At 31.0% G+C, this 72,089-nt stretch overlaps 4 protein-coding genes and 1 pseudogene across 7 annotated transcripts in view; 3 read left to right on the top strand and 2 right to left on the bottom strand.

Moving 5' to 3' along the window:
- The first annotated feature begins 26,711 nt into the window (after positions 1–26,711).
- Positions 26,712–27,331, top strand: LOC110663808 (pectinesterase inhibitor 3-like; annotated as a pseudogene).
- A 3,504-nt stretch (positions 27,332–30,835) lies between these two features.
- On the top strand, positions 30,836–40,895 carry LOC110663818 (uncharacterized). Its single transcript, XM_021823238.2, has 18 exons — positions 30,836–31,431; positions 31,635–32,154; positions 32,281–32,541; positions 32,818–32,909; positions 33,702–33,911; positions 34,035–34,439; positions 35,236–35,414; positions 35,604–35,697; positions 35,831–35,887; positions 36,138–36,272; positions 36,401–36,472; positions 37,581–37,694; positions 37,893–38,054; positions 38,204–38,332; positions 38,889–38,990; positions 39,075–39,154; positions 39,780–39,929; positions 40,090–40,895. Exons 1-18 carry the CDS (start codon positions 30,940–30,942, stop codon positions 40,673–40,675), a joined length of 3,840 nt encoding a protein of 1,279 aa, XP_021678930.2. The 5' UTR covers positions 30,836–30,939; the 3' UTR covers positions 40,676–40,895.
- Positions 40,896–41,977: 1,082 nt separating this feature from the next.
- LOC110663817 (3-oxoacyl-[acyl-carrier-protein] synthase II, chloroplastic) lies at positions 41,978–48,732 on the bottom strand. Its single transcript, XM_021823237.2, has 13 exons — positions 47,944–48,732; positions 47,169–47,374; positions 46,875–47,078; positions 46,325–46,435; positions 46,141–46,236; positions 45,991–46,036; positions 45,820–45,899; positions 45,359–45,427; positions 44,923–45,007; positions 42,833–42,987; positions 42,659–42,739; positions 42,382–42,441; positions 41,978–42,239 (listed from the first exon to the last, which is right to left on the bottom strand). Exons 1-13 carry the CDS (start codon positions 48,323–48,325, stop codon positions 42,123–42,125), a joined length of 1,692 nt encoding a protein of 563 aa, XP_021678929.2. The 5' UTR covers positions 48,326–48,732; the 3' UTR covers positions 41,978–42,122.
- A 5,451-nt stretch (positions 48,733–54,183) lies between these two features.
- On the bottom strand, positions 54,184–57,055 carry LOC110663816 (uncharacterized). 4 transcript variants are annotated; one of them, XM_021823235.2, is made up of 8 exons: positions 56,899–57,055; positions 56,501–56,815; positions 56,196–56,289; positions 55,502–55,620; positions 55,311–55,418; positions 54,990–55,085; positions 54,843–54,900; positions 54,184–54,515 (listed from the first exon to the last, which is right to left on the bottom strand). In XM_021823235.2, exons 2-7 carry the CDS (start codon positions 56,813–56,815, stop codon positions 54,844–54,846), a joined length of 789 nt encoding a protein of 262 aa, XP_021678927.2. In that variant the 5' UTR covers positions 56,899–57,055; the 3' UTR covers positions 54,184–54,515; position 54,843. The 4 variants fall into 4 exon arrangements, with proteins under 4 accessions (XP_021678927.2, XP_021678926.2, XP_057985771.1 ...); XM_021823234.2 differs by having other exon boundaries at positions 55,302–55,418; XM_058129788.1 differs by lacking the exon at positions 56,196–56,289 and having other exon boundaries at positions 55,302–55,418; positions 55,502–55,609.
- A 14,122-nt stretch (positions 57,056–71,177) lies between these two features.
- The window catches only part of LOC110663814 (auxin response factor 19), an 8,540-nt gene continuing 7,628 nt past the window's right edge, over positions 71,178–72,089 (top strand). The window contains exon 1 of the mRNA XM_021823231.2: positions 71,178–71,816. Within this exon, the coding sequence (XP_021678923.2) occupies positions 71,774–71,816 (43 nt within the window). The 5' untranslated portion in view covers positions 71,178–71,773. The remainder of the gene's footprint in view (positions 71,817–72,089) is intronic.

Here is a 72,089-nt window from a genome sequence, read left to right on the forward strand (position 1 = left end):
TCTACCAGGTTATCACATATCTGTGCTACTCAGATTTGGTCTTTTGACCACTCTAGCTAGTACTTTCATTGGCATTTAGATTACGTTGCATCTACAAATCAATTGTCTAAATTTTCATTCTGCACTTTCTCTATCCACTGGCCTTCTATGATTTATCTTCGCTAATTTTTTTACTCTTAACACTATTATAATTGGATTATACTATTGTTTTGAATAATATGAAGTTAGAAGGGAACTCAGGAAACTGCAGTCATATATTTATTGTGTGATCTCTATTCTTATCCTTTAGCCTCCATAATATCCTTACTACCTTGAGAACTGATTCTGTAGCAATTTTATTTTATTATTTTTTTTTCCATGTTTACTCAATTAGCCAAAACTTAAGATACTGGGTACCCAAACCTGTCATTCAATTCAAAGGCTTTACATCCATCATGATCTAATCATTTATGGTTCCTATAATGGAACTTGTATCATCTCCAGGATACCTGAGCCAACTACTCTCTACTAAACTCTACAGTCCCATCTGGGACACTATTTTGTTGGTCACCATCATTAGTAATAAACCCCCATCTCTCTTGAAAGAATAAGTGTAACACCCCTATTGGTATAGCCTGGTATATTTCGCTGTTCCGGTGACCAGTGTCGGTCCGGACAATTAATGGGATTAGGGCCACACTTAAGATAATTTGAAAAGCCATAAACACAAATAATTAGTAATGTTTAATTAGTTAACTATAAATAAGAAAAACAGAACATAAGAGGTTAAACGAGCCGAGAGTCACAGCGATGAGTGACCTCCTCGGGAACGACTGCGAAGTCGTTTTAAACTCAAATTTCGAACCGTAAAAAGTGACGCTGCGGTCCTTAGGACCCTTATGAACACAGTGGAAAAGAGAAAATCACGAAAAAGAACTGTTAAGTCAGTCAAATAATTAGGTCAGGGAGCCAGAAGAAATATTGGATTATTTGCAAACCGAGATGAACCGGCGAGGGGCAATTTGGTCAATTGACCCCGAGAGCTGACTCCTGACCTAACTGTCAAATAAAATTGGAGAAAAGAAAATTTCGGAATCGAGAATTAAATTAAAGAACTAATAGAAAAAAATAAATAGAAAAAAAAAAAGAAAGAAGATGGAAAAGTTAAAGTTGATGACATCATGAATGATGTCATAAACAAATTAATTAAGTGAATTATTAAATTGGGAATTTTGGTCTTCAAAAAGGGGATAAACATAAAAGAAAACAAAAAGAAAAAAAAATTAAAAACCTCATTTTCCATCTTCCTTGCCGCCCCACTTTCTTCTTCATTTCACCATTGCCCATCTTTCATTAAAGCTTGCACTCAAGCTTTATTCCTCCACTCAACCTTAATAATTCCCTTAAAAACCTCCCTAGAACTTGTTATTGCAACTTAAGAAGGAGATTACAAGAAGAAAGAAGAGTTAAGATAGGGTTTTGAAGCTTTGAGAAAGGTTAGTATATTAAACTCTTTATTTTTCCATTTAAATGCATCATTAGTTGTTGAATTAGCTTGTAATGTGTTAAAATGAAATAAAAATATGAGGAAGAACAAACTGAATTTTTGGGCAGCTTGAGAGGAGTATGGTTTGCATGAATATGATGCAATTGAATGAGTTTAGAAACCTTACTTAGTTAAATGATTAACATTAAAACCATTAGAAGTAGTTAAATGCATGAAAGTGATGAGTTAGGGTTTTGAATGCTAGGGTTTTGAATGCAAGGGTTTGTGAACCAAATTTTGGAGAAATGCACAAATGATGACTTTGGTCTATTATGAGATGAAAAATGGTCAATAATGACCAAAAGAGATGTGTGGGAATTGTTGGAATGAAAACTAAATTCGTAGGTCCAATGGTCATCTTCTTTGGCAAAGATGACCAAACCCACTTTGAAGGACCAAAACTCAAATTTTACAAGCCCAATTGATATGCCACCAATTGGAGATGAAAATAGACATAAAATAACACAATTTTCATTAAGGAACCATGGCCAAAAACTGACCAAAACTTGGTGAAACAATTGACCAAAGAGAAATGAGAGCAGTCGCCATCGACCAAATCGACCAAATGAACTGTTCATTTGGTCATAACTCGAGTTAGACAGTCAAATTGACCTGAAATTTGGCCAGAGGTTAGAGAAGATATAGATCTAAAACTTTCATGAAGAACATCACCCCAAATTATGCCATTCACCCATTCAAATTATTGAGCAAAGTTGAGTTATCAAACCTGCAACTCTGCAGATTTTCATTTGAGCAGTAATATTTGGATGGCTATAACTCTCTCTAGAAAACTCGGATTTAGGTGATTCTTGAACCGATGGAAACCTAAGGCATAGTAGAACATTTCATATGAAGAAAGTTAGACCAAATTATGAACTTAACTTGATCAAATTACTGACCAAAGTTGGATCAAAATCTGCCAGAACCCAAGATACCAGTATGAACAGTGCACGTGAACAGTAAATTTATTTTGGCCATAACTTGAGCTACAAAACTCCGATTGAGGTGATCCAAAATCGAGAATACACTTAAGACAATAAGGAACATTTTCTATGAGGGAAGTTTTGTCAAATTCCAACAGTAGATCGACCAATGGAACAGTGCAACTTCGGAGCACCAAAACTGAAAATTGGCAATTTTGCCAAATTGACCTAAGCTTTGAGAAAATGACCAAAACCAACAAGTTTAATGACCAAAATGTGGTATGTGGGTGAAGTTGGAGTTCCCATACCTATTAATCCTTAAAAAGTCAATAATTTGACTTGAATAGTGTAGTGAATAGTAACCCGAAACACAAAAACTTCAAGAACGTCGAATTTAACGCAATAGAGCTAGTTAAAGTGAAATTAAATTTATTTTTAGACTTATGTTAAGTTATGGTACTGAAACACTATGAAATTGTGTGTTTCAGCTGAAAAGACTTGGAAGCTCGGAGAGACTGAGTCAAGGCCTAGAGGCGACTCCAGTCAGGTTTGTGTACAATAAATCCTATTTAAGCATTTTACCCTTGAAAAATTGATTTAGCATGCAGTATGAATTTATGAACTTTTGTGTTGCCACCTTGTGATCAAATTGTAACTTTGGAAATTGATTTGATTTTTGTATGCAATATTTGAATGAAATGTTTGAAATGGATTTTATGTTCACACTTAGCATGACAGTATCACATTTCCTCCTCCATTTATGGGGTTGAGATCGTTTATTTTCCTCCCTCTCTGGCTTGCCAGTTGAGGTTGTAGATCGGATGAGTACTCATTAGCTAGCTAGCCACCTCCCTCATTGGTTTCGATTAATGGGGTTGAGATTGCTTTGTCGTGGTGTACAACGCGGCATTGATCGGAAATTTTGTGTCATGGCTTAAGTTGTGTGTGACTTTGGCAACACTGTGTTTATGAAATTGTTTGACTAACTGTGTTTAATGGATTATTTGACAAAATGGTGTTATTATGAACTTTGATCATTATTGAAATGTGATTGAGAAACATTTGAATTGTGTTTGGCAATGAATGATTTATTTATTGCATTTTAAATTTTTATTGTGCACCACTGAGTATTTTTATACTCAGCGATGGCTTATTTTGCTGTCGCAGATAAGAGCAAGGAAAAAGCAGCAGAGTGAGCTGCGATTAAATCGAGGATTTCATTGATCTTTTGTACGGGTATTATTTTATACCCTTGTAGATAATCTTGATGTAAATATAAAAATGTTGTATGTATCAATGTAGTTGAGCAGTTGTAAATAAATTGTAATAATATTATTTTGGATTTTCTTCTATAAATTTAATATTTGTACATATGAATTTCCTGCTTTATGTTTTGTGAATGGAATTATTAAATATTCTGAGTTGACAAATTTGATTTGGATTGTGGAACTGTTTTGGAATGAATTGATTTGAGTTGAATTGTGAATTATTGGAGGTTGGGAGTTGTAAAACATTTTTGGGAGTGCTTTTTACAGGTATTTGAAGAACTGGTTTCTCAAAATACAGAGAGAACTCTGTCAAAATTTTTATAAAAATTGCGGCAAAAGTAAAGTGGACAAAAATTTTTACTAGTATTAAAGCTTTGAATACATGGTTTTTAATTCACTAAAATGCTCACCACTTCCAAAATATAAGAAAATTGTTTTAAAATCCCTTGTAGGGTACTTAATGAGTTATCGGTAGGTGAAGTTCGGTAGTTCATTAAGTATTCTACGGGATCATCTTATGCCTTACGGAGGGGTAAGGTGTGACACGTTTTAGTGGTATCAGAGCATGGTTTTGCAATAAATTTTGACTATGCGTGTGAATATTTCTTTGATAAGTACAACTGCTCAAGTGTCTTTAATTGATACATATGACATATTTACATCATGAATATGCACTAACGGAGGTCAACCTCCTTGTGTTTGATCTCAGGAAGTAGAAAATTGTGAAAAACGGAATGGAAGGAGGAGATCATTCCGAAGAACAATCTGTTGAGGCTGAGGTTCAAAGGGAAGCCCCAGCACTCCAGAACGTGAATGGGTCAGCCACTCCAGCTCCTGCTCTAGCACCGCAATTTCCTGCTCAATTTATGCAGCAGATGGCTGCCTTCTTTCAGCAAATGGCGAGTAATGTGCCACCCCAAGCTCAGATGCCAATACCTGTAGCCCAACCACAGCCCTCAGCTTGGCAGTATGAAAAATTGATGAAATTTGGGGCCACTGAGTTTAAAGGCACTGTGGATCCACTGTAGGCAGAACAGTGGTTGGAAAGAATGGAACGAGTTTTCTGGAAGCTACAGTGTACAGAAGAATTGAAGTTTGAGTATTCTGTTTCCTTGTTGCAAGGGGATGCGTTTGAATGGTGGAAGACCATCCCCCACAGCCTGGTTGAGCCACCTGTGCTGACATGGACAGACTTTTTAAGGGAGTTCCGATAAAAATGGGTTCCTGATGCATATGTGGATATGAAGTTGCAAGAATTTTTGAGTTTGAAACAAGGGAACCAAACTGTAGCAGAATATGAGAGAGATTTCTCGAGGCTAAGCCACTATGCTGGAAGCTTAGTCTCCACCCCCAGAGACAGATGCAAGAGGTTTGAGTTCGGGCTAAGGCAGAGTCTGAGAATACAAGTTGTGGGTTTCAGACATCAGAATTTTGCTGAATTGATCTCACAAGCCTTGGAATTAGAAAGGATAGAATCTGAAGGGGCAGTGAAGAAGGGTTCACAAGAGAAAGAGAAAACTGAAAAGACTACTGAACAAGCATCTGGAAGTGGTTCTGGGAAGAGGAAACAGTTTGGGGGATCTAGCTCCCGTAGAGGCAGAGGCAGATTTTCTAGCCAAGGACAACCTCGGTCTGGTCAGCCGACCCAACAAGCTTCTCGAGGATCTCTATCGGTCTGGCAGTGTGAAACGTGTGGTAGAACTCATGATGGGGTTTGTTTCAAGGCTACTGGTGCATGTTTTAACTGTGGAGGAAGGGGACATTTCGCTAAGGATTGCACTAGTCCGCGCCGGTCTGGATCTTTTGCCACATCTGAAGGATCAACCCAAGTCTCTGCACCTAGAGGGTCACCGTCAGTTGCTAGAGGTAGAGGCAGAGGTAGGGGTCCTGGTAACACCCCTAGAAGTCAGAGCACTGTTAACAAGCTAGCATCCAGTGGCGCACCAGTCAGAGTGTATACCATGCGTCAGAGGGAAGAGGCTGAAACATCAGATGTTGTAGCTGGTATTTTCTCCATCCTTGACTAAGATGTGTATGTGTTATTTGATCCGGGCTCCACACATTCGTATGTTAGTGCTAGTGTGATGTGTCCTACTGCTATTCAGTGTGTACCAATGGACTATGATGTGTTAGTAACTAGTCCATTAGGCCAGGAGGTCAGGGTAAATAGGCTATATAGAAATTGTCCTTTAGTGATCCAAGGACACACTTTTCTGTCTGATTTAATTGAAATTCCCTTCAGAGATTATGACATTATCTTGGGCATGGATTGGTTAGCCAGGCATCATGCTATGATTGACTGTAGACTGAAGACAGTCACTTTTGGTCTTCCTCAGTATGTGATGTAGTAATACATGGGGAGAGGCAGTTATTGCCTTCAAACATCATTTCAGCTGCATTGGCCAGGAAAATGATTAGAAAAGGGTGTGAGGCGTACTTGTCACATGTGATAGACACCCAAGTGGGGAGTCCAGCATTGGAGGACATTCCTACTGTATGTGACTTTCCGGATGTATTTCCTGAAGAATTGTCAGGATTACCTCCAGAAAGAGAAGTGCAGTTTGAAATTGATGTTATGCCTGGTGTGGACCCAATTTCCATAACACCATACAGAATGGCACCTGCAGAACTAAAAGAATTGAAAGTGCAGTTGCAAGAACTGCTTGACAAGGGCTTCATCCGCCCTAGTGTGTCACCTTGGGGAGCGCCAGTGTTGTTTGTAAAGAAGAAAGATGGCACTCTCCGTTTGTGTATTGATTATCGGCAGTTGAATAAGGTGACAATAAAGAATAGATATCCATTGCCTCGCATTGATGACTTGTTTGATCAGTTGAGGGGTGCAGCTGTGTTCTCCAAAATTGACTCGAGATCGTTATTATCACCGAAAGTACAAGAGCAGAGTATTTCTAAAACTGCCTTCAGAACCCGCTATGGCCATTATGAGTTCTTGGTCATGCCATTCGGGTTAACTAATGCTCCGGCTGCTTTTATGGATCTGATGAACACTATCTTCAGACCATACCTCGATCAGTTTGTTGTGGTATTTATTGATATATTGGTCTATTCGAGGAATGCAGAAGAGCATGATAGACATCTGCTAATTGTACTACAGACTTTGAGGGAGAAACAGCTATACGCCAAATTGTCGAAATGTGAATTTTGGCTGAAGGAGATATCCTTTTTGGGGCACATAGTATCAGCAGAGGGTATTAAGGTAGATCCTAGCAAGATTGAAGCTATCCTTAATTGGAGGCCACCCATAAATGTCACAGAAATTCGCAGTTTTCTGGGTTTAGCTGGATACTACCGTAGATTTGTGAAGGGATTCTCCATGTTGGCATCTCCATTGACCAAGATACTTAGAAAGGATGTGAAATTTCAGTGGACGGACAAATGCCAGCAGAGTTTTGATGAATTGAAAAGATGTTTGACTGAGGCTCCAGTCCTGACTTTACCTACACCGGGTAAAGAATATACAGATTCTGATGATGCTTCTCACAATGGGTTAGGTTGTGTGTTGATGCAAGATCGAAATGTCATTGCCTATGCATCACGCCAGCTAAAACCGCATGAGAGGAATTATCCGACACATGACTTGGAGCTTGCAGCAATTGTGTTTGCTCTTAAGATCTGGAGACATTATTTGTATGGGGAGAAGTGCTACATCTACACAGATCATAAGAGTTTGAAGTATTTGGGCACCCAGAAAGAGTTGAATTTGAGACAGAGGAGATGGTTAGAGTTGATAAAAGATTATGATTGTCTGATAGACTATCAGCCAGGGAAAGCTAATGTTGTGGCTGACGCCCTAAGTCACAAGACTATGGCAAGTCTACAAGTTACTCCTTTGTCTTTGGTACATGAGTTGAGGTTATTACATGCCAGTTTAGAGATTAATGATGATGGGCAGGCAGCAGTTGCATGGCATGTACAGCCAGTGTTGATTGATCAGATCAGAATGGCTACTCAGAATGATGAAAGGTATCAGAAGCTGTTGGAAGAAGTCCGGCAAGGCAAGAAACCAGAGTTCTCAATCAGAGATGATGGTTTACTGCTACACCAGGGCAGAATGTGTGTTCCTAATGATGTTGATTTGAGGCAGATCATTTTGAAGGAAGCACATGAGTCTCCTTTTGCCATGCACCCTGGTGGTACAAAAATGTATAGAGGGCTAAAGGAGCATTACTGGTGGATGGGTTTAAAAAGAGATGTGGCAGAGTTTGTATCCAAATGCCTGACTTGTCAGCAAGTAAAGGCAGAGCATCAAGTACCAACTGGGTTGTTACATCCACTACCAGTGCCAGAATGGAAATGGGAAAGAATAACGATGGATTTTGTAATGGGACTTCCGCGGACACCGAAGAGTCATGATGCAGTATGGGTCATTGTCGACAGACTGACTAAGTCTGCTCATTTTCTGCCAATCTGGATGGACTATAGTTTGGACAGATTGGCCAGATTGTACATTCATGAGATTGTGAGACTGCATGGAGTGCCAGTATCTATTGTATCAGACAGAGATCCTAGGTTCACTTCTAGATTCTGGGGTAGTTTTCAGAGAGCCCTAGGAACTAGATTGAACTTCGATCGCATTCCACCCACGCATGCATGGCCACCCGAGAGGGTAATTCAGATCTTGGAGGACATGCTATGGGCTTGTGTGATTGAGTTTGAGGGTAGTTGGGATACACACTTGCCTTTGATTGAGTTTGCTTACAACAACAGCTACCAATCAAGCATTGGGATGCCTCCATATGAAGCTTTGTATGGCAGAAAATGTAGAACCCCGTTGTGTTGGGATGACGTGGGTGAAAGAAAAATCATTGGACCCGAAATTGTTCAATGCATGTAAGAGAAAATTAGGGTGATCGTGGTCGACTTAAAGCGCATCGCATCACAAAAGTCCTATGTTGATTTGAAAAGAAGGGATATTGAGTATGCAGTGGGTGAGAAGGTTTTCCTCAAGGTTTCTCCTTGGAAGAGGATTATGAGATTTGGCAGAAAGGGGAAACTAAGTCCTCATTTTATCAGGCCATATGAGGTTCTGGAAAGAGTGGGTCCTTTGGCATATCGGTTAGCACCACCTCCAGAGTTGGAGAAGATACATAATGTCTTCCATGTGTCCATGTTGAGGAGGTACCGATCAGACCCATCTCATGTACTACCAGTAGAAGAAATAGAAGTGAATCCAGACCTCACATATGAAGAAGAACCCATAAAGATTCTGGCTTATGAGGTGAAGCAGCTATGGAATAAGCAGATACCGTTGGTAAAAGTGCTGTGGAACCATCATTCGGGCCAAGAAGCTACTTGGGAATGAGAGGAGGACATGAGGAGACAACACCCACAACTGTTCAGAGATTGATACCAGGTAAAAAATTCGAGACGAAATTTATTTAAGGGGGGGAGAATTGTAACACCCCTATTGGTATAGCCTGATATATTTCGCTGTTCCGGTGACCGGTGTCGATCCGGACAATTAATGGGATTAGGGCCACACTTAAGACAATTTGAAAAGCCATAAACACAAATAATTAGTAATGTTTAATTAGTTAACTATAAATAAGAAAAACAAAACATAAGAGGTTAAACGAGCCGAGAGTCACAGCGATGAGTGACCTCCTGAATGATCACAAGTCGTTTTAAACTCAAATTTTGAACCGTAAAGTGACGCCGTATCCTTCTGGACCCTTATGAACACAAGTGGAAAAGAGAAAATCACGAAAAAGAATCATTAAGTCACCAAATAATTAGGTCAGGGAGCCGGAAGAAATATTGGATTATTTGCAAACCAGGATGAACCGGCGAGGGGCAATTTGGTCAATTGACCCCGAGAGCTGACTCCTGACCTAACTGTCAAATAAAATCAAAGAAAAGAAAATTCAGAATCAAGAATTAAATTAAAGAACTAATAGAAAAAAATAAATAGAAAAAAAAAAAAGAAGATGGAAAAGTCAAAGTTGATGACATCATGAATGATGTCATAAACAAATTAATTAAGTGAATTATTAAATTGGGAATTTTGGTCTTCAAAAAGGGGATAAACATAAAAGAAAACAAAAAGAAAAAAAAAATTAAAAACCTCATTTTCCATCTTCCTTGCCGCCCCACTTTCTTCTTCAATTCACCATTGCCCATCTTTCATTAAAGCTTGCACTCAAGCTTTATTCCTCCACTCAACCTTAATAACTCCCTTAAAAACCTCCCTAGAACTTGTTATTGCAACTTAAGAAGGAGATTACAAGAAGAAAGAAGAGTTAAGATAGGGTTTTGAAGCTTTGAGAAAGGTTAGCATATTAAACTCTTTATTTTTCCATTTAAATGCATCATTAGTTGTTGAATTAGTTAGACAGGTCAAATTGACCTGAAATTTGGCCAGGGGTTAGAGGAGATATAGATCTAAAACTTTCATGAAGAACATCACCCCAAATTATGCCATTAACCTATTCAAATTATTGAGCAAAGTTGAGTTATCAAACCTACAACTCTGCAGATTTTCATTTGAGCAGTAATATTTGGATGGCTATAACTCTCTCTAGAAAACTCGGATTTAGGCGATTCTTGAACCGATGGAAACCTAAGGCATAGTAGAACATTTCATATGAAGAAAGTTAGACCAAATTATGAACTTAACTTGATCAAATTACTGACCAAAGTTGGATCAAAATCTGTCAGAACCCAAGATACCAGTATGAACAGTACACGTGAATAGTAAACTTATTGTGGCCATAACTTGAGCTACAAAACTCCGATTGAGGTGATCCAAAAATGAGAATACACTTAAGACAATAAGGAACATTTTCTATGAAGGAAGTTTTGTCAAATTCCAACAGTAGATCGACCAATGGAATAGTGCAACTTCGGAGCACCAAAACCGAAAATTGGCAATTTTGCCAAATTGACCTAAGCTTTGAGAAAATGACCAAAAATAACAAGTTTAATGACCAAAATGTGGTATGTGGGTGAAGTTGGAGTTTCCATACCTATTAATCCTTAAAAAGTCAACAATTTGACTTGAATAGTGTAGTGAATAGTAACCCGAAACACAAAAACTTCGAGAACGTCGAATTTAACGCAATAGAGCTAGTTAAAGTGAAATTAAATTTATTTTTGGACTTATGTTAAGTTATGGTACTGAAACACTATGAAATTGTGTGTTTCAGCTGAAAAAGACTTAGAAGCTCGGAGAGACTGAGTCAAGGCCTAGAGGCGACTCCAGTCAAGTTTGTGTACAATAAATCCTATTTAAGCATTTTACCCTTGAAAAATTGATTTAGCATGCAGTATGAATTTATGAACTTTTGTGTTGCCACCTTGTGATCAAATTGTAACTTTGGAAATTGATTTGATTTTTGTATGCAATATTTGAATGAAATGTTTGAAATGGATTTTATGTTCACACTTAGCATGACAGTATCACATTTCCTCCTCCATTTATGGGGTTGAGATCGTTTATTTTCCTCCCTCTCTGGCTTGCCAGTTGAGGTTGTAGATCGGATGAGTACTCATTAGCTAGCTAGCCACCTCCCTCATTGGTTTCGATTAATGGGGTTGAGATTGCTTTGTCGTGGTGTACAACGCGGCATTGATCGAAAATTTTGTGTCATGGCTTAAGTTGTGTATGACTTTGACAACACTGTGTTTATGAAATTGTTTGACTAACTGTGTTTAATGGATTATTTGACAAAATGGTGTTATTATGAACTTTGATCATTATTGAAATGTGATTGAGAAACATTTGAATTGTGTTTGGCAATGAATGATTTATTTATTGCATTTTAAATTTTTATTGTACACCACTGAGTATTTTTATACTCAGCGATGGCTTATTTTGCTGTCGCAGATAAGAGCAAGGAAAAAGCAGCAGAGTGAGCTGCGATTAAATCGAGGATTTCATTGATCTTTTGTACGGGTATTATTTAATACCCTTGTAGATAATCTTGATGTAAATATAAAAATGTTGTATGTATCAATGTAGTTGAGCAGTTGTAAATAAATTGTAATAATATTATTTTGGATTTTCTTCTGTAAATTTAATATTTGTACATATGAATTTCCTGTTTATGTTTTGTGAATGGAATTATTAAATATTCTGAGTTGACAAATTTGATTTGGATTGTGGAACTGTTTTGGAATGAATTGATTTGAGTTGAATTGTGAATTATTGGAGGTTGGGAGTTGTGAAACATTTTTGGGAGTGCTTTTTACAGGAATTTGAAGAACTGGTTTCTCAAAATACAGAGGGAACTCTATCAAAATTTTTATAAAAATTGCGGCAAAAGTAAAATGGACAAAAATTTTTACTAGTATTAAAGCTTTGAATACATGGTTTTTAATTCACTAAAATGCTCACCACTTCCAAAATGTAAGAAAATTGTTTTAAAATCCCTTGTAGGGTACTTAATGAGTTATCGGTAGGTGAAGTTCGGTAGTTCATTAAGTATTCTACGGGATCATGTTATGCCTTACGGAGGGGTAAAGTGTGACAATAAGACCACTTTATGTCATAACTGACTACGAAAAAGGTACTACATCTATGACCTTGCCACAACTATGTCAGGCTATCTGCTCTCTTATCCTACTGGAAACCCCTTAAAGCGCCTTTTCACAGGCTATGAACATCATTCATAGCATCCTGTCTCCTTTAGGGGAGAAAAATCATACCCTACGCCCTGCTGCTACACAAAGAAGATACTATTTTTCACCAAACTTTAGTCAAAAGGCCCATTGCATTGCAAAAACCATCTAAGACCTCATATCAAAGACCAAATGGCCTCACCCTAAAGGTGTTACCTTTAATTTATGACTATACTGAGACCTCTAGTCTTTCAGCAATTCCTAATGTAACTGTAGCTTGTGCTAGGGTAACTGAGTCACTGACTCTAGCTACCTTACAACTGTGACCCTTCGATATTCTAGCGCTAGGGTTTTAAATCTCTACCTAGGATTTCCAAACTCTTTTGCAGTAATAGAACCCTGTTCTGGCATAATTGTACCAAAATAGAGACTGTCTGCAGACATCCTCATCATGAGCACTACAAAGAAGCACACAGCTCTATACAATAATCTCATATCGGTATTGTAATCTGCAGCTTACAGAGCAGACATCAAGAATATTGTATAGTTACTACGATACGTCCTGACAGACTAGGTCTCCTAATCTCTTATCTCTCTTGAATCTACTATTATCATAAACTTACTCTGACTGGGTCATCCACTGACGACTGCTAGCAGTGATATCCTCACCCTTATCTAGTGCCATTATACCATCAAAACTCACCTTTATGTACTCGTGCCTAGCACCAGATAGGCATAACACTTGGACCCATACTGATAAAAATATAGTGTTTCTTAGAGAACGTATTTCCATGGCAGACCTCAACATGTCTGCTAACTCTATTTTACATTTCAATTTACTCCACGAAAATTAAGACACTAACTGAGGCACTCTTATATTTCCCGAGATACAACGCATAATATAGAAATAAAGAATTACAAAAAAAGACGAAATAAAATCTTATACTCCGCATGTAACCTCCCAACAAGACTCCTTTTTACACTCCTAATTACATTATTTCCCAAGAATCTAAAGCCTAGGCTCTGATACCACATTTGTCATGACCGATCCCATGGGCCGGACTAGCACTACGACCTGGGCTGACATAAAGCCCCCAAGGCCCGTAGTGAGGCTTACTATTCCTAAACCCATGATCAGGCTCATAATTTAGGCCCAACATCCATATAAAAATAATTTAAATTAAAATATTATAATTTTATTTCGGGCCAACTTAACCCAATAATTATCAGAAACTCAAATTAGGAGAGCCCAACTCAACCCAGTTACATTATTTATAAATTATTTAAGTATTATATAAATCTTTATTTATTAATCTCAAGAATTTAAATTAACACGATTTCTAACAAGGTTCATACTATTATTAATACATGCGGAGTTCTAGATTTCAATTTTAGAAAAATAATAAAACAATTAAATAACCGACATTAAACCTGCAAGGAAGAAAGCAAGTTACTCTACAAAAGAACTCCTCCTGTAGCCTAGAAAAATAGGTGAACAGGAGTGAGCGTTCGACTCAGAGAGTAAAATACTAATTTTAAAAATAATTTCTATAGCTATGTAAAGTTAATGCATCATAAGGAATGGAATGCAACATCATCATAAATTTCATACAAATCACATCATAATAGTAAAAAGGTAATTTGGAGCACTCAGACACCCATTACTGTTCAAACAGTACATATATGGGAGCTGATCCCCTATACAGCTCTCTTAATCTAACCTTTGCCAGCAAGTGTCTCTCAAGCCGGACTTTAGCTTAATAAATCAAATGCGGGGTTCCAGCGAGTGTCTCTCAAGCTATATCTACCCTGACTTATCCATAAAGGACCGGGTCCCAGCGAGTATCTCTCAAGCCGTGTCTACCCGTCCTGTCCATATCCAATACCATACCACACGCACGCCAACACACTGCTCCAATCAGACAATAGTCATAAACTTAAAAAATTACGTTTTAGTCCCTATAATTGATATTTTGTAAAAATTCACTCAAACAAACTCTAAAAGTTCTAAAATTTTGTCCCGCGGTCCTTAATAAAGTTATAAAGCTATCGCAAAAGGAATTATAATTTTTTAATCACCCACGAATATTTTATTTAAGAATATTACTCAATTCCATAAGTTTCCAATAGCTAACATATTCTTAATTCAACCCAATTCAATATTCACATATTTAAACCTCTATTCTCAAGCTTCAACCAATCATATAAAATTTAAATATCATAATCTCAGATAATCTTATATGTTAATATGCTAAAAATCTAACTAAAATCCATCTATATTTTTCAAAAATATTCTACAATCACTCAAAAATTCAATAAACACCATAGAATATCTCCAAATAATTTTACTTTTATCATATATTTTTCTTGAAATTTTTCTTCAATTTTTTTCTGTTTAAAAAACACTGCATTTATGCTTCACAGATTGATAAATAATGAAAATAATCTTACCCGAAGCTTATCTGTATCTCAAAATTTTCAAAAATTTATGAAAAAGCCTCTAGAAGTTTAATCATCCCCAAAGCTTGTCGGAGCCACCATGAACCATCACAAGATCTACATTACCGATTACACCAAAATGTTCCTCTCCTCCTCCTGAGTCCATAGGTGGTCTTGGATCGTCGATCCAACCGTCGGATTGTCAGAAATCTAGTAGAAAAGTAAAAAAAAAATCGATTTTTTTCTCCTCATCGAAATCGAAAACGGCCACCAATCTGGCGATGCTGGTCTCATCTGAAAGAGCTCACTATTAAGAATCCATAGCTACTAGAATCACTCCAATCGGACATCGAGATCGCCGGATACGAGCGTTCAAAGTTTTGGGACCCATTTTTCTCTCTCCTACCTTGCCGCTACTGCCGCCACAGCTGGGGGGTTCGCCGGACGTCGGCTGGAGGTTGCCGATGGTTGCTGGTGCCACCTAGGGTGTCACCAGCCGGTGGGTGGAGTCGCCGGAGCAAGAAAAGGGAGAGAGGGAGAGAGATGAGAGGGAGAGTGGTGGTGGAGGAAAGAGAGGGAGAGAGAGAAAAAAATCAATTTTATTTTTTTAAACTGCTGCAGCAGCAGCAGTTGACAGTGGGTGTAGCCCACTGCTACACGCCACTGTCACCTCCCAATTCTCCTTCTTTTTTTTTTTTTTTTTTATTTTGAGTTGTTACAAAACAAAGTATAAATGAATTTTTATGTCAATTCTCACTTAAAAAAAAAAGCAAGAAATTACCTTCTATCTACAATTTTGAAATGGATTATAGACTCCTTTAAAAAAAAAAAAAAAAGGTTATTTCTCTTTGTAATTTTCAACCTCTACAATTTAAAAATAGATTCCAAGTTCATTTCTACACTTTAGAGTCTTTTTTTTCCCCCTATCTTCACATTTTAAAAACGAATCTCAAAATCTATTGCCAAATTTTAGAGTGTTTTTTTCCATCTTTATATTTTAAAGACAATTTTCAAATCCGTTACTAAATTTAGCTTCAATTTATTAGAAAAAAACGTTAGCAACAAATTTTTATCAGTTTCTAAGTTTCATTTTTAATCTGATGCTATATTTAATATATAAATTTAACTTTAATTTTGTTGCAACTCTGTTGCAACATAAAAATGTACATAATATGTTTCTAATTTTTTATTTTATTTTACTAATTTATTGTAGTGGTATGTTTAGATTAATAATAAAAGATAACATATTCATGAACATAACTCTACGTTAAAATGATACATTAAAATATTAATTATATTATATTCATAGATCATACACTTTTACAATTGCAATAAGATATATTCGATAAGGACAGACATTTCCCTTAGATTGATTTTTTTTTTTTAATTTTTATTATTAAGGTTAGTCATCCTCTAATTTTAATAATTTCACATTAGTTTTGAGATTAAAGTGATACGATAATATCAACAAGTTAATATTGTTTTCCCTTTGCAACAATACCTAATTCAATTATTTTCAAATTTAATCAAGTATTGTTTTTAATAAAAAAATACATAAAATATAAATAATATATATTCTTATGATAATTTTATTAAAATATGCTAAGCTATATACTTTATATGTTAATAAACATACATTCTCACAATCAATGTGGATCCACTCAATTATATTTTTATGAATTTATTAATTCTATAAAATATTTCCCAAATATTTGACATTTTAACTAATCGGTAATAAATGTTATGGTAATTTCTATATTTTGTATTATATTATATTTTAGTGACTGTATTTTGAAAAATTAATTATTTAGTATTTAGATTTTGAATTATATTACACTTTAATTTTAAATTTTTAAAAATTTATTATTTAGTCCTTAGATTTTGTATTATATCATAATTTAATCTATGTAATTTTAATATATAGAATAATTTAGTTATTATTTCTATAGAATAAATTGTTATAAACATTAAAATTATAAGACTAAATTATTCTATATATTAAAATTAAAGGGACTGTATAATTTATTTTCTAAAATTTAGACACTAAAATGTAATATAATGCAAAATTTAGATATTAAATAATTAATTTTTCAAAATTTAGAAATTAAAATATAATATTATAGATTTATATGTGTGTGTGTTTTGTTTTTGGGGGGAGAGGGGGAGGATGAGACCATGAACTAAATGATAAATTTCCCTAAATGTTATTACTTTGGGAGATAGGAAAATAAGTCATATACAGGGATAGTAATAGGTAAGATATCTATAAAAATCACCCAACTCGAACCCAAACTCGATTAATATTTTCACAACCTAAACTCGTCTTAAACTCGATTAAAGTTTATTCTGAACTATTCAAATCTGTCCAAAACATAATTATTATTATCCAAAAAATACTAAAATCTATTTAATTTATATATTTTAATTAATATTTTACATAAAAATTATTTGTTATTAATAATTTATATTTTAAAAATTTAATAATTTTGTAAAATATTAAAACTCTATATTATTTAAATAAAATATATAAAAAATTATGAATATTATTATGAAAAAAATATATTTTATATTTAATTAAATATTTATATAAATAAATTTAGATAATAAATACTCAATATATAAAATTAAAAATCGATCTAAACTCATTATAGGTATTTTTACCGTAAAAATCCGATATATTACCATCCTGCTCGCATAACAAAGCTACGCAACCAAAAAGAGTTTTCTTTCCCTTGCCTCCGTTGAGACCAATCCACAAAATCAAATACCAAAATAACTTATTAATTATAATTTATAAAATGATAATAAAGGGCAGATAGATAGAGTTGGGAATGGAGAGAAATATTTTCAATAAAAACCATATTCCTTATTGTTTTGTGAAAATTAATTTATCTATTAAAATATTTTTCTTAAAATTATTTTCCAAATGATAATAAAGGGCAGATAGATGGGTTGGGAATGATGGGAAATATTTTCAATAAAAAAACCATGCTCTTCATTGCTTATTTTGTGTAAAAAAAATATTTATTAAAACTATTATTTTTAAATTATTAGGGAAAATAATTTTTTTATTATTAGCTGTAATTTTAAAGAAATATAAAATATTAGTGTTTGTACACATAAAAAATTCATTTTATTATCAATTATAATATTAAAAATATTTAAATTATAAAATTTTTATTTTTATCATTTATTATTAAATATGAAAAAAAAATATAAAATTGATAAATTATGGCCCAGATTGCATAATTACAAATTATCGATAGGGATGATAATGGATAGGATATTTATAAAAATCATCTTACCCGATATCAAACCTGATTAATATTATGAAAATATGAATCCGTTCTAATTTTAATTAAAATTCATTCTCAACTACTCAAATTCGTACCAAATTAAAAACATATTCGAATTCGTTTAATTTTATATATTTTAATTAAAAATTTACATAAATTTATTTTTATTAATAATTTATATTTCACAAATTTAATAATTTTATAAAATATTTCAATTTTATTTTACATAAAATAAAACATATAAAAAATTTATAAATATTAGTAAAAAATATATATCTTATATTTAATTAAATATTTATATAAATAAATTCAGATAACAAACACCCAATATATAAAATTCAAACCTAACCCAAATATATCACAGATATTAAATTTCAAATTAAAATCTTTCTCAAATTTAATTATATACTACTCAAATTTATGATTTAATTAGATCAAGTACTCATAAAAATTTAATCTATTACGATCCTTAATCACTTATGAATATTATGACAGATGATATATGGTGGATAATAACTGATAAATCAATAATTATGTGTATATATTATACCCTTGTATATTTTTTATAATTCAATGAGTTTGTGAAAATGGAAAATGATTTTTATTTTTTAAATAACTTAATTTTTTTCTTTTACTAACACTGAAAGTGGCTCCCACGAAAACTGAGTCGTTGTCAACTCCCCACTACTGATCTTGCAGTTCTCCAAAGATGAGATTGCTTCCCATCATGAAGCACCCCAACTTTATCCAACAAGCATGCTTGCTAACAAGTATTGTTAAACCCTAAACAGAGCAAAGTTCGAAAAGACTTGTAAAAAAGTTGAAACGACGAGTCTCTGCGAGATGTTGATGGTCATTCAAGGTCTGGAAGAGCTACATGTTGTTGGATTTGATGGAGCTTAGAGGTATAGCAAAAAGTGAGAGGGATTTTATCACTAATAATTTTAGTAACGATGTATGATTCTCTAGTACTTTTAGTATAGAAAGTTATTTTATATAAATTTATCGTTAATAATTTTTAATAATAATTTATTCATTATTAATAAATTTTAGTGATAATTTATCATTGCTAAAGTTATAAATAATTTGTCACTAATACTATTATAATTAATATAAATTAAAATTTAAACATTATTCTAATAATAATTATATTTATACCAAAATTTATATTATGGTTACATATCTTAATTCTATAAGTATTATTAATTTATTAACAATTATTTAATTATTCTAATTAAATTAATATACAACTTTAAATATCGAATTTCATTTTCATTAATTTATTTTTTTAATTATTTTAAATATTTATAAACTTATAATGTTAAATTATAAAATTACTATTAAGAATTAGTTATTTAATTAACATAATTATAAAATTATTATTAAAAATTATTTAATTAAACAAAAATTTTCATTTATATCAATAGATATTAAATTTTAATCCCATTTAGTGACATATTTTTTATTTACTATAAATTTGTAGTTATTTTTTTAAGAGCAATTAGTACGGATAATTATTTTTTCATTTAAACACTATATTTTTTGTGTAATAGTATCCAAGCCTAATTAACTTTAACATAATGTGATTTTTTTTCTTTACTACATTTGTGTGTGTGTTTTTTTTTTCAGTGGATAAAATTTATTTGTAAGTCTTTAAATTTTGATATGTCACAAACATATTCTTATGAGAGCAATTACACGGAAATGTAATCATTAAGATTTTGTTATTATTATCAATATCAAGTAATATCTTTACAAATTCAATGATATTTATATAGGTTAAAATATATTAATTTTCTTATTTTTTTAATATTTAATATTGATGCATCGAATAATATTTAGAATGTTTAATATCATTCTTACATAAAAAGTACATTTTATGTGTGATAGTATGAAATTTTAATTTATTAGTCAAGATAGATTGTTGATTTTGATAAGTTTACAAGAAACCTAATTACATTTTTACATATATTTATACGAGAAGTTATACTCTTTTCAATATTACTTTTAAGTTGTTATATTTTAAATTTTTAAAATAATAAAAATAGAGAAAGATACATAAAGGAAATAGAAGAAAGATTGAGAATATTAATCATATAATTAGTATGAAATAATTAAAAATGTATTATTAAATTTATATTTATATTTTAATCCATAATATATTTATAACATATATAATATAATATATAATTTAAAAAATAAAAATACTTATTAAATATATTAAATAATATATTAATGGATTTTAAAATTTTTTATATTAAATAATATGATAATATAAATTTTTAAAATATCAATGTAAAGAAAGTGAAAATTTTATAATGATAATGCACTAAATTACATAATACATTTTAAAAATTTTCATTTTATAATTTTATAAATAGTTTTTTTTATATTAATTTAGCTATACAACCCCATTATATAAGTTAATATTATTTTAAATTTTTAAAAATTTTCATTTTATAATTTTATAAATAGCTTTTTTTAATATTAATTTAGCTATACAACCCCATTATGTAAGTTAATATTATTTTAAATTAAAAAAGTAAAATATAAACAAATTAAATTTATTTAGGACTTATTTAATTTAGCTATTGGATACAGTTGTTGATAACTGTTAACTGATAATTGTTACTGTTAATTGATAGTTGATAGCCTGTAACTGATAATAATTAATTTATATTAAGTATTTGATAAAATAATGTTTAATTATTACTATTAATAAATAAAATAATTAATAAATGTATATATCATATAATTTATTTTACTTTTAAAATAAATATAAAATTATAAATTTATTATATTATATTATTTATTTTATTATTAAAATAAACGTATCATTATTAATTTAATATATTATGTGATTTATTATATTATTAAAATAAAAAAATATAATTACTGATTTATTATATCTTATTATTTATTTTATTATTAAAATAAGAAAATAATTAAACTCTTAAAAAATAATTAAATAATTTTAAAAATGTAGTTATGAAATAATAAAGTAATTATTTTTTTATAAAAAAAAATCTTTTAATTTTAAGTTTTTTTTTAATATTTTTTTATAAGTATAATAAATTTTATGTTATTAATAGAAAGTATTTTAACAAAATTGTAATACGCTGGTTAAGTTATTAATATTGTAAAACAAATTAAAAAATAAAATTAATAATATTAATTTTTAAATTATATAAAAAAATAATATTATTTAAATATAAAATAAAATTAAATTAACTTTTAACCAATGAGAAATAACTTCAAAAATAAGATTGATATAAATTATAATAGATAAGCATTATAATCAGTTAGCTGTCAACTCTCTATTTTAAAAATTACTAAACACGTTAATTCATTTATTTAAATGTCTATTAATTATTAGCTATAAAAAAAAATTAAATTAAATAATACCTTAAAAATTTGTAAAATAACAAAATTAAAATAAATTTAATTTAATAATTTAATTTATATTTATTATTAATTTATTTAATTTTTAAATATTTTCACTCATTTATATTTTTAAAATTTACTATTATATTTTTTAATTATAATACATTTAAGTTTACTTAAAATCACAGTGATAAGTAATAATTTATCCTCAGCAGCATGGTCAATAAATACGCGTGCAAAAAATTTATTGTCCCTTGTTTTTTTCTTTCGCCATTTTTCCCATATATTAGCCTCACGTTTTCTTCTACCACATTGGACAACATTTTGCTTCTTTTTTTTTTTCCATCCGTTTACTTTTTTTTCTTTTTTATAAAAATTGATATGACATTCTATATTTTGAATATTTATTTATGAAATCTTTTAAAAAACAAAAAAAATATATAAAAACTTATAAAATTCCTAACTCTAATACAATAAAATTCTAAACCCGTTAAGATTACTGATAAAGAAAGCCAAGTTAATTAAAAAAAAACCCTAAAATAAGAATTATATTTAAAAAAATGAAAATTTATTTTTCTATTATTTATATTGAATTTTATTAATCAGATAATTATTTTTTATTAAAAGATAAAAATATCATTGATGAAAAAAGAGGCTAGCAGTCCAAATACAAGCATAATTCATACACGCTCATGATGACTTGAATTTTAACTTTTCTCTGCAACCAAAGCCCATTAACCCCAAGGCCCAAGGCCTCCTCAGTAAGCAAACCCAAGAAACCCAGGTGTTGTGACCTATAAGAAATCTGATGTGAGGATGGCATTAGATAGGCTACACACAGAAATCACTGCACTCGAATTCGAACTTGATTAATATTTTTCAAATTTAAATAGATTTTAAATTAGATTAAAATTTATTTTTAATTACTTTAATCTGTTCCAAACTCAATTATCATTGCCCGATAAATATCCGAATCCATTTAATTTTATATATTTTAATTAATAATCTATATAAAAAATTATTTTTATTATAATTTATATTTTAAAAAATAATAATTCTATAAAATATTTCAATTTTATTTTATATAAAATAAAATATATAAAAATTTATAAATATTATTATAAAAAATATATATTATATTTAATTAAATATTTATATAAATAAATACGGATAATAGACACCCAACATGTAAAATTCAAACTTGACATAAACCCGTTATGAATATTAAGATAATATATTATCAAAACTCATTCTACCATGGTTTGATCAGATTAAATGTCCGATGCCCGCAAAAATTTGATCCGTTGTCATTCCTAACATGATTAAAGCTACCATCTCTGCTGCTACAACAACTACTCAACAGGCTCTAAGCAAATCACAAGGCTAAAAGACAATCTCTGCTGCTACTGCAACTGCTCAACAGGCTCTAAGCAAATCACAAGGCTAAAAGACAATCTCTTAGCAAATCATCAGCATGCAGGCAAGAAGACAAACCTTAAGCCACAAAATAATTGCAAAAACAAAGAAGAAACCCACACTAAAGCATAACAGAGGCCATGGAACTCATAAACATACCATATGGTGGTTTAAAAGGGAAGCCACTGATCGCCTCAACGAGGACAATGAGTTACGATACTATGCACGTCGAAATCCCACTCGTGCCCAATCCACAGACCAACACCTTAAAAGCAGGAGCACCACCCTCACACCTCTGGCCCGACAAATCACGATGCACAATAGATCTATGTCTGAAAGCAGCTTCCACCTTCACTAATTAGCAAAAAAAAACGCTTAATTAGCTAGCTGTTCGATCTACAACACCACCAACCAAAAAGAAGATCCAATAACTATTTGTACCCCAACCGATGGTGAGAAAGGTGAAACCTATGGCTGGCTAAGGAAGAGAGCTCCCCAAGGCCTGTCTGAAAGGGGAAGGGGAAAAACATGAAGAACAAACAAGAGACTCCTTCAAACAGAATTTGGCACCAAAAAGAGAGGAAATCGTCCCTAAAAACTTAAAAGAGAGGGAGAGTTTTTCTAAGATCTAGAATCGATTAAAACAATTTATATATTTTAATCCTAATTTATAATTCTTTTTATTTTTAATGGAGGTAATTAACCTATAGTTTTTTTTTTTATAATTATATATAATATAATATTTCTTATATGAGAAACTTGGAACTAAAGAAGGGGAGAAAGATATTTATAGAGTAGCAAGGAGGAGAGAAAAAAAATGTCAAGATCTCAATTAAGTTATGTGCATTAAGGATAAAGAAGGAAAGATGAGGACATTAAAGAAAGATGGAGAAATTATTTTAATGATCTCTTTAATAATAATCATAATGGTAATAGCATAAATATAGACTATGGAACAATAGAAAAGAATGTAAAATATATTTGAAGGATTAGATCTTTAGAAGTAAATGAAGCACTTAAGAGAATGAAAGTGGGTAAAGCCTGTGGACCCGATGGAATACTAATTGAAGTGTGGAAGTGTTTGGGGGATATAGGAGTGTCATGGTTGACTAAATTATTTAATAAGATTCTAAACTCAAAGAAAATATCTGATGAATGGAGAAGGAGTATTTTAGTACCTATTTTTAAAAATAAGAGAGAAATACTGAGTTGCTCAAACTATAGGGGAATTAAACTCATAAGTCATACTATGAAGTTGTGGAGCATCGACTATATCATGATACTTCTATCTCTTTCAATCAATTTGGCTTCATGCTCGGTCGTTCAACTATGGAAGCGATCTTTCTCATTAGAAGCTTGATGGAGAAATATAGAGATGTGAAGAAATATCTAAGCATGATTTTTATTGATTTGGAAAAGGCTTATGATAGTGTTTCAAGAGATCTCTTATGGAGAGGGTTAGAACAAAAGAGGGTATCTATTAGGTACATACAAGTGTTGAAAGATATGTATGAAGGAGCAAGTACTATTGTGCGCACAGTGGGAGAGGACATAAGAGATTTTTCTATCTCAATTGGATTACACCAAGGATCAGCTATAAGCTCTTATCTTTTTACATTAGTTTTAGATGAATTGACGAAACATATACAAGAGAGTATTCCTTAGTGCATGATGTTTGCGGATGATATTGTTCTGATAGATGAGACACGAAAAGGAGTCAATAGAAAGCTAGAGCTTTGGAGAAGTACTCTAAAGTCAAAGGGCTTTAAGTTAAGTAGAACGAAGGCATAATACATGTATTACAAATTCAGTAAAGGCCAAACTGGTGATAGAGAATGAGTTAGTTTGGATGGAGTGGTGCTGTCTCAAAGTAATCACTTTAAGGGGGTGTTTGGTTTACCTGTTGGGTGCAGCTGATAGCTGATAGACACCCAAACAGGTGAACTATAGTGTTTGGCAAGCTCAAAAAAATAGAGCTGATAGCTGATGGGCAACTGATATGATACCCATCACGGTTTGTATCACTCTATTTTTAGAGTTGCTTTCATCACCGATAGTGATTTGGTTTTATTTTTTATTTTGACTATATTATCCTTTTTTATTTAACTAGAAAATTAATATTATTAATATTTTTATTTTTTCATTTTAAATTTTAACATTTTAATTAACTAATTTTAATTTTGATAAAATATTTTTTTATTAATAACATAAAATATAAAATATTTATTTATATCTAAAAACTTAAAATTAATTATAAATTTTTCTATTAACAATAATAATTATTTTATTATTTTATTTATATTTTTAAAATTATTTAATTATTTTAAAAAATAATTATTTTCTTATTTCAATAATAAAATAAATGATATAATATAAAAGATTAATAATTATATATTTATTTAAATAATATAATATATTAATTTAATAATTATATATTTAATATAATGTAATAAATTTATAATTTTATATTTATTTAAATAATAAAATAAATTATATGATATATACCCTTATTAGTCATTTCACATATCAACAGCAACAGCTAAATATAATTTTACCAAACACTTAACATATCATCATCATTATCACTATCGCCTATCACTAATGACTATCAGTCAACAGCTATCAGTTGTATTCAACAGTTAAACCAAACAGGCCCTAAATATCTCGGCTCAGTTCTTCAAGTAGATGGGGGATGTGAGGAAGATGTTAGTCATAGGATTAAAGCCGGATGGTTGAAGTGGAGACGTGCCATGGGAGTTTTATGTGATCGCAAGATTCCTAATAAGTTGAAAGGAAAATTTTACCTTACAACCATATGACCGACTATATTATATGGTAGTGAGTGTTGGGCACTGAATGAGTCATATGCGTCTAAGATAAGAGTTGCAGATATAAGAATGTTAAGGTGGATGAGTGGCCATACTAGACTAGATAAAGTCTGTAATGAGAGTATTAGAGAAAAAGTAGGAGTGGTGCCAATTGAGGATAAATTGAGAGAAGGGAGATTGAAGTGGTTTAGTCATGTGAAGCGTAGACATATGGAGGCTCCAGTTAGACAAGTAGAGCACATTAGGTTAGAGGATAGAAAGAAAAAAAGGGGTAGAGCTAAATTGACTTGGAGGATAGTAGTACAACATGACCTAGAAGGATTACACATTTCTGAGGATTTAACCCAAAATGGAGAAAGCGAATTCATATAGCCGACTCCAAATTTTTGGGATAAAGGTTTAGTTGAGTTGAGTTGAGTATATAATATAATATTTCAATTAGAGTTGAAACTCAACCTCTATACAATATATCTAATTTGTAGATTTTTTTTTAAAATATATTAATATAAATTCACATCACTATTGCATGCAAATAATAACGATAATAAAGGAAACAAAGGAAGCATTTTCAATTAATTATATATATTATCTAAAAGTCTTAAACTCTAACAATAAAGATATTTCTTTTATGAATTAATTAAAAATATATCTTTAAAAATAACATAAAAATGAAAAAGAAATCACCTTTAGTACCCATTTTAGTTAATTAATGAGGGTTTATGCATTATTTTTGCACAAACTAATTCATCAAATAACTATGTTAAGATAATGATCTCTTTCTATTTCAAAATTTCATATGTCTCTATCTTCTATTTCTCCATCGACCCATATAATAAATGTTTTTTTTAATTAAAAGTACTAAATGATAATTGCTAATAACAAAAGCAAAATATAACCTCTTATTATCTATTGTTTATTTATTATGTTTTTGTGTATTTAGTTTATTTAATAAACTATATTGCTATTAATAATTACATAATAAATTATATAATTTTTATATTTTTATAAAATTCAAATTCAAATCAAACAACAAAGTTCTAATCCAATGTCATCCATGATAAGCATTGCGCAGCAACAGCTACTGAAACTGAATACAATGCCTCCCTTTTTCTCTCTCCTCCTCTTCCTTTGTCTCTCTTTCACTCCCAACTCCGCTGCTCCAAACTTCTGCCAGAATGCACAGCAAGATCTAGTCCGCTCGTCGTGCCTCCACGCCAGTTACCTTGACTTCTGCATCCGCACTCTCTCCTCATACTCTGGCTAAGCCAACACTCCGCGCGACCTAGCCCAAGCCACCGTGAGGGTCGGCTTGGTTCGTGCCCGTAAGGTGTCCAAGTACCTAAGCACTCTTTCTAGGCTTAAAACTAAGAGAGAACGAGTCGCACTAAGTGACTGCTTGCGGCCGATATCTGACTCAGTGTAGGAGTTGAGCAGCACCTTGGGTGAGTTGAAACATTTGAGAGTCGAAACATTCCAGTGGCAGATGAACAATGCGGATACAAGAGTGAGTGCGGCTTTGACGAACGAGGACACGTGTCTTGATGGGTTTGAAGGAGTTGAGAGCAAGGTGAAGAGTGGTGTGAAGCGAAAGATCACAAATATGGCTAAGGTTACTAGTAATGCTCTGTACGTGATTAATAGGCTTGATGAAAGTAGCCGTACTAGGCCTAGGTAGGGGTGTGTAAACGGTCAGTTCGGTTTCGAATCGAACTGAACCGATGAAACCGAAAATAGAAAATTAAAAATTTTAAAACCGAATCAAACCGATTAATAAGAGAAAATCAAATCGAACCGAACCAATAAAACCAATAAATATCGGTTCGATTCGATTTTAAACTGATCAAATCGAAATTTATAAAATGAGCATTTGATTTTCAATTGGGTTCGGTTCGATTTTAAACTGATCGAACCTAAATCTTAGGATTCGGTTCGATTTTCTTTGATTTCCTTGATATATATATATATTAATAATTTTTGTTCGGTTCGATTTTTTTTTATTTTTTATGAAAATAACTGAACCGAACCGATTAACCGAAATTATCAAAATTATAAATCGAATCGAACTGATTGAATTTTAAAATCGAATCGATTGAACTGAATTGACTCAGTTTGATTCGATTTTTCGGTTTTAACTGAAAATTGCTCTCCCCTAGGCCTAGGTCCGATAATCCTTGATTTAATTGCTTGGCAATCCAATTTGATGCTACGCAGATGAACGTTTTTGTTTTTCTTAAATAAATTTGAGTGTGGGTCAAATGTTCAATTTGATAACTGTGAAATTTGAGCGGAGGCAATTACTCTGCCCCACCGGAGTTGCTTGGCCTCCGCCACGTGATGATGCGGTGGTGATAAAAATAAAAATATAAAATATTAAGGGAAAAAATTAAATATGTGAATAAAATTGACATATATTAAATAGATAAATAATAAATTAAAAAAAAGTAAATTAAAATATTTATAATTAAAAATTTTGAAGGGTGAATAATAATTTTTAAAAAAGTATAGAAAAATTTACAAATAAAATCATAATTTTAAAAATTTGGAGGCTATGACATCATCTTCATCATAAATAATCCGCTTGTCCTAAAATGATCTAGCTCAATAGGAAAATCTCAATTCATTAGGTACTTTAATACAATCAAATAAAAAACCTCTAAAGGCACCATATTCTAGTAGTCAAAATTATATAATTGAATAAATTATTCTCTATCTGTTGCGGATCGTACTCTTAATAAATTCTCCTTTATTTGTTATGAGTCGTACTCTTATACTTAGTTTCACCTTTGGATTCAAGGATATGTTTTATCTTGGATGCTATGTTATTTAGAGTAGGGGTGCGCATTATTCGGTTCAAACCGAATAAATTGAACCGAACCGCTTTAATCTAGTAACTTAGTTCGGTTTTTAAAATAATTCTATTCGGTTCGATTTTATATTATAAAAATTTCAATTATTTCAGTTCGGTTCGATTTTGAAGAGAAAAAATCAGTTATACCGAATCAAACAGTAATTTTATATATTTAAATAGAACCAAATCAAATCAAGCTGATTTTTGAATTGATTTATTTTTATGGAAATTTATGAATTATATGTAATTATATAATTATATATATATATATATATATAGTTTAATTTTATTGATGAATGATTATTAGGTTCAAACTAAAGTCAAAATTAGACTAAATAACTTAAAAATTAAGTTTAAATTAAAAAATCAATAAAAAATTAAAACCGATCGGTTTGAATCAAACCGAACAGAAATAGAGCAGTTCGGTTCGATTTGATTTTTCATCTATTTTGATTCGATTCGATTTTTAAAATATGTAATTTGGATTCATAATTTAATTCGGTTCAGTTTGAACCGAATGCTCACCCCTAATTTAAAGATGAGAGTTGCCCAAAGCAGGTGCGAAACTATAAATTTATTTTTAGGAGTACAAAATAAATATTAAAAGCAAATTAAATGAAATTTTGTTAAAAATATAGACTAAAATAAAAAAATAAAATATTAAGAAATTAAAAACAAAATAATATAAAAAATTTGAAGAAAATTTATACAAAACAAATAATAAGTAAATAGTAATTTAAAACAAAAAACTAAAATTTATGAATAAAATTTTAATTTTAAAATTTTTAAGAGAACAAATAGCAGTTTTTTAAAAAAATATTAAAATTATGGATAAAATTTCAATTTTTAAAATTTATGGCTCGCCCTTATGCTCTATGTAGTACCTGGCTTGGAGTCAGGATAGTGCTGCGCGATGATTAAGGAGCTTCCGCTGCTGGATTGCCTGGAACCATCCCTGAATGCTGGAGTTCAAGGGAAGCAGAAGCTCCCGGATTAAAAGAGGCTTGGAGTGGTTATCTCAGTACTGCTTAGGCATTGTCGTCATTGAAACTGATTTACAAGAGGTTTACTTTGCCATATGTTCAACGGGGTTAGATTGACTGCAATATGGTGTTGTTATTTTAGCCTATAAACCAATTTTCAACAGAGATGTCTCTGAAACGGGTTAGTAGACAATTTTTAAGCAATTGTTGCTTTGTTCTATGCTGTTCCTACAGTTTGGGAGCATCCTCCAAACTTTTTAATTCTTGTATTGGCTGATGACTCTTGTAAATAAAATTATGAACTTTGAAAAAAGAATACTAATTATTTTAATTATATATTAAAATTTTTGATAAAATGATTGGCTTAAGAAAATAATTAAAGAATCGCTTAGATATTTTAAGGATGTTAATTTTTCATTTGATTTTTTAACCTCATTATAATAATATTATATAATTTTTTTTTATCAAAGATAAATATGTATAAATCAGAGAAAGGATATACTTCTTAGTAATATCATAGCAATTTTATTAAGAAACTTTAACTCTTAAAAACTCACATGCCCAATAACATTAAATTGTGAATAACAATAGTTATATTTAATTTTATTTTTTATGAATTATAATTTAATTTAAATTTGATAAAATATTATCTTTTTATTATTTAAATCTACAAAAAATATAATTGGAATTAATAATAAAATTTTATTATTTATTTCATTACATTCAACTCTAAGTTTCCTTAAGTCTTCAATTTTTTTTTATTTTCTTTGATTATAAGTTTAATTATCATTTTCCTAAAAAAGATTTAATTTTCAGAATTAAAATATTTTCTTATTTTACGTACTATATTCAAAACTTTAGTTGAGAAAATTAATCTATTATTTTTATTTTATGTCAAATCAGTCCATTACTTAATTATAGGCTAAAAAATATTATTTTGTTATGTTAATAATTAATTTAAAAGTTTGCATAAGAGCATGACTTCGTATACCAAACGTTTTTATAAAATATATTAATTAATTTTTATCTTTTTATTTCATTTATTTTTTATCTAATTTAAATAAAAATTTGAAAAATATAGGTATTATATAATTGTGTTTTTCTAATACTAAGATTTAATAGAATTCAAACTAATATTTAAAATGATCAAATAGATTAAAAAGTAAGTAGGATAAATATATAGATATTAATAGATATATTTTTAAAAATAAATAATTAATTTTATTAAAATATAGGATTAAATAATATGTACATTAAGAAAAGAAAAAGTTAAGTGCTATTGGGCTTCTAACCCAATTGCCGTCCGTTGCTATTTAAAGGCTAAAGTGGTTTGATTCCTCTGTTTGATACCCAAGCCCGAAATTTCCCACCCTCCTTTTAAACCCTAGTATAGATAGGGTTTTAAGATCTCTGCAACTGTAGCTCCTAATTTCGTCTCCACCACGACCTACAATGGAAGGCATCGAAATGGAGGGTCCCATCATCGCTACAACCGACGATTTCTGTGATTCAATTCTCTCGCGTTTCTCCACCTCCGTACAAGAGGACCACCAGCACCTCTGCGCAGTCATTGGCGCCATGTCCCAGGAGCTCAAGGAACAGAACCTCCAGTCCACTCCAATTGCTTACTTCGGCGCCGCATGCTCCTCCCTTGACCGCCTTTCCTTGGACCCGGACCCTCCTTCTTATGTAATCGATGCTCTCATGACCATTCTCTCTCACGTTCTTCCCAGAATTTCAACTGCGATACTGAAGAAAAAGAGAGAAGTCGTATCGGAGATCTTATTTAGGGTTTTAAGGTTGAATTCGCTGACGGTTGGTGCTGTGACTTCGGGATTGAAATGTATGGCGCATATGTTGATTATTAAAGACACAGTCAATTGGAGTGATATTTCTCAATTATATGCTGTTTTATTGAGGTTTATAATCGATTCGCGTCCAAAGGTGACTTCTTGTTGAGCTCTTGTGGTTGATTAATTTGCTTACAATTATCATTGTGTGATGAATTGAATGTAACTATGTGAAAATTTCAATGTAAATTGATCTTCGTTTAATCAAATTGATCTTCGTTTAATCATTTGAGGCATTTCTAATCACGTAGGAGATTAGTTCTTTGAACTTATACCCTAGCTGTGGATATTTAACAGGTGAGAAAACAGGCAAACACTTGTTCTCGCGATGTACTACAAGGTTTTCAAGGAACACCAGCACTAATTCCTACAAGTGAAGGGATTACTAATACATTGGAAAGGTTTCTTCTTCTTGCTGGTGGATCAAACACCAATGAGACTGAAGGGCCCAGAGGAGCGCAGGAGGTCCTCTATATTCTGGATACTCTTAAAGAATGTCTTCCTCTTATGTCTATGAAGTGTAAAACCACCATCCTTAAGTACTATAAAACCCTCCTTGAGCTGCGCCAGCCAGTTGTTACAAGGCGCATAACTGATAGTTTGAATGTAATTTGTTTACACATGACTTCAGATGTTTCATCTGAAGCATTGCTGGACTTGTTATGCTCATTAGCTCTTTCTGCCTCTGCGAATGAGACTTCTGTGGATAACTTGACTTTCACTGCTCGTTTACTGGATTCAGGGATGAGAAAAGTTTATTCCTTAAATAGACAAATTTGTGTGGTTAAGCTACCGCTCATATTTAGTACCCTGAAAGGTAAAATGCTAATTTCTTTACTGGAAAGATAAAACTACGTTTCAGTGACTTTTTTTTTTTCAGTTTAACGGTAATCACAGTAACAACTGGAATAATCCTGTTTCTTTCTCACTTTTGGTTTGGCAGATATTTTGGCCTCTGAACATGAGGAGGCCATCTTTGCAGCAACGGAGGCATTGAAGAGTTTGATAACTAATTGCATTGATCAAGTTTTGATCAAGCAGGGAGTAGATCAGATTAAGACAAATAAAAATGTAGAAGGCAGAAAGTCTGGTCCAACAGTCATTGAAAAAGTGTGTGCAACTATTGAGAGCTTGCTTGATTATCATTACAGTGCAGTCTGGGATATGGTATTTCAAGTTCTTTCAACAATGTTTGATAAATTAGGTATTCTCATGCTTTGCTTTTTGACTCTTGTTCCCTTCCACTTATTGTTTATGGCTTCTTGCTGTTGGGATGATATTCAAACATAATGCTTGTGAATAAGAGTTCATTTTCTTTTTTAATGAAGCGTTTCTTCAACAGTGGCTTATGAACCTTTCAGTTCTGTACTTATTCTTCTATATTTTGTTCCTTATTTTTCTTTTTGACAAAATATACTTTGTTCATTATTTCCTCATGACCACATAATAGTAAACATTCTCTCCCACATCTTATTTTCAGGCAACTATTCTTCATATTTTATGAAAGATACCCTTAAGAACTTGGCAGATATGCAGGGATTGTCAGATGAAGATTTTCCTTATAGAAAACAGGTAGTTAATTGGGTGTATGTTGAAGGATCTTAATATTCAATGATGTCATCCCGCCATCATTTATGATGCTTGCCTGCTCAGTTATTTGGCTTCCTAATTGAACTTCTGTATCTTTTATTGGTCTTAAGTTTTTGTTATGCAGTATGCCTGTAAAGGTGCCAGGGTTTTTTGTTTCTGTTATGACTCAGTTGTATCGAAAGTTTGTCTTCTCCTGAGTGCTCTTTATCTTGCATTATGCTGGTTTGGAATGTCAGCATGATGCTGTATGCTAATAAAAGTCATTGTAACCTGAAGAATCAAGAGTTCAAGATAATATTTTTTTTTATTAAGATTCTTATGGTTATTAGCCAGAAATTTACTCTATAAAAATCATAAAGAGCCATAGGAGTAGACGCAATTGGGGTAAAAGAGCAAAGAGTTTTTTGCAAGCTTTGGCTTGTCAGCATTATTCATAGAACTTGTTGTACATAATTTATAGCTTTGGTGATTTCTGAGGATTGATGTTTTGTTGTTGTAAACCACTATGATCAGATGTTGGATCATGTGTGTAGTTATTGAGTGGGCAAACTTTATGGTTCCACTGCACTTGATTTATTGTCTGTACTCTACGTTGAAGTGCTTTTGTTTTTGGGTTTACATTGCATACTCAACTTATTGTTTGTATATAATACGATCTGAGATCAAATTTTATGCTGATGCACATGACCTGAAATTTTCAGTCCTTGCCACTTCATCTTTAATTTCAAAAATTTCACTTTCTTCTGATATGTGGTTCTGTTTGTCAAACTGCAGTTGCATGAATGCCTAGGATCTGCTCTTGGTGCAATGGGCCCTGAAACATTTCTAAGTCTCCTACCTCTTAAATTAGAGGCTGATGACTTGTCTGAGGTTAATGTTTGGCTCTTTCCCATTTTGAAGCAGTACACAGTTGGTGCCCATTTAAGCTTCTTTACAGAGACCATTTTGGGTATGGTTGGTCTGATAAAACAGAAATCCCAAAAAGTATGGAACTCTTCAGTAATAATGTTTCTCTCTCTCTCTCTCTCTCTCTCTCTCTCTCTCTCTCTCTCTCTCTAGGTGTGTGTGTGGGATGTAGCATATGTAATTATTTCTTACTTGTTACAGTTTGAGCTAGAAGGACGGATTGTCTCAGCAAGGAGTGCTGATGCACTTTTATACTCTCTGTGGTCATTATTACCTTCCTTTTGCAATTATCCATTGGATACTGCAGAAAGTTTCAGGGATCTAGAGAAAGCTTTGTGTAGTGCTCTTCGTGAAGAATGTGATATTCGCGGAATATTATGCACTGCTCTGCAGAATTTAATTCAACAAAATAAAAGAATTGTTGAAGGAAGTGATGATCTGAATGTTACTGAAGTTGGCATTGCCAGACAGCGAGCTATGACCCACTATAGCCCACAAGTTGCAGCAGATAATTTGAGTGTGCTAAGGTCATCTGCCCGGGATTTTTTGACTGTTTTGTCGGGGGTCCTCTTGGAATCTTCAAAAGATGATGGTGGTTGTTTGCAGGTAGTTACGCTATAACAATTCATTTCCTTTCTTGAGAAAGAATAGATTTGTGGACATCTTGAAGAGTTTATTTCCTTACCAACATCTTTTAACTTTTTGAGTTGGTTTCTAGATAGTAAATTCTGATGATAATTTATCTTTATGATATCTTATTTTCATAATTTTATTTTTGTGACCAAAATTTTCTGTCCTATTTGTTCACTGCATCATTGAACAATTTATTTATCTGAAAAATCAAGGCTGCTGTCATTTTCTTTTGCTAATTGTCATTTGATACTTCTAGCAATAGGAATATGTAAAATTGTATGGACACCCTCTCAATTGTGAGTTCCTCAAATTTTTTGATTGTCACCCTTTAAACTTGTGAAAGTTTGTCTTTTTGTATCTCGATTCATATTTTTGTAGTTTTACATCAGATTTAAAGGGAAGGTGGGCATGTGCCTTGCCCTTCACTTGAATTTTATTAATATTCTTTTCCTTGGTGCACTAAATATCAACTTTGTTAATTTTGATGGAAATTAAAGCATTTGAAAGTTTACATCAATATTTTGCAAATTGAGGCATGTCAAAAAAAAAAAAATCTACTTTAGTTGCCCATCTGTAAATGGCAGTATTTGATGCTGATTTTTGGGTTAGGCAGGCCTGTGTCCGCATGCTGGGATTGCTGACGTTTAATTATTGGATCAGATCTTTGATTGATCCTTTTTTTTTTGGTGGATAAGTCATTATATGATTTTCAAATCAATTAGCTGCTATTTTTAATGACGTATATAATGTTATTTTACATATTTTGCAGTCTATAATTAGTGAGTTTGCTTCAATAGCTGATAAAGCTGTAGTTAAAAGGATTTTCTTAAAGACAATGCGAAAGCTTTTGGAGGTTACACAAAAGGCTACAAATGCTGAAGCTTCTGGGAATTCTAATTCTGCGCGGATTGATGATTCGTCAAATGAAAAGCCTCCATCACTTGAGAGGTTGATTTTCTTCACTTCTTATTGATATCTCTCTGCCCTTTATTTTTTTGGGTGCTTTTGCATATTATTTACATCTATGAATTAGCTACTGGTCTTCATAACCAAATTGTCACCCAAACTTCATTCCACTCAGATGTATGCAGTGTTGATTGTAGTAGAATTAATCAAAATTGTTTTACTTGATTACAGGGCACAGCTATTTGATTTGGCTGTTTCCCTTTTGCCTGGCTTGGATGGACAAGAGATTGGTGTTCTGTTTAGTGCTGTGAAGCCTGCATTACAGGTTTGTCAATTTCACTATATTATCTGGTGATTTGACCTTGTTACTTCCGGTAGAAGCTGCATTTTTGTTTGTTGTATTAGAATAGTTGGACTTCTTGTTGATATAACAATTGTTTTTATTTTGTGTTTTGTAGGATGCTGAGGGTTTGATCCAAAAGAAAGCATATAAAGTCCTTTCAATTATTATTCGGGTATATCTTTTGTAATTGCAAATTCTCCTAAATTTCAATGTATTTTGTGCTTTTAAAGCATAAATAGATGATGTGTGGTTTGGTTAACTGTCATACTTGGGTAATTTAGCCGAGATTTTAGCTGGAGGAATAAAAAATTTCCTGCTAGACCATCTTACTCTTTGTAGTAACATTTAAGCCTTTTATGTTATTACATTTCACGATATAAATTGTCTGATCAATTTTCCTATTCTCTTGTTTGTTTCACCAGAAATGTGATGGGTTTCTTTCATCAGAGCTAGAGGAGCTGCTTCAACTCATGATTGATGTCCTTCCTTCCTGTCATTTCTCTGCCAAACGACACAGACTTGATTGTTTGCACTTTCTGATAGTCCATGTTTCCAAGGTTGCAAATCTAGTTTGCTTTTATTAACTTTGGATTTGCAAAGCAATTATACTAGTTTGATGTCATGACCAACTTTGATTTGTGTAGCTGCCTTTTTCTTTAGCAGAATTTTTGTGCTTTTGTTGCAGGGAGATTCAGAGCAGAGGCGGCGTGGCATCCTTAGTTCTTTCCTTACTGAAATAATTCTTGCTCTGAAAGAGGTATGTCCTGTGTGCTAGAACATTGCAGTCAGCCCTACCTTTCAACATTTTTACAAGAAGTGTTTGCTTTCATAAACTTGAATTTGTGATTATATGGGGATAACTAATGCCTTTCTGCTATTTTTATATTGAGCTGTGTATGATCAGATGATAAATTTTAGGTAAGGAGAGCAGAAGATATATAATTTGATTGAACAGGAAATTCTGGATTTATTTTCAAAATTTTGAGCAGAGATGTAATAAGGAAAACTAGAAAATGGGTTTTGTTTGGTAATGAAGATTCAGAGTGCAGTTGGCTCATGGCTTTCGTTAGCCAACTAGAAGCTTGCCAGTTTTGTTTGGATTTGCTATGGTCTATCAGCTACTATTTTATCTGATCAGTATTTCAAGTTTGCTGCTTTATTAATCCAAGTTATTCTCTTACCTCCTATTTAGTGAGTGTACTTGTCGGGGTTTTAAATAGCAGGTGATACATTTATATAGTGGAATTTCAATGTAATGATACATATTTTTGCCATTTTAACTATGGTGATTTACAATTTAGGTTTAACACATTCGAAATGGGCAATACGGGTGAGTTGGGGCAATACAGGACAATTTACTGTTTCATAACACCAAAGCTGGGGAATCTTGCATACTTGGTTGGATTTTTAATTTACTTTCCATTTTAGCCATTTTGCTTATGTTTTAAAAAAAATTCACAGAATCGGCTGACATTTCATTCCATTTCAACCCAATTCATGCCTTTTCTGTTTCTGAAACTGTTTCCAATTCCGTTATTTAAAACACAGTTACTTGTTACCAAACTTCTTTAGTACTGAAAGTCTTTTCTTTGAATGTGGGTTTGCCATTATACTTTTCCTTATCTCATATAGTACACAAATTTGATGATTATGTTCTTTATTAGTTTGTGGTTGTAATTGTAATGTGGCATCTTTGTGTCCCCTCTTTGAAATGAAAGATGTTATTTCGAGGAGTTTATTTAGTCTGATTCCAAAACTATCATTTTTTTCGTATTCTAGATTTCAACTTGTGTTATTTATAATGCGTGTTTAGCAGTTTCTTTATTCAATTTTTTTTTTTTTTTTTTGTGATGGTTATCTTACAGGCTAACAAAAAGACCAGAAATACAGCTTATGATGTGCTTGTCCAAATTGGTCATGCTTGTGGAGATGAAGAGAACGGTGGAAACAGGGAAAACTTGTATCAATTTTTCAACATGGTGCTTATCTGGTTTAACTTTTGTTTCAAGATAACTATTATTGGATCAATTAAAGCTCTTATCATTGCCTCATACATCAGAAGTTCTGACAAGATCTTATGAATATTTATAATGATCCACATTTTATCTTCTCAATCACATTGTCTACTGTCCCTCTTTTGTATATAAAAAATTTTGGCTTGTTTTTATTGGTCTTAGGTAGCTGGAGGCTTGGCAGGAGAAACTCCTCATATGGTGAGTGCTGCTGTAAAAGGCTTAGCTCGTCTAGCTTATGAGTTTTCAGACCTTGTTTCTACTGCTTACAAGTTACTTCCATCCACATTTCTCCTCCTTAAAAGGAAGAACCGTGAAATCATTAAAGTATGTTTCTCATCTTTTGATATGTTCATTTTTGCGTATTCTTTACTGCTTTCTTTTCTTCTTCTTCTTCTTCTTCTTCTTTCCCATAAAACATAATGAACATTCTAACCCATCATCTAGGCCTAATTTAGTTTTGGCTTTTGGTTCAGGCTAATTTAGGTTTGTTAAAAGTACTAGTGGCAAAATCACAGTCCGAGGGACTGCAGATCCACTTGGGGAGTATAGTGGAAGGCTTGCTGAAGTGGCAGGATGACACTAAAAACAATTTCAAAGCGAAGGTTTCTGTTTGCATTCTATAAATTTTACATAAATATTGGTTTGTATAGAGTTTGTAGGGAAAGGATGTGCCTTTTTCATATTTGTTATTTTATTCTTGTGAATCATTATTGCTTTCTATGTTCTGCCCAATTATTGCACAGTTTTTATTTGGGTAAATTACTAAAGTGTTGAAGTCTGCTGTACTCTACAATTTAGTCCCTGAAATTTAAAAATTAGCAATTTTGGTCCTTGTGGCTTGTTAATGACTTTACAGTTTAGACCTTCTAAGTTGTATTCCCTCTTCTTCCTGTGTAGGCTCTAGCAGTATTCAATTTAACCTGTATATTCCTTTTACCTGGGGTTTCTTATTATGTAACGCTCCTTATATTGTCCATGATGATCATTTTTGGATTTAATGTGGTTTGGGATATGACCTTCTATAAAGGGAATTGAAGCATGGCTAGAACTCTAAATCTGTTGTAGCTTTCTGTTTGACTGTTGATAATCAAGTTACCATGGTTACTTTAGAAATGGTTCAAATCCTTTTCCTATTTGTGACTTCTGAACTTTTCTCAGGTTAAGCATCTGCTAGAAATGCTCATCAGGAAGTGTGGTCTGGATGCTGTCAAGGCAGTGATGCCTGAAGAACACATGAGACTTCTTACTAACATCCGGAAGGTTGGTCAAATTACATCATCTTAACCTGCAGTGTTAATTTCTAAAGCATCCTTTTGTATTCTTATCCACACTTGTTGAATTTAGATAAAGGAGCGGAAAGAGAGAAAGCCTGTAGCAAACTCTGAGGATGCAAGATCTCATCTGTCAAGAGCAACTACATCCAGGTCTCACTCTCTTATATTGGAACTATGCAGAAATAGCGTCAAATTTTTATGTTTAGCTGCATATCTAGATAATTTCAACTGCTGTACTGCTTCAATTGCTATAATAATAGTCTTGGACTGCAATAATGCATTCAGTTCATGAACATGGATGATAAGTAATCCAGACCCTTTTTTTCAATTAAGAACCAAGCTCTTAGTATAGCATATCGATGGATGGAACATGTGCATTGATTTTTAATGTTTGGTTATGTTGTTGCTATGTTGAAAATGCAATCCAAACACATCTAAATGAATTAGTTAATGAACGTCAAGTCCTCAGTCTCAACTACTCAGTGGTTAGTGTAACCTAGGTTTGAGCTGCATCCAATAGTTTTCTTAATCAACCTGTCTAGGGAGGCTTCATATTCAAGTGTACGTCAAAAATTTGTGCTATAAGCGCCTAAAGAATTACATGTATATTCTTCATAAGACTTGATTTGGCTAAAAGCTTGTTTGACCTTTTCAATAGTTTTACGTTTCATTAAGGGATTGTGTTCCCTAAAATTAAGGAACGTGCTAGTATAGTTGCCTTTTTCTTATTTGGAAGTGCCAGTGTTGATATTTTGTTAACTTCACTTCTTGTCAGGTTAAGTAGATGGAATCATACAAAAATATTTTCTGATTTCGGTGATGAAGACACAGTGGACAGTGATGATGAATATAAGGATACAAGTTCTGTTTCTGGTCGGAAAAGCAAGGCTTCCTTACAGCCTAAATCCAAAGCTTCTTCATTACGGTTAGTGAAATTCTGAATCTGGATTTTTCAGGGCACCCTCTATTGATGTGATGTATGGGACCAGTGATTCTGGAGGAGAATCCTCTTGCAGATTGTCCATTTCTAATTTCTTGCTTTAAAATAATCTGAATCGACATGGTTGTGTGTTCAATTAATCCAGGTCCAAAAGAATGCACAAATCAGATAAGAGCTTGCCAGAAGACTTGTTTGAGCAGTTAGAAGATGAGCCACTTGATTTGCTTGATCGGCGCAAGACAAGGTCGGCTCTTCGATCATCGGAGAGTCTCAAACGGAAGCAAGAATCAGATGATGAGCCAGAGATAGACTCTGAAGGCAGATTGATAATACGTGAAGGAGGGAAAGCAAATAAGGAAAAGCCTTCTGATCGTACTCCAGATGCAAGGAGTGAAGCAGGTAGTTATGTTTCTATGGACTCTTCAAGGAAAGCCCAAAAGCGTAGAAAAACATCAGGAACTGGGTGGGCTTTCACTGGGAATGAATATGCTAGCAAGAAGGCAGGTGGTGATGTGAAGAGGAAAGACAAGCTTGAACCATATGCATATTGGCCTCTTGATCGCAAGATGATGAGCCGTAGACCTGAGCATCGTGCAGCTGCTAGAAAAGGTATGGCAAGTGTGGCGAAAATGACCAAGAAGCTTGAGGGCAAGAGCTCTTCAAGTGCACTTTCCATGAAGCTCATGAGATTCAAGAATCAAAAGAAAGGCAACAAAAGAAAAAGCAGGTGAAGAACTGGCAAACATTGATAAAAATCCAAACCCTTTATGTTAAAAATTTTTGTCTGGTTATTTATTTGATAAATTATTTGTACAAGGCTGTCTGTTTCAATTTTAAAGGCAATTGGTTCATATTTTGAAGATGTATTCTGTTTGTGTATAAAACGGAAATGTAAGTTAATAGTGATTTGCTTAGAATTCACAGATTCTCTTTAAAGGATCTGATTGATCACGGATTCACGGTGGCATAATATATCTTAAAATAAATGTATTAATATCATTGGGTTGTATGCGGCCACACAATGGTAGAGGCGGTTAAAACAAGGTTGTATTTCCAAGCAGTCATCCATTTTCCTCCTGTTCTTTATCAAGTTCAGCAAATTAGTCGGTTTTTCCCCTGTTCAGATTTCAGACAGCTAATTGGATTTAGGCATGGATTAAAAAAGGTGGCCACTCTGGAGTGAATAATCGAGACTTAAGCCAAAATAAGGGGGAGATCAGTAGAACGGGACGGAATCATTTCTTCGTAGCTCACTTTAAAATTAAAAAGGAACCATCCTGCCACCAGTAGTTTGGCTTTTTCACCGTGACATCATTTTTTTTTCACCGGTAAATGCGTGGAGACAGTATGAACTGAAATTCGCAAGGATTAAGACTTAAGAGGATTGTGATGAAAATTTTGTGCCCTTAAGTCCTATCCAAGAATCCAAAAGGGTGGAGAACAAAAAAAAAAAAAAAACCCTTATTTATGCTCATTTATCCTGATAAAGATGCAGAAATTATACAGAACATGAGAAACAAAAAGTATGCTTATGAACCACCATTATATTAGTGTAATCTAGCCATCTTGCTGCTTATCTATCTACTTGTACATGTAATAAAATTAAACAAGGCTACTATTAATGGTGATTCAGTGGCTCACTAGTTTATCAAAGCCCCACCGAAGAGACAATTCTGAGAACAATAGAAACTAGAGTGTTTCACGCTTCATTGACTCATGATTATTCCCCTTTCCCAATCCACAGAATCCTCTCCACTCATTTCTCTCCAGATTCTGTCCAACCAGTTACAATCAAGGTCAAATTCATTCCATTGATTTAATAGAGAACTGGATACAGTGGATTTCATCAGTTTTTCGCTTTTAGTTATATTGGCTTTACTACAACTGTAGGCTTGCCATAGAGCTAATACTAGAGGCTTCTACTCACACCTTACTATTTTATGCACATATTCTGCTTTTAGCTTTTTATCTTGCTGAAATACGGTCACTTTTACCACAATGGTATACCAAACAGCAGAATCAGAGTAGAAGCCCAGTTAAAACACAAATTCATTCATTTAGTAAACTTCGGCCTAGTCCTTCTCTTGTAGCCAATTACCATAACAAAATCAATAGACTGATAAATTACAGATCTACACACCTTTTGCATTAATACATCATGGTTGAGGTAGCCTTGTATCACTTGTATGGTGCAAAAAGTATTGATGAGTTGTGGCCGCCGAACCCAAATGAGTTAGACAATGCAACCTTAACATCCAATCTCTCTTTCTTTGAGCCAACCAGAACACTTGTGTCCTGAATTGGTATGTTAGAAGCATTAAATATATTGAAAAACTAACAAATTGTCAAATTCTAATCTTACCTCGGTTGAGGAGCAAACTGCCCCCATAAGGCATCACAGAAACATAATTCAGAAAAGGCATAGAAGGAAACATACCACGCCTTCATCCGGAATTTCCAGATTGATGTTTGGATGAATCCATCCTGTCCGTATTGCCTATAAAAAGTAACAAAATAAAATATCAAGTATATATATATATATATATATATATATATATATATATATATATATATATATATATCGGTCTGTCTTTCTTTTTTTTTTTTTGGTTTGGGTGGGGGGAGGGGGGTTTAGGGTTGGTGGTGTTTGGGAAGGTTACTTGCTCGATATTTCAAGTATGCAATAACATTCTAGTATTCCACTAAAATGTTACCTGTATCGCTGCAATAGCTTCCACAGCACCAGCTGCTCCCAGTAGATGGCCTATCATGGACTTCGTGGAGTTCACTCTCAACTATAAATAAGGGGAAGATCTCAGAAGCATAAGAAACTAGAAATGTTCATAGAAGATGATGCACATACTAAAAAAAGAATTCATCTTACTTACATCAGTATTTTGGCCAAAACATCGCATGAGAGCTTCATACTCTTTAAGGTCACCAGCTGGGGTGGATGTAGCATGTGCATTTACGTAATTTACATCCTCCTTAGATACCCCAGATTGGACTAATGCTTTTTCTATACAGAGAGTGACACCAACTCCTGTTGGGTGGGGAAAAGAGATGTTAGGTACTGTAATGCTCTTCATGGATATAAAGTACAGGCAAAATAGCAAGACAGATTAGAAATTATTAATTTGCTTGGTGTAATTTGCAGAATGCTAACTGATTCAGAGTCCAATTTTATCAGCTTAAAAAGAATACCCCTGACAAGATGTATATACCATAGATGTACAATATTCAATTACTTGGCAATTGGTAATTTCAAAATCATTTTGAAAAATAGATGCCACAAACTGATAAACTGAATGCTTTGTTCCATTCTTCTTCTTTGTCACGAATGCAAGTGAGACTTTATTTTCAGATCACTTGCGTAATTTGCAAGAATCCACCTAGTTAAATAATTCCATACTTGTCAATTAGGCCCACTTCTTGCCATTCAGAATTAATTAATGCGGAAAAGAGAATGTCAGAAACCATTGATTCAGCAAGAGAGAAGCAATGCGCCAGCTAGGTCGTAGAATAAACTGCTTGGAATGTATAACAAGCTATATATATATATAAATCAGTAGCATTTGTGATGGAGAACCAAGCAAAGATGAAGTTCTAAAATCTGTAACTGGTGGTTCCCGTCAATATGCCCTCTCAGTGTTCCTAAATCTGCCTATTACCATATATTATATAATATAATTCTGCTGACATAAAAGTTATAGTGAACAAACAACAGCTTTTTGGATTCTAAAGTGGTAGTTTCATTGAATAATATGGCAGACAGCAACTCAATCTCATAATGTATTATTAAACAGTAATACAGTCTACAAAAGACAACAAATATGAGTGAGTACCAAGAGTTCAATAATAATAGTGTTACAATGACAAACACAAGCAGTGGATTCTCAACAGCTTGCTTATGTAATTCAACTCAACTCAAGTGATCAACATTGCCTCATACCAACTTTTTCAATTCCCAAACTGAATAACTGACCCATATGGTCATCAATGGCTAACCTTTTTTGCCCTGGTAGGATATTAAGATTAACTCAGCCTAAATTCCAATGTAGTTGGGCTCAGCTATATATCTCTGTTACATACTGTAGGAGAAAGAAGAGAAATGATGATAAACAAGTAGGGGGCTCGGATAGTTAGTAATTGGAGGGAAATGTTGTTAGCTTGGAGGGGAAGATTAGTTTTGGATAACTGAATTAATTGGAGGGAAATATTGTTAGCTTGGAGGGAAAGATTAGTTTTGGATAACTAAATGGGTTAGCTGGCTAGAGGCAGTTATGCCAGCTCTGTATGTAAGGGATAATCCCTTCTGTATTCTGATGCCCAGTTGTTGAAACAATAACAGAATACTTCTCATCTCCAATCTCTACTCTCTTCTCATCTTTAATCTCTATTAGCCAGCTAACCCATTCAGTTAATCCAAAAGTAATCTTTGGATATGCCTCCAATTAGCCAGCTAACAACATTTCCCTTCAATTACTAACTACCCGAGCCCCCTACTTGTTTATCATTATTTCTCTTATTTCTCCTACAATATGTAACAATCTCATTTTCCCCCACTTTACTAGGTTTAGACAAGCCTTGATTGACCATTGGATGAATTTACTTTGGATATGCCTTTCTTAAGAACTAGCAAAAAATTTTTACCCCTACTACGGCACGCTGGACAACATATGTGGGCGATAATAACAAGAATCCCATTCTATCATGATAGCAGAAGCCGCTATGAGAATGCAACTGCAAGCACTGGTTTAGCCATTAATCCAGCACCAATGGATTCAAGATAACAACTAAATGCTACTGTTATCTAATAGATAAGCCTCATAAGGATCCCTGAAAACATGATATGAAGAAAGGAAGAAGATAGTGAAACAAAATAACAAAAATATCCTTCAACACATCTTAGAATTTCCAAGCTAACACTGACTTGGATTAGTGTAAAACTGCAAGTAATCTAGAAGTTGCACATTACCATCAGGATGTGGTTCAGTCATGTGATAGGCATCACAGGTAAAACTTCCTCCAAGAAATTCTGCGTAGATATTTGCACCTCTTTTCTGCAACTCAGAAATTAACCAACAGTCAATTACTTCAACAAAAAAAGTTCTCTCTGTGCAATTTTATAGTTTATATCACTATGTTTTTGAATTCAGAATTATGAAATTTTAATATAAGGAGAAAAAAATAAAAAAGACAAGCACATCAGAAGATAAAGGTGGAAGTGATAGAGCAAATGAGAGACATATGATGAAAGTGAATAAATGCACCAATATAAGTGAGTATCCAGAGATGTGATCCTAATCCTGAAAAAGATTGTAAAGAAAGGAACTAAATACTGACACCAAATTGAATATAAGGCAAATATCAGGCCCTTGGCATGGCTTTGGTGAGTTCAATCATTTGCATACCTTCGCATGTTCTAGTTCTTCTAAAAGTAGAACACCAGCTCCTTCCCCCATCACAAATCCATCCCGATTCTATTTATCACCAAGATAATATTTTAAGTAAGGTACCATAATTCAAAGTAACAAAGTAAAATAACAGGCTTAAAGCTTTTAATAAGTACAGAAACACAGATTCAGAAGTTCCTGACTATGACATTTGAAGCATTAGAACCCATGATAAGATAATTAAGCAATAAATCTGTATGATCCATAAAGAGGCTAAAATAAATATTTTGCCATTCAATTGTGAAGGAAGTAATCACTTACCAAAATTTATGTGCTTGCATTTATCAAATCTTTCTTTCACCAATTTCAATTATGCCATTTTTCAATCAAGAATTTTCTACAAGTTTTGAGATATGAACAATGAAAAAGTAGTAGGTGGCTAGGTGGAAGTGGGGGACATGAATCACAAGGATTATTACCATATCCCAAGGTCGTGAAGCTTTCATAGGATCATCGTTCCTCTGTGAAAGTGCTCTGCATGCCACAAAACCTCCCAAGCCTGCACCAAATATAAGAAGATGGGAATGCTGAGTTCATGCAGTGCCTAAGTTGAAGCATGAGTTGTATAAATTTATGGATGTAGGAGTTACCAATAGGTATGATTGCTGCATCTGAGCCACCACAAAGCATGATATTCTACATGTCCAAAAGAATTTTGAAATAAATCAATAGATAAACATAAGTCGGTGCACACAATATCTTATGCATCATTCATCATGTATTAACAGCAAGCTACTCACAGCTTCGCCTCTAATGATGTGGTTTGCTGCATTCAATATACAAAAATTGCTGGTAGCACAAGCAGTGGAAATTGAATAGTTTGGCCCCATCCAACCCTGCAGTTCAATTAAAATAAATCAAAGTCTAAAGAAAATCCATTACACCGAGTCTTGCTATTTCAACTCTCGTAAAATTGTAGCTCACCAGGTCCATTGCAAGCATTGCAGAACCCATATTTGTAGTTGCAAAAGGCACACAGAAAGGATTCATCTTCTTGTAGGAGATCCTTAGTGCTTCAATTGCATCGTTGAAAACCTATTCATAATTACCCAAAGAAGCAATCAGCTAAACAAATAATATATCACAGAATGAATAGCCTTTTCCCACATCTGAGTGTCCTGCAAGTCTCATATAGGGTATTGGAGCATGGATGCAAATTTTCTAACAAAAGACATTCCTAGAGGAAGCATTGTGAACATTAAGATCAAAGAGAGATATAAGCCAGTCTTCTACAAGCAAAAGATACACTTGAACAGTAAGAGCTTCCATTTTCTTAAAGCACAAAAAAAAATGCTGGTGCTGTTTCTAGGTTGATGTAGGCAGTAAATGCAAAAATAGTGTGCAAAGTTTTTGGTGCCCTTTTTGACAAGATTTCAAACCTAAAATTGGTCAGGAAAGATTCAAATAAGTTTCTTAAGGACCATTATTAATATCGCAGGTTAATGTGTCAAACCATTGGGAAGCTCAGAGTTACCTTCATGCCACCCATTGCAGAGCCAATCACAACTCCACATTTAGCTTTATCCAACTCATCCATTATATCTTCAGTGATGCCGCCATCAGCCAAGGCTTTTTTTCCAGCAGTAAGCATGTAAAGCATGAATTTATCCATTCTCTTGGACAGTTTAGGTGCAACCCATCCATCAGTTGAGAAAGACTTGATCTCTCCAGCTATCCTCTGACAAAAAGGTAAAAAAGAAAAAAAAAAATTAACTGCAAAATTTACAATATCCAGCGGGAAAAAAAAAAGATTTTGCATAAAATTTACCGTTGGAAATTGGTCACAGTCAAAAGCCTCTATCTGAGTTATGCCACTAACTCCTTCAAGCAGATTGTTGTAGAAGACATCAAGATCATGACCAAGAGGTGTCACAACACCCATACCTGTCACAACCACTCGCCTTTGCTTTTTAACAGGTTTCTTCTTTGTTGCAACTTCCTTTTCAGGTTGCACAGCTACCGCCTTGACTTCCCCTAAAAATTTTGAATAGATAAATCACAAATGGTGTGAATATGTCATGAGTATGCAGTCAAGTTGACTAATTACACATACTAGAAAGCTGGACAAGAGCAATTATCACGAGAAAGAGAAAGATACAGGGGCTGATATTCAGAATTTAATAGTGAGGACTCAATAACCTCTTGTTGCAGAGCTAAAAACTTTTATTTCATGTGTATGAACGCATCACACGGGAAGAAAACATCCAACTAAAACCACCTAATTTTTGCTACTTTTGCTATCGCTAAACAGCACGAAGAAAGGAATCAAACTACAAATAAGCAAAACACACCTGAAACGTGCAGATTAATTTTGCTTCCTGCAAAACAATCATTAATCGACTAAAAAGAAGATGAAATCAAGATTTCAATCGCGGAATGCAACAAAAAGAATATAAAAAAAAAATACAAAATCACTAAATCAGGCTAGTAATTAACATCAAATCAAGCTTAAAATGAGTGCAAAGAAAAACCAAACGAAACAAAAATACAAAACTAGAGACCAGCCAGAGCTTCAAATTAAAGATAAATACAAAATTAATTACCGGAATGAGGAAACCGATTGAGTCTTCTCTGCTTGCGATTGAGATTTCTGGATCCAAAAAGGCCATTGGAGTTGTGGTAGTGACTACAGGGCTCAAAAGCCAAGCAAGAAGTCATCAATCCTTGAAAGCTCGATCCACAGAAGGAAGAGGACAAACCTTTGGACAGAAATTCAGAGCAGTTACCAGCAACAGCAGAGCTGCCACTATTATATTTGGAGAGAAGAGCTCTTCGTCTGCGAGCACAGCGGCTGAGTCTATTACCCGGTGGCGATGAATGAAAAGCGATGGTGCTGGTCCAGTTTTCCTTAGCGCACGTGACCGACATGCACGTTGCCAACAGCCACGTGCAGAGCGGAGACGAGAACGAAGCTGACCCCATCATATCTCGCTTCACAGACAAAGATTCAAAAGAAGGAGAAGAAAGAAATGTCGATGAAAAAATCAAGAATCAGAGAAGAATGAATAGTAGAGGAGATGATTAAGGGACAGAAAGAGCAAAGAGACGGGGTCGCATTCGATCACAGAGTCTATGTGGAGTGTTAAGTGCCGTTTCGAGACGCCAAGTTTATACAGCGAAGCAGAGTACCAAGTGCTCTCTTTAGGCTTTAGCTGTGTGAGCAGTGTAACAGCGTACAACTGCTTGCTGCCAAGAAAACAAAAATGTAACAGAAATAAACAGGCAAGGGATCTATGCCCAGAAATATCGTTTGTTTATCGGTGTTGTGACGTTTTTAAATTTGATGGCTGGACCTGGATGCTCTTCCTGCTTACGAAAAGACATTTCTACCCATGCCCTTCCCTTCCTGCTTTCCGGCTGCCCGAATTAGGGATGTGAAGACTCGGGTATTTTTGGGTACCCATCAAATAAGGTTGAATTTGGAGAGTAGATAATTGAGTTCAAAATAAATTTAAATTTGAGAATTAATGCTTATATGGGGTTATGTTTTATATAATAAATAAATATTATTTGAATTTATTTATATAAATAATTAATTAAATATTAAAAAATATATTTTTTATACAATATAAAATAGTTGACTTTTTGAATGAATTGCTTGTGTACCAAAAAGGTCATATCATATCTTTATTATTCAAGTACCCCGAAAGGGTATATCACATGAGTATAAATATAGTCCCTATACGAACCATCAAAATCCATTGACGGATATGATGATCACTATATGGAATAGAGTATATATAGGTATTTATTACCTTAAGTAAGGCATTCTTAACTTTTATCCTCTATCCCCGACTCTCATTCAATTTTCTTCTTCCTTAACATTTTCTATCTCATACTAACTTAGCCATCAGAGTGTCAAGTGGGTAACATCCCTTGATCGTCTAACCCTTTGTTATCTTACAAAAGTAACAATTATATAATGATCATAATTCCATATTAGTATCCGTGAGAGGTCATAAAAATATATCAAGTACTAAACACTATTTTGAGCACTTGTACATTTGTTCACTATCTAAGATACCATCAGCATCAATAGTTATTTTTAATAATCGGATGACGAATTCATATAATTTATAATATATTTTAATTGAATTTGAAATAGATTCAATTATTAAAATTAATAATTCAATTCAGGTAGGGTAATTTTCATGGATACCTTACTTATTGTCATCCCTATATATACGAGCACTAATTATTCCTAAAATAAATATCAACACTGACTAGGGATAGTACCGGAAACACTTGTCAAAAAAAAATTTATATGTATTCACAATTAATATTTTTAATATTTACACCTGTTTAGAAAAATATACAACTCAAATATATTTTAAACCTAATCATTATCATTGGAATAATATTAAATTTATTCAGGTTTATTTTTTAATTAATAGTTTATTTAAAAATATATTATTAATTATTTATTTTAATGACTTCCATGATAGATATTTGTCGTGTGAGGAGCAGATTATCTGAGTAGTGTAATAGCGTACAACAATTGTTTGCTGCAGAAAAAAAAAATGGAGGGAAGTGTGACCAGAAATATTGCTTATTAATCGTTGTTTTGACGTTTGTAAATTAGAAGGCAGGACCTGGATGGATGGCTTGTGAAAATACGTTCCCACTCTTGCCCTTCCCTTCCTGTTTTATAGGTATTCAGATTCGGCGCTTTTCTCCATCATTTTATTAATAATTATTTGAAATTAATTTATTAAATGCATAATTATTTTTTTTACCTATTAAATGTATAAGTTTATTAAAATTATGATAAATATGAATATAAATTTATGATGTTAACGCCAACTAAAAATAGAAAGAATATAATATATGTGAAAATTATTTTATCCGTATCTGTATTTAATTAACATTTTTAATATATGAATATATTTTCCAACCAAATTGTAACTAATATAAAAATTTGTTTAATTTTTTATATTTTAATTAATAATATATGTAAAGATATTTTTTATTAATAATTTATATTTTAAAATATAATAATTTTATAAATATTTAAATTTTATTTATTTAAAATATATTTTATATATAATTTAAATATTATTTTAAATATACATTTTATATTTAATTAATTATTTATATAAATATATTCAAATAATATGTACTTAACATATAAAATCCAAACCGAACATGAATATTATTTCTTACAAAAACCTTTTTCAAACCTAGTTATATATTTTTCGAACCCATTCCAATTAGGTTCAATCGAATCAGATACAAAAATATATGAACGGTTGCCATCCATAGTAGTGACTAAGGGTGTGTGATTCTGATTTCGATTTGGGGTCTATCTAACAGTCAAAATTTTGATACGGTTCCAATTCGATTCTTTATTGTTTTAGTTTTTAATTTGGTGTGGTTCTCAGTTTTTGAGTTTAGTACAGTTCTCATTCAATTTTTTATTCTTAAAACAATTTTATTCAACTAATTCCACCAAAAGTCATAATTAGCAATTATTATTACATAATATATTATGCAATATATCTTTTACCTATTTTTAAATTATATAATTTTAAATTATAAAGTATATATATAATTTAGATTAAATATATTTTATAAAATTTTAATACAAGAGTATATCATATGATATACCTTTTAACTATCTATTAATTATGTAATCTTTAATTATAAAATAAAAAATATAATTATAAATTAAGCATATGTAGTATAATAATACACTTATAATTAAGAATTATAAAATAATTTAATGTATTTATAACTAAAATTAATAAGAAAAAGTGAAGAAATAAAATATAATATTAAATTATATTTAATCTATAATTATATACACGCGTGCAAATATATATATTAAAAATATATAATATATTTAAATAATTATAAAAATATGTATATATACATACCATTAGCGTAACATTATAATTAAATAATAAAAAATATTTTAATGGAAAACATTTTCTTATAAAATTCTTTTTATAAAAAATATTTTTCATATATAAATTATTTTTTATAAAATAAAGAGAATCTAAATTCATTAAATAACTATACAAGAAATATTAAAAATAAAAACGTGTTTATTAATAAATGTTAAAATTACATGAATAATGACATTACTATTGCAATCAACTAATTGCCTATATATAGTCCATATATATACACTGATTACATTTTCCTTGCAGCTCCAACCGTGTGACCTACCACCACCACAAATGTGAAATTTCAAGTCAATGCCACAACTTATTATTGTTATTACTATTATTGTTACAACTAGAAATTGGGTTGATGAGGCTATTGGGTTGGGTAAATGAGGGACTGATTAAAAGAATTTGAAATTCTTAGTTTGGAAAAAAATAATCTAAAAAATCGATGCAACAAATTACTTTTTGTTGATTGCATTGGAAATGTTGTTTATCCCATTTAGATTCTATTTATTTTTTAAAAAATATTTTTTATATTTTTAAATTTCAAAAAAATAGTCGGTAAAAAAATATGTTCTTAATCAAGGAGAAAATTAAGTTATTTTTAAAGAAAATGTATTTTCTAAATTTTGATAATCTTATTAAAATATAAAAATATTTATACGTACATGATATAATTATGTAGCATTAGTTTAATATTATAATAAATAATTAAATATATTTTTATAAAAAATATATTTTTAAAAAATCTATATATAAATTATTTTATGTGAAATAAATGGAATTTAAAGTTAAAATTTTAAATTTTGTTGAGTATACATTTCTTTATGGAACAAACTTATAGAACACAAAAGGCTAATTAAAATTAGCCTAATTGATTTCTTTACATTTTAAAAAGTGTATAAAATTGAGAGATTTCGGATTTAAGTCTCCTCTATCTACCCTTTTAAGATTATTCATAATTATAATGAGAAAGGAAAAATGATATCTCCCATATTGCATAGCTTATTAGTTATATCTAGCCCATTATACCTCTATTGAATAAAAAAAAAAATCTAAGGGAAGTATTATTTTAATCATCTTCATTTCTAAAAGAATTTAAATCCTGTGAAAATTACTAACAAACATGGACCTTTGAAACATAAATTTTTTATAATTGTTTTTTTCTATTACTATGAAATAAATAAAGCCTAAATTTTTTGTATTTTTTAAAAATATTTTTATTTGTTTCGGTTACTGATAAAGAAAATATTAATAGATAACTCATTAAAATATAAATATGAGTAAAATTACAAGTTTTGTAATTTTTTAATGAGACGTAATTTAGTATTTAAAATTTGATGCCATTAACAAAATGGTTTCTCTATCTAAATTTACTTTTTCATTTATCTTTTTTTTTTAGTTAAAAATAATTATGTTCCTTAATTGTTGTATTTTTAATAAAATTCCCATCAACCTAAATATAATTAATTAATTAATTTTAAATATAAAATACTATAAAAGTAATTATATATAGAGAGAGAGAAAATACAATTGAACAATTAAATATATAATTGTTTTAAAATATATTTTATTTAAATAAAAATTATTTAAATATTATTCTTAATATATAATTATTGAAATATAAAATAATAAAAACTAATTATAAATTTTTAAATTCTAAATAATATGCTTTTCTAAATAGCTAAAAATTATTAATAACCAAACAATATGTTTTTAAAATTTTTAAATCTTTTATATAATGTTTTATAGTTTTGTGAAAGAATTAATTTTATTTAATTTCAATTATAGTGATATGTTTTAATAAATAAATAATTATAAAAATTATTTCAACGTTATTGTTCAAGAAAAAATTATGCAAGAAAGCTCATAAATATTTAATTTTCATTTTATTTTTATAAATTATAGTAAAATTAATAATTACAATAATTAAAAATAAATAATTATTTAAATATAAAATTTGGATATAAAAAATATTTTATTAACCAAAAAAAAAATGATAATTTAAATAGAAGAAACTGTTTTATTGATAAAATTACATTTAAAAATTAAATTATTTTTGGTAATAATTAAATTAATTTATGTTTTTCAATATAACTCAAAAATGAATTTATAATTTAGCTAAAAGAACTAAAAACCCAAACGCAACACAACTGTGTGGCTGAGCTTGAGGTCAAGGATGAGAACCCAAGTGAGAAAGAAAGGCCACAAGGCTTCAGCATGATTGTTTGGACTTTGGGTGTACTTTTTCACAGCCAATTCTAATCTAAAAAATAGATAATATGTGCTTTATAAACATTAATATCCAACAGCAAATATTGACTTTGTTTAGTTCACAAAGAATTAAGGTAATGAATGTGTACACACATTACCATACAATAGGATTGTTCAAATTCAGCCATATTCAACCCAATAATTTAATTTACATTTATTGCATCTACCGTTGTTATTAGCCTATCTGATACCAATCTGACCCTACTAATTAGTAATTAATTACACTCACTAACTATGTTGAAACAATTAATTACATATATTTTTTTTTTGCACAATCACAGGAAGTTTATTTTTTATTTTTATTTTTTTCTCTTTTGTTGATGATTGAGTGCATAGATGATTGAGTGATCAATATTGTGTTTTTTTTTTTTAATCAACTGTGATATGAATACACACACACATAATCATTTCAAAAAGTAATCTGATTAACAAATGCTCATGGCTTTCTTGCTGTGATCAAATTATGAAGGTGGAATTTTTTATTTCTCGTGAGTCAGCAAGCTTTTTATTGAATTTAAAAAATAAATTAACCAACACTGCACTGGATATAATATACTATAATTAATATAAAATATTATATTAACAGCTTGCAATTGGGAGATTTTGGGAAGGTGGATATCAAGAGAAAAGAATATCATACTGCAATTAAAGCACAGATACAGTAGTGAAGAGGGCCATAACCAAACACTCAAATGGAAATTCTGCAGTTCAGGACCAAAACACAAAAATTCAATGAATGTAACCAACAACATATAGTAGTGAGCAGAACCAACTGTGATCTCCAAAAGTAAAATCAAATGAGTGCAAAACATCTCACTTGAACTTGACTCATCAATTGATATACCAGTTGAGAAAATTATCACTCTTGGAATGGTTACCCAAGACAATTTGGTGGTTCGCAGCCACTTCAGCAAACTGGCTTGTTCTAATTCTTTGCTCAAGATTGTATCCTGCAAAATGAATCATATTTGCATTAACATTTGGTAGTAAACCATTTCTTTTAAATGAGTACATTACCCATTGGGCTGTTTGGTACTTGATCTTGAGCTTGTAACAACTTTGGCATTAAGCATGTTGAATTTAAGCACGAAAGCCTCCTCGGTAGTAAGTACCAATGTAGAGGTCAAACTACAGCCCAAGGGAATTTAATATTTTATTAACTGACTAAATTCTCCTAACTATGGACCATATGACACTTGCATGAGAAAGAAAACTATCACCTAAAGTATAAAGAGAATGTCCAATAGAATGGATAATAAAAGTACAAATCCGCTAACCTTAACCAATTGTTTCTAATGATTGGGAGTGTTGCTCCTCAATTAAAGTTTGAACTCTCTGCAAGATAACACCAGAAACCAGTCAATAACATGTAAGATCAAAACAAATTATTCAAAAAAGCTTCAGAGAATGTTGTTCTGCTTTACCTTCACAGAATTTCCAACTTCTTCTAGTTTCTGTAGTAGCATTAGGCTCCCTGAATGAGGAAGCAAATCATGCTTGAGAGATTTTGATGGAGACATCTGCAACAACATGAGGAAGAAGGAAATTATACCCAAAAGTTATTGATTGAAGAGACTGAAAACGAAGAAGGTTCATGTCCATAATGATAGGTTGCCTAAGTTTGAATATAAAAGTTCTTCATTAACTCAGTACAAGAATGGCAGGGACTGCAGGGTGATGTAAAAACTTCCAAATATCAATTTTGGAAGGTGGGAGAAGAGACTAGTCAGAGTGACCTGCCATACCCAAGGTGATGCTGGGTGACCTATCCTCAAAGTAGGAATGTCTTCAATTGTGGAAACTCGTCTAGAACCAAACTCACTTCTCATGTATGATAGCCGCGCCAAGACAGCCTGTAAAGGACATCATGGGACAAAAGTGGTCGAATTCCTCCTTTTCAAGTAATTTACAGCAACTATTATTTGACAGACAGTACCTTCTTAAAAGCACTTGGATTTCCAATTCCTTGAATTTGAACATCATCACTTGCTGGCCTTCTCACACCAACATTCTCAATTCTCAAAGAGTAGACACCAAACAGAGACTGCAAATACCCTGACAGCAATTGCGCAGAATATACTTTAAGAAGATTGAAATAATGGCAAAAACCAGAATGAACCCTCTACTGTACAGAAGGAAGCATTATCTCAAAGAAATGCTGGAAGTAACACTTTTACTAAAAAGACTAATGATGGAATAGAGAAAATAGGGAGAGTGAAATACAATAGCTTGGAAAGGCCTGCACTTTTGAAGTATATATTTATTCAGGTTCCTAGCAGAGGTCATACACATTTAAAACTCAAACAAAAATGATTGAAGAAAAGTATGTCTTCAAAATCATTGTGAATTGTAAGAGTTTTTTATTAGTGATTATGTTTAGATAGATTAGCGTTCTTTTTCATAATGCATATTGCATGGAAGGGAGTGCAACCAAATTGTGGCAAACTCAGTGTGCAAATAGAAACATGCGCAGTGCATTGTGCCTAATTGGAATATTAGAAAAACTAGTCCATTGTACTAAGTACTGTGGGTGGTGGGGGGAAGCCAGTGCATCATCCCAGTAATAGAAACATAGATTAATAAACGATCCAAAATTTAATGCAAGGTTATCAAGGGTTGCTAACATATACCTTGCTCAATTATGACGTCTGCAACTGAAGGTAATAAAACATGCTTCTCTTTCTTTAACACCCCAAAACATGGAAATGCTACTGGTTTAGTAACCTGGACTAAATAACCAAAGCGTCAACTAATGCAATCATACATGCATAACTTTTTGCGATAGACAGAGAAAATAGTTGCAATTAGACTGAACGACATGCATCCACCCAGAATACATTCCAATTCAAGAAAAGCAAAGAACCCATTAAATTTTCAATCAAAAAAATTGCTATCCAATGAAATGCACCAAGAAAAAGAAGGAACTCTAATTTACTTTGTATACGATGGCATTAGGAGTGAGATAGAGCTTTCTGGACCGAATATCTTTCCGTAAGATATATCTCCGCACAGGCAGATACAGAAGCATGAATAATCCAATCCCCCAAGCCAGCATTAGCAGCAAGGAGAACACAACCCATCGAGCAGTTTGATACTTAACAAATTTCTCTTCCATCTCTTCAAACGAAGCCGTATAAAGCAACCTATCCTCATTAGATTCACTTTCTTCGCCAGACTCACCACCACGCGATTCCGTCAATAAACCCTTTTCTAAGCTATCAATTTCCACAACTTCATCTCCAGTTCCCATCTGAATCCACAATTGAAACAAAAACAATTGCTTGAAAAGTCAACTGAAAGGGGAAAAAAAACCATGGCTTTAGCAAAACTCACAGATTGATCAGAAAATAGTCTTCTTTTGACGGAAGTAGCCAGAGCTTCGAAAATGGGAGAGACGAGAATACGCTAACTGCTAATGTGCTTCCGTTTCGTTGCTGGTTTTTGCCGAAGAAACGGACTTTGAGAGAGCGGGCGCAATCGAGGGCCGAGGTGCAGAGCCCAGAGCCCAATTTTTGAAATTGATGGGCCAGAGATTTCTTGGATTGAGCCGTAAACATGTTGAGTTAGTCAAGTATTTAGCCACCAAAAGCTTGGAGAAGCTCAAGCGTTATCAATGATAGGGTAGGGTAGGGTAGGGCACGTGGTCTTCATGGTTTGGTTGGCAATAAAGGAGTTTGTTTTGCTGTCAAGTACAGGACAGCTTAGATGGATTTTACGCGGTGGGAACTATGAAGCTCCCGTCCCATGTACCAGTTGTGAAAACCTTTCAATTCATGTCCACAAATGAGCTGCCTTTAATGAATTAAACTAATGGGTTCATAATGAATTTGACGGCATTAAGGGTATGTTTGGCCTTCAGACGCTCCTCCAACCTTGACCTGATTGAGGAATACATTCATTATTATTATTATTATTATTATTATATATGTATAGTAATTTTAAACTTTTTTAGTAAACTTTATAAGTAAATTACTTAAAAATGAAATATATTTATTTTTATAAATTATTTATATATTTATTAATATTTAAATTAAATTAATTAAATTTTATATATAAGAAATAATTAATTAATTTTTTAATATATTTTTTTATAAAAATGTCCATATATTCCTCATACACCCTCTTTTCTCTGTCTTTCTCTCTCCACTTTCTACTTCTTACATTTCTTTCCCTTTTGCCTTCCTCTCTCACATACAGTATTTCAAATAAATATTTTAAAATTAAATATTAAAAATAATTCATGCATAATTAAAAATGAATAAAAAATTATTGTACCAGCGATATTTGAAAAATAAAAATATCTTAATTCTAAACTATATAATAAGAATAAAATTTATTTAATATAATGTTCAGGAAGTAAGCTTTTTTTCATATTTTAAGAAATAAGGTTAAATATACTTTAATAAGAAAATTATATTAAATATAAATTATATGAAATTCAAGTAAATTTAAATTGTATCATACTAAATCATGATTTTGAAATTCGGCTCAATTTGATCGGTCAAAGTGTAAAACACATAAACCTCCTTTTAAATGGTTTAATTTACTTTGAAAGTCGACGTGACATCAAAATTGACAAAAATATACATTTTTAATATAATTTATATAGATAATTATATTATATTTATTTTTTTAATTAACTTATAGATATTTATATTGAATATAATAATTTTATATTAAACTAATAATATTATTATATAAGATTTTATGTCATGATTTGATTCAATTCTGATTTAATTTTGATTAAATATTAAATTTTTAATTTTCTGTCTTCATCGAGTTTATATTGGATGGAGTTTGAAAATCATATATTAAATATCAAATTATATTTATAAATAAATTTTAAATAAAATTAAATGAAAATAAATTTAAGATTTTTAATTTATTTTAATCAAATAGGGTGTGAGTAAATTTTATATGGTAGATACAAAAACATTGAATAAATGATAGAGATCATACATGTTGAATGTAATGTTAGAAAAACAGAGCGGCCAGGGGGGCGATCGCGTGAAAACTAGACAAGTGAGAAAGAAGTCAAACCTAATTTTGGCTGTGGAGTCAAAATCAAAAGCACATGGTGTGCATGGAGTAGGACCCACTTCACAGAACACAATCACTGCGCGTTGACGTGTGGACGACCATAAAGCCAATGATGAGGTTTTGATGCCCCCACGTCAGGTGAGTTTGATTATCCTTTGGTTGGGTTCTGTTTTGGGCCCACTACTAAATACCAAACTGTGTAGGCCCATCTTCTTTTCAACACTGGCCCATCTTTTCCGTGATTGGGCCCACTTCACGTCTACATTGTCTCCCTCCCTCGAATCTTGATGCTGACTTTGCATTTCTCTCTCTCTTCTTCTTCTTCTTCCTCCGCCTCTTAATTTTTTCTTGAACAGAAAAAAGATTAAAAAAAAAAGTCCATTTATACAATTAGTAAAATGAATTTAATGCATTTTAATTATAAAAATATCAAAATAATGAAAATTTTTTTTTCAAAAGTCTATTAAAAAAATAGTTTAAAATTTTGAAATTCTTTTAATATTAAATCTTATTAAATTTAATTTAAATCAATTTTCAATACTCTCTCAATAATATATTTAAAAATGTATTTTTTTCTTAACAGATGCTTCAATAGTAATGCTAAGCAAACCTAAAACATAGAAGTAAACGTTGCTACTCATTTAGGATGGAAGATTGAAGCATTCTTAGGGTAATTATTAAGCATGATTTAAGATGTTGAGCATGTAAGTATTATAGGATTACCATGTTTGATCTAAAGGTGGAAATCCACACAAGTTTATTGTTGGGTAATTAATTAAGTTTATTGTGGTTCTGAAATGAGTATGTTGTTACTTAATTAAGTAAAAACGACATCATTAAACATCATTTAAGCTTTAATTATTGTGGATGCCATTACCCATTTCTTGTAATTGTTGGCTGCATATGCGTAGCTAATATAATTAAGCTTCAATGATCAAAGAATTATTATCATTATTAATAAAATAAAACATGGAATATTTAGCTGGCATTTGTTTCGAGTATCATACAAAGACATTTAGCATTGGAAACAATGAACAATACTTGAAGTTGACCCAAATCTGCAAATATTAAACTGATGAGAGGGAGACATGGATAGATATAATGTCACACAATAACTCAAACCCTAAGCCACTTTTCTAGCAAGTGGGTGGCTCCCATTGCTTTTTGTTTCTTTCCCTCTTTCTACTTTCAGAAAAATTCACTCTCAATTTTATTCTTTTTATTAATGTTATATATTTTTTAATCTCTAACATCACTTTTAATAATTGTATAAATAACTAGATAAATAAATTTAAGTGTTAAAATTAAAACAATTAATATTTATAATTTTTAAAATAATTTTAATATTATTAAATTAAAATTTATTAATCAATCTAGTTTAATGTGTATATATGGTGATGATTGAATATAAAGAAAAAGCATGATTTTGTTGATTAATTATTAAGCATGATTTTGTTGATTCATGGCTTGGTTAATTAAATTTTAGAGCTCACAATTAAAAAATTTTATAATTTTTAATTTAAAATTTATCACTAAATCATAATAAATTTTAAAAAATTATAAATATAAACTATTCACAGCCGATTCTCTCATTATTATTTAGTAAAAATAATATTGAATCCCAATAATAGTTAAAAAAATAAAACCAAAATTGGACAGCTCCAATTTGAAAGGCATACCTCTTAAGTCACCATGGTCGTTGGTGCAAATGATGTCTCCTGCTACACGTAAGGAGGAGTACAATAATTGAAATTTTCCACAGTAAAAAGCTGAGACGGATAAAAAAAATGGAAAATCCACTAATAATCAAGGACACCATGTGGAAGGCAATAATGGCCATATATAGCAGGTGCCGAGGAATTGAAATAAAGAAAGGCAATAATTTGATGGGAGAATTTTAAATAAATTTATTTTATTTATATCTTTATAAATTAAATTATTTTATTATTATGAAGTAATTTAATTTTTAAATAATATCATATATTAAATTTATTTAAAAATTTTCCTAATTAAAAAGAGTACTTGTCGGTGAAATGATTTAATTAAGAACCGACTTGTGTATGGCTTCTAAAGGGGACAAAATCAATCATATATTTACGGTTTTATAACAAAAGGGGACATTTTGACGTTAGGGTTTCCCTTATTACAGTCATTTATGCCCGTGATTCTCGCTTCTTGCTTGCTCTTTAGGGTTTCATAGATGAATTTGTACCCAAATGTTCTTATATATAATTCAGTTAATGTTCACCAATCATAGTTTTATGAATATATATAATTTAACTATTATGATTTAAAAACTTAAAATCTTTGATAAATTTTGATATTTGAAAAAAAAAAAAATCATAACAGGTAGAAAATAATATCATATATAAAAAAAATTAAATTAATTTAACATAAGAATCTAAAAAACATAATATAGTATTTAAATTTATTTTCAATATAAAATATTTATTTTTACATTATTTTTTTTAAACTCCATTTCATTATAGGATATAAATTATAAATATCGACGATATCTTAGAAATGAATCAATCTTAACTCATTCTCAAAGTTAACTCTAGGAAAGAAGAGTGCTCAAAACTTTACAAGGGACACATTACTTCTATCTCAAACCAATGTGAGATATTAATATTTCCTAAGAGACTCAAACATTAGTTGGGACGACTCTGTACCTTCTTAAGAAAATGAGTCTGACCTAACTCATCCTTAAAAATTAGTTCAAGAGATGAAAAATACCCAAAGTCTTATAAGGAGTATATTACTCTTATTACAAATCAATGTGGGTTATAACACAATCTCTTTATTTTAAATCGAGAAATTAAAAAAATGAAGATTCAAACTTGAGTCTAACAAATAAGTGATATATCTTTAACTATTAAACCAAGCTAGATTGAACGATAAACTATCATTGTTTTGATCTTAGATAGTTATAGAATTTAGAGTTTCATATTAAAATATGTTATTCTGATACGAGGTTTAAATAGGTTTGAACTCTCTCATCTTTATAACTAGCTTTTGGCTTTTAAAATGTGATTCTCTTAAATTCGTAAGTTATATCTTGGATGCTTTGTTCGCTTTGCTCATGCTCTTACAATATCAATGCATGAAACCCTAATATAGCTAGCTAGGGAAATTTATGATGATGGACTTAAGTTGTTTTTGCTCTTTCATGCTATAATTGCTAATTAACAATAGGGAGAAACTTGCTGTAAGGTTTTTTTGAGATGGTGGTATGTACATAAAAGGGTTGATGCTTTTAATACTAAGCACCAACTAACGTTTCAATAATTGTAAATTAGCTATAACCTATTTATAATGTATTTGTTTTAACATATAAGCTGATTAAATCAATTTATAAGTTCTAAAAATAATTTTATTTATTTATTTATAATTTTTTTTGACTTATAAGCTAAAAAAAAGTTTAAAGGGACTAACTTTTTCATTTTGATATTTCTAAATCTTGTACTTATAAATTAATTTAATTAAATATTTTATCATATTATCTTTATTTTTTTTTAATTTTATCACAAATCTTATTTAATATTTTTTAATCAATTTAATAATAAATATGCTTGTAATATATTGACTGTTTATTAGTCACTTATTGGTGTTTTAACTAAATAATAACTTTTAAAATTTTAAATGTTTAAAAGCTAAAATTTGCTGATAAGTTTTAGCTAATTTTCATAAGTTAAACTAAACACTCTCTTAGTTATAACTAATGTACTAACTACTTCTTACTATTTTATTGGAAATTAATTTTGGAATTTTTTATTTTTTCAAGATAGAAATTCATTGAAGTTAGCCATTAGCATGGCATAAAGAAAAGCACATAACTATATTTATTATCACTATATTAGGGACTCAATGGGTCAGTACGCATAAAATTATACATGAAAAATTAAAATAAGGATAAATTCATGTGGGACATGATTGAAAATTAATTTTGATAGCTTCTAGTTAGTGAAATATAATTTTTGGGATCCCACATTGAACGTGAAAAGTGTATATATATGAATTATATAGAAATAATAATTTTATTTATATCACTATAATTTAAAAGTAATTTATTCTCATTATTGATTTGTATGTATTTTTGTTTTTGATAAAAAAAATTTATAATTTACTAATTTAGCTCAAATTAGCAATTAATTACTTGCTATATGAAAAGTCTACAACAGGAGCAGCCACCACAGTAACATAGGAGAAAATTGAAGGTAGCACTCTTTTGTCATTGCATTCTTCCTTTAGGAGAATTTTTGTACTATAATATAAGCGGATCAACCTTAGAGAGGACGTGTAAATGGTTAATGGTTAATGTTCGTGAGCAGGAGTACTTACCCTCACTTACACGATGGGATATGTTGAATTCGTAATCCTCATTATCAAGTTGGAAGGAAATGGGAGTTGATTGATTGAACCCCACCTTTTAAAGAGAGCATTAAATTTGCAGTCCAAACAGTGGCCCACTAAAGTAGGAAAAAAATGTGGCTGCTCTTGCTGAGTGGATAATACAAAACAACCTTCGGAGATATGGTTGAATCACCTGGATTGCGACCTTAGTGCATCTTCATCAACATCAACTTTCTTCCCTTTTTTTTTAATATTTTAATAAAAATAAAAAAATTATCAATTTAAATTTCTCATTAATTATTTCTAGTAATTCATTTTTTTTACTGGATTTTTTCACCGTTAATGCTTCTATGGCTGAGCAGAAGGGTTTGAGGTTCCGTGAACAAGGAGGTGTTACTGTTATGAGCTAGCAAGCCAGGCTGGGGCTGGTGGGTGGTGGAGTAAGTAAACCAGCAATGTAACTGTACTGCACCACATTAATTAAGCAGACACTAGAATACAAAGACTCATAAAGCCATGGAACCCCACCATTTTCTAATATTGATTCTAAATTTTTGCAGTGTAGGGACCATGATTTGTGTTTACAGTGGGTGGATGTGGATCCATCATTGAGATATATGCATGTCATGTCATAGTATTTAGATATACTACATCATCTACTCCATCTAAATTCCTTCCCTTGCTTAATTATAAATTTATAATCCTATTTTTTTGTTCAGTTTGTTTAATTAATAATCCTATCATTGATTAATTAGCTTAAACTAATTAAATACATACCTTCCCATCTTTTATTATTAAAAACGACAGCACAAATGGAGTTTATTCCTTGATTGTCTCTCCTCCCTTTCTTTTTTTTCCACTGTCATTTTCTCCTGCATGCACTTTCCACGGCCATGTGCAAATTCTTAAGTATAACATGGATTATATAGACAATGCCATGTCTGGCGGCACGGCCAACGGAATATTTAGGAAGCTTTGGAATCATTCTGTTTGCTTCCGTGCTCTTAATTAATTAAGAGCTATTTTTTTTTTTTTACTAATTATTGATGTAAATTCACACTCATATACTTGTGTCCTATTTGAAAATATTAACTATTTTAAAAACAGTTAACTGTTTTAATAGCTATTAATTATTTTATTAACGATTAATTGTTAAATATTAATTTTTATGATTAGTTATTTATATATTAATTTAGAGTAAAAATATTCGATAAAAATAATTATTAAATTAATTTTTAGACATAAAAATAATAGTATCATCTTGTTAACCCTAATCAAAATATTCCCTTAACGTCTAAAGGCTAGGAGGGTAATTTTATAATTTTTCATAAACTACTTACTAAATTTTTAAACATTATTATAAATATTATGCCGTTAAGGCTTTATTCAGCAATAGTTTTTAGGTAATGTTTAATTTTTTAATCATAGTCAAAATAGTAACTCTCTTATTTATATTATTGAGTAATATAGTGTTTACAACAGTGTTTAGAAGTTAAGTAAGTAATTTATGAAAAATTATCCCTTCTAACTTTTAGAGATTGAGAGAGTATTTTAACTAGGTCAATAAAATGATATCACTATTTTTATATTTAATAAATAATTAAATAATTATTTTTACGGAGCACTTCTAAATCATTATATCAACAGTTAGTCACTAACAGTTGATAGTCTTATTTGGTAATAACTTTTTAAGGTAGCGTCTAATTTCTTTTATTTATATTATTCAGTGACATAATATTTATAGTAGTATTTAGAGGTTGAGAGAGCGTTTTGATTAGAGTCAATAAGATGATGCCACTATTTTTACATTTAATAGCTATCTAACAAATATTTTTACCGAACACTTCTATTTTAAACCACTATATAAACAGCTAACTACTAATAGTTAATATCCAATAGCTAACAGTTAGTAAACACAGCGAATAACTATTGAAATAGCTAATAGCTACTAGAACAATAAATACTATTAAACAGGATTAATATCTAATAACTAACAGCTATTAAAATAGTTAGTAGAATAATTAATATTGTCATGTAAGGCCTAAATAGTATAAATAAGATAAAAATTTATTTGAAATTACATATCTTTTATGGATTGATAAAATTTGTTAATAACACTAAACATGAGTTATATTTGGATAAAAAGTCATTTGAAATAAAAGATATATAAAAATTGATGGGTAAGTTTGAATATTCATTTTTTTATTATTTATTTTTTTTATACATAGAAAATTGAAAAACAGGAAAGACAATTATTTTTCTAATGTATAGCTAAGAGTTTGGCCAATAGAATAGGGCGTGGACCTAACTTCAAGGTAAATCCATTAATCCATCGATCCAGACAATCTCCAATAAGTTCATCTCCAAAAGCAGAACCAAAATTCCACAACACCACCATCAACATGTACTTTGACCCAATCAATACGAGGAACTGAAGAAATTAATTGCAGACGAAGAGGACACATTAGTGGCCATAGAGGAGGAATAAAAATTAAGAGATAAATGGCAACGACTGCAAATAGCAGAGGTAGGGCTGGCCATTGGAATTGGCGGTTCACGTCCTAGGGAGGGAGTGAACCGAAATTATACCATATCAATCCATTTCTTAGCCGGTTTCAATCTGATTCCGATTTAAAGGCAATTCCCACCTTGTTTTTAATGGTTTTGATTTCAATTTAACACAATTTAATTCGCATGATGTCTTTAAATCTGTAAAATATATTTATTTGTTGTAACAATATTTTTAAATAGATTTTTTTTATTAAAAATCATATTTCTAAATAAAATAAATTACATACATATATCTATATTACTTAGAGGCTTTATTAGATGTTCTTGGGGCACAAACTCACTTTATCACGAATTTTTATCTGATAAAATCAATAAATACATAATAATTTCATTATAACGATCGATTACGGTGAAATTTATGTGAAATTCATCATAATAAATAATTATAATAAAATCATTTTACATACATTGATTTCATTTTCTCACAATGAAGTAAGCCTCAAATCTCATAATTTATAAAATAACTGAAAAATTTGTGTGTGTGCACCCAAGGATCTAATAATTTTCCATATTGCTTTTATGTTATGGCATGAGTGTCATCAAGGATTAACTTTGTCATTGGTGGTCACTAGTAATGGCGGACATTTTCAACTTTGGGTTCTATTTGGGTGCTACGAATATAATCTAAGCTGTTCTTTATGAGAAATGACAAGAAAATTAATGCATATATGAATATTGGTTGCGAAGTTGTGTGAATAAGCGTTAGTTCTGTGTTGTCTTGTCATCCACTTTATTTACTTTAGCTTCGAGAGTTGTTGCATTTCTATCCAAACTCTGAATCACTCATTTCCAAATTTCCATATTGCTTCCTACTCTCTAAATATATATATATATATATATATATATATATATATATATATATATATATATATGCCTTTGTGATCTGTTAATTCTTTTAGGATTTTGTTCTTCTCACCATGATGAGTAACCATGTATGGGATCAATACCACCATTATTTTTTTACATGTCGAATATATTATTATATTTATATCAATTATAATTTAGTTAATTTAATTTATAAACTCTAAAAATAAGTTGACTTGTTTATTTATAAATTTTTTAAATTTATAAATTAAAAATAAATAAATTGAGAGATTAAATTTTTATTTTAGTGTTTATAAATTCTATGAGTATAAACTAGTTTATCAATTATTTTACTATATTAGATACTCTCATTTAATTTTAAAATTTCACCACATATTTTATTTAATATATTTTTTAGTAATTTTAATAATAAATATATTTATTAAGTACTTCTTATCAATTATGTCAACTACTTGTAAGCTATTTATAAATATTTTAATTAAATACATAATTACTTAAAATTTTAAAATATTTTAAGCTCCAATTAACTTATAAGTACAAGTAATTTTCATAAACTAAGAGTGTGCTTATCCTAACCCTTATAAGTTGGTAAAATCAACCTATAAATTTGAAAAATAAATTTATCTGTTTATTTATAATATTTTTTTGACTTTTAAGCTAAGAATAATAAGTTGAAAAATCAACTTTTTTATTTTGATATTTACAAATTCTATGCTTATAAACTAATTTAATAAAATATTTTATCACATAATCTTTATTTGATTTTTAAAATTTTACTATATATTACATTTTTAATACCTTTTAGTAATTTTAATGATAAATAAAAAATAATAATTATAAATTATTTAATTAAATACATAATTATTTAAAATTTTAAATATTTATAAACTTATATTAACTTATAAATATTTAAAAATTAATTTTTATAAGTTAAATATCTTTTAAATTAAATATCGTATATTAGCTGTTCTTATTTGAAAACACATATATTCGCTAATTGAATTACTAATTATCGTGCAAAGGAATCGAACAAGCCAGCATTGACATGATATAATTATCGTGGAAATCTAAAGAAGAAGATACAGATATTAGTACATATATATGCGTGAATAGTTGATAAATAATGTCAGTTGACGAGGAATGGTGTGACCTGTAGCAATTGAAGACCATAAAAAGGCGAGGAAAGAAAAGATCCGTAGTCCGTACAATACCCAGAAAACACACACACGCACAAGGGCCAGTGGCCAACCGGAGAATCCACAGTCACTCGATGGGATTTGATATGAAACGAAAATTTTATTCAAGAACAAGAACCCTGCAATCTGGTCGGAGTTGGAGGTAGTTGGCCCGACAAAGCTGTGTCCTTGCACATGGTTGCGGAGGTTTCCTTCCAATCTCTTGGTTAATTGCCACCATTCGTCTCTCCATGTTTTAATTGCGTAACTCTTTTTTTTTTTTATTTTGTACAAGAGGGCTCTATTATTATCTTAAAAGCTGATCAATTTTTATTTTTGTCGAAAAAAGGCTGATCAAATATATGTTGGAAGCTCATACGTACAAATATTTAATGTTATGTCTACCCAGTTATTTCATGTACAGCAAAGTCAATTTGATGTATATATGAATCTCATCGTGAGTGGTAACGCATATCTCATCGTGATTAAGCAAAGAGATTAATTCTGGAGGGGAAGGACAACCTCAGGAGAGTCCAGTGAATAAGCAACAAGCACATTAATTAGTTAGCCAATTAGTACAAGACTTACTTCTCAAAAACCTAACCTTCCACTTCAGAAGAAGCAGAGTCCTAATAGATTGGAGAAGAATAACGAGCGAAACCAACCTGGAAGTTCCTGATTTCCTAGAATAAAATCAACAACACTTAAAGTATCACACTCAACAATCACCTTTCTTATACCTATAGACCAAGCAACTTTCAAGCCTTCATGGATAGCCCAAGTTTCAGCTCCTGTAATTGAACATTTGTGTAATTAGGCAAACCCACTAATCCATTTATTGTTAGAACATTTGTGCATCCCATCATGGGGTTGAGTGGATTTATATTTTTTATAATAATTACTTTTTTTTCACTTTTTTTTAAAAAAATTCCTTTTCCTTTCCTCCCTTTAAGCGGATGAAGAAGAGGGACTTGTTGATTTGATTGGGAGGAGAGGAATATAAGGCAAAGCTGGCAGGTCCTACAGGCACTCAAATATAGGATCTCCCAAGCATCTCAACTGCTGCATTTAAAAAAATAATAATAAATAAAGTTTCCCATTAATTTTTTTTATTCATTATTAATTATTAATTATCCATACTTAGCTTTAATTGATGTATAATGATGTTCCAAGCCTGATGAACCACCGAGCTTGTGGCATGTGAAGATCTCCTGCTTTTGCGGCTAGTGGCCATTTTTAATATGCAATTAATTAATTAATTAATTGCTTAATTAATTAAATTCTTCCTCCTTTATGTACTCATGAAACTATATTATTTTCTTATTTTAAAATTTTAATTTCCTATATTATATTTTCTTCTATCTCTATGCCTATCTCTCTCTAAGGGTGTGCAAACGTCGATTCGGTTCTGAACCAAACCGAACTGATAAAACTGAAAATTGAAAATCAAAAATTTTAAAAATCAAATCAAACTGATTAATAAGAGAAAATAGAATTGAATCAAACCGATAAATATCGATTCAGTTTTAAACCGATCAAACTAAAATTTATAAAATTTCATATTTTTAACATTAAATCTAAATAATAAAAACATAAAAACAAAAAAAATTAGAAATCAAAACTCAAAAATCTTAAGGTTTGGTTCGGTTTTCTTTGATTTTGGTTCTGTTTGATTCAATTCGATTCGATTTTCTTTGATTTCCTATATATATTAATAATTTCAGTTCGGTTCGATTTTTTTTATTTTTTTTGAAAATAACCGAATCGATTAATCGAAATTATCAAAATTATAAACCGAACTAAACCGATTGAATTTTAAAATCGAACTGATTGAACTGAATTGAATCAATTCTATTCGATTTTTCAGTTTAAACCGAAAACTGCTCTCCCTACCTATCTCATAAGAAAAAAAGTTGATCAACAAAAAGTGCCCATTTCTTTTACCTCTTTCTTCTCTCTTTCTTTTTTTTCCCCTTCTCACTCTTTATTGCAAATTAAGAGAAGAATATTTTAAAGTGAAAAATGTGAACTTAGATTAACTTTCTAACAAACATTGAGATTCCTTTTTTTAGAAAATAATTTATATATAAAAAATATTTTTTAAAAATAAAAATATTATTTTATTATAATATTAAACTAATTATATATATTTATGTCATAATATACAAGTCTTTTCACATTTTACTAAAATTATCAAAATTTAAAAAATAAAAAATGACTTTTTTCTTAAAAATAATTTAATTTCTTTTTTAATTAGGAAAATTTTTTATTAACTCATATTTTTAAATATCTCAAACGTTAAAAAATATGAAAAATATTATTTAAAAAAATATTTTTCATAAAACAAAATGGAGTTTCAATATTAGATTCACAAATTAAAGAAAAACTTGGATCTAAACATTTATAGCAAAGAATATTTTTAAAATGTATTTAAATTTCACAATTGAATAACTTTTGGCCATAATTAATTAGCTAGCCTAAAATTATATTGCATACCCCTATATGATAAATTAACTAGTTTGTAATCCATGAAGCTTTTGAAATTTTTTTTATTAATGGCTATACTAAACAGAATAATTTCACAATTGAAATTTTTTTTTTATGTTAATATTTAGGTTTGGAAATATCAATACCCAATATTTTTTAAAAGATAAAAAGGAATCTTTGCTTCAAATTCCATATTCATTCAAATAAATACTATGTATTTTAAAATTCTTTTCTTTTTTTACAATTAAAATTCTTATTATTAACTTAGCATAATTTAGTACAATAGCCTAAAGTATATTACTCATATGGTCATTTGGTTCGTGAAAAATAATTTATATATGAAAAATAAATATTTTTTATTATTTATTTATAATGTTAAATTAATGATATATATTTATTATATATATATATATGTATATTTATATTTTAATAAAATTATTAAATTTTTTAAAAAATAAAATTTATTTTTTCTTAACAATAATTAATTTTATTAAACGTTTCAAATATTAAAAATATAAATTTTTTTTAATATTTTTCATAAAACAAACGAAACCTAAGTAAATAAATAAACTTTAGCTTTCATTGGTTGAGAAGTTAATTAATTGCATAAAACACCATCTAATTATTTCATGTATGAGGCATTAACACTCCACCAATATATTTATTTTATAATGAAATGAATTTAAAAAAGAAAAAAAAAAGAGAAAGGCATTCATTGAATAATGATATATGGGTAGGTCCAGATTCCAGGAAATAAACACAATAAAAAAAAAGTCACAAGCACAAGATAGAAAATAATAATAATAAATAAAATCATATAAAAAAATAATAAATAAAGCACCAAATGGTAAATTAAAAAAAAAAAAAAAGAAATGGTCCAAAGAGCTTCTTGCAAAATGAGAGTGAATTTGGGTTGAATTTGACACGAATTTAATTCCAAGGGAAGTAATTATTGGAACAGTTGTGGTGGAGTGTTTATATTTAAATTTAAATTTATAATTATATTTTCTTTTAAAAAGATTTTTGAAATATTAATATTTAATCTCCCGCTAATTATATACTTAATTAACTAATTAAAGCACGCTTTTTATATTTACTCGGTTTGTTAAAAGTTAAATGTTTTTTTCTTTAAGGAGAGAGACAGAGAGGACTGATTGTCTCAGTCTATTATATGTCGGCTTGTTCTCATAAATAAAAAAGCTGTCTTAGCTTTAGCTTTTGCTTCTGGTTCGGTCTCTGATTTCTCGATGATAAATCAGTTTTCCTTCTGGGCCTTTTTGATCCCAAGTGAAATGGGAATTTCCCATTTTTTTTTTTAGATGAATTATAAAGTGGGAATTTGGAGTCCCTTTCGCCAAATATTCTGATTCTCTCCTTTTTTTTTTTTGTTGGGGGGGGTTCTTTTGAGTTTGATCTTTCATGGAGAAGATTCATTTACTGAGATGTGGAAGAAGAGGAAATAGCTGAGAAAGGAAAGTCTCTGAGTTTTCTTTGTTTAGTGGGTAAATTAATTGCGAGTTAGTTAGGGTTTGATTTCTTCGATTATATGGGATTTTTTTTTTCTTTTCTAAGCATTTAAGCTGATTCTTTAAAGTGAAGTGATCCTGCAATTATTGGCAATGGTTTTGGAGCTAAAGCTGGCTTATGGTGAAAAAAATTGAAGTTTGGTGTAGAAGTGTATGGTTAATATCTCTGTGGAAGAGAACAAGTGATTGATTTGTTAAAGGAGCAGTTTTTAGTATTCATACTCTGCAAAAATGAAGGTTCCTCCAAATGGGTTTATGGCTAATTCTGCAGAAGGTAGGCTTCAGCTGTCTTTGTTCGAATCCTATTCCTTTTTTTTTTTTTTTTGGGGGGGGGGGGGGGGGGGTACTTCAGAAACTCAAATCTCATTCCTTTGATATGTATCGCTGCAGTTTTTTTTTTTAAACCTTGTGCAAACTTATTCCTCAGCTCAAGCTTCATGAATATTCTTTTTTTTTTTTTTGTTGAAGATTTGAGCCGAGCCTGGTGTTTTATTACTGTTTATACTCTTTTTACCCTGTGGTGTTGAATCTTGTCAGTAGGAGATGG

This window comes from Hevea brasiliensis, chromosome 11 (assembly GCF_030052815.1).
Source record: "Hevea brasiliensis isolate MT/VB/25A 57/8 chromosome 11, ASM3005281v1, whole genome shotgun sequence".
NCBI lineage: Eukaryota > Viridiplantae > Streptophyta > Magnoliopsida > Malpighiales > Euphorbiaceae > Hevea > Hevea brasiliensis.

Bases quoted from the DNA above. Each gene is read 5' to 3' on its own strand.
- LOC110663818 (XM_021823238.2), top strand. From the start codon at position 30,940: ATGGAAGGCATCGAAATGGAGGGTCCCATCATCGCTACAACCGACGAT. The intron at 36,273-36,400 runs GTTGCAAATCTA...CTTTTGTTGCAG, and splicing joins TGATAGTCCATGTTTCCAAG to GGAGATTCAGAGCAGAGGCG. The intron at 37,695-37,892 runs GTGCTTATCTGG...TATTGGTCTTAG, and splicing joins TGTATCAATTTTTCAACATG to GTAGCTGGAGGCTTGGCAGG.
- LOC110663816 (XM_021823234.2), bottom strand. From the start codon at position 56,815: ATGGGAACTGGAGATGAAGTTGTGGAAATTGATAGCTTAGAAAAGGGT. The intron at 55,621-56,195 runs GTATATGTTAGC...AATTGCTGTCAG, and splicing joins AGACGTCATAATTGAGCAAG to GGTATTTGCAGTCTCTGTTT. The intron at 55,086-55,301 runs GTCACTCTGACT...ATGTTGTTGCAG, and splicing joins CATCACCTTGGGTATGGCAG to ATGTCTCCATCAAAATCTCT.
- LOC110663817 (XM_021823237.2), bottom strand. From the start codon at position 48,325: ATGATGGGGTCAGCTTCGTTCTCGTCTCCGCTCTGCACGTGGCTGTTG. The intron at 42,442-42,658 runs GTAACATTTTAG...TACTTTTTATAG, and splicing joins AAGCTATTGCAGCGATACAG to GCAATACGGACAGGATGGAT. The intron at 42,240-42,381 runs GTATGTTTCCTT...ATACCAATTCAG, and splicing joins AAATTCCGGATGAAGGCGTG to GACACAAGTGTTCTGGTTGG.